Genomic DNA, 72,089 nt, shown 5'->3' on the forward strand with positions numbered 1-72,089 from the left:
TCATGTCTTTAGGCCCTTAGTGGTCACCTAATCATAACCAAATATGAAATCCCGTCAATAAAATGAGTAATAAAAGGTTCATGGACTAAAACCCAGCTTTTGGGACCTTGAATCATTCTAAAAAGGTTAGTAGATTCGATCCCGACCCTTGAGATGAAAAACCCGCGCTCAAAACTGACTAAAACCCAACCTGGCACAAAGAGGACAGGCGGGCCGCGACTTGCCCCCAAGGGCCACGACGTGTGGTGTGCTGCCCCTTTGGCACACCCACATGGGGCCATTTTGTAAGTGAGCATGCCTTGGTGCTTGATCATTAGTCAAGTCTTGCACCAAGCAACCTTATGAGATAGGGTAGTGGCAGTTTTGTAATTATACATATGTCTCCCAGAAAAAAATCATATACGTTACTGGGAAGACCTTGTATCCCTAGAAGGCTCCTTAGGGGGAGGTGACCTGGTGACTTAGGGAAGCACCATGGCCATCAGCAGATAAGGGCCAAAGCTGTGTACTCCCTTGCCCTATCAAGGCTATATATTAATAAAATGATGTTTATCCATACTTGCCCTTGTATGCTCCCTTGTTGCCTATGTGTTACTTGTTTGTAATCTTCGTTAGGCCATTGCATGCCACTTGCCTTGTTGTGTGCTTTGTGTTGTGTGGACGTTCCAAGGAATGACATGCCTTGTGCTTGATCATACTTCGTTATTGCTTATAACATGTCCGAGATGCGTATGTGGCTAACCACTGAGTTTGTTTGCTTGCAGGTGTGTGTTGTAGGCTGACTTGCTTGCTTGAAGAGTCTGCAAGTGCCGCACATTCCGTCTACTTGGGGTACCCAAATAGCCGGCCCGTGACAGTTGGTATCAAAGCCAGGTTAGAGAGAGCTTGGCAAAACACACTAATGGTGAGCAACACTCAGAGGATCGAAGCACTTGAGAAGCATGTGGGGGAATTAGATGGCCTGGACGAAAGGATCAGGGATCTTTCCTCTGCAAGTCATAACTCTGGATCGTCAGATGCAAGCAATCGCATAGCTGCGCTAGAGAAGGAAAATGATGTTCTCCTATCCAGAATAATCGCGTTGGAGCAAAGAAACACTCCAACAAGTACTTCTGTTTCCCCTCGGTGGGAAGAGCGCATTGCGGCAGTGGATCGCATGCTGAAGGAACAACAAGTGTCCATAAATGGCACTACGGAAGACTGCAGGGAGGCAGTTGGCGTGCTCAGAGAAGAAATGGCTGAGCTAACTGCCAAGGTGAACCTAACCATGCGAGCGGTTGGGAATGCCCTTGCAACAGGGCCGATAGGTATGGAAAATGGTCGAGTTAAAGTGCTCGAGCCGAGGCCCTATAATAGGGCTAGAGATGCAAAGGACTTGGAAAATTTCCTCTTCGACATGGAACACTATTTTAGAGCCGTGCGGGCTGATTCGGAAGAAGGAAAGGTCGCCATGCCTACCATGTACTTGTCTAGGGATGCCAAGGTGTGGTGGAGGACCAAGTATGATGACATAGAGAATGGTAAGTGCACCATCACATCTTGGGTAGACCTGAAGATAGAACTAAAGACGCAATTTCTGCCAGAAAATGTCGCTTAGATGGCTCGACGCCAATTGAGAGAGCTTAAACAAGTCGGGATAGTCCGAGAATATGTGAAGAAGTTTTCGGGACTAATGCTCGATATAAAGGACATGTCCAAAGTAGACAGGCTCTTCTGCTTCCTTGAGGGATTGAAACCGTGGGCCAAGCAAGAACTTCAAAGACAGCGTGTGTCTGACCTAGCCACCGCTCAAGCTGCTGCTGAATGCTTAACAGACTACACTCTGGAGAGCAGCCTGCCAAAAAGGGCTACCCCTCCAACCAGCTCAATTAGCGCTGGGAGAAAGAATTCTAGGAAGTCATGGCATGGCAAGAGTGGGGGAGAGAAAAGAATAGCAGAGAGTCCAGTTCTTCTAGCGGTACAGATGCTGCTGCAGGGAGGAAGCCGCTAGCTTGTTGGCTCGGCAAAGGCCCACATAAGTCAGCAGTTTTCCCTTATAGGGGCAAGTTGAATGCCCTCATTAGCCAAGAAGAACAGGGTAAAGGAGAAGAGGAGGATGAAGAGTACGCGCACATGGGCGCTATCTGCCTGTTGAATGCTCTCAAGAAACATGGAGAAAAAGGGAAGAAGGCCCTGGGGAAGGGGCTAATGTTCATGGATGCCACCATCAACGACAAGCTCGCCAAAAGTGTGATGATCGACACTGGCACCACCCATAACTTCATCTCAGAACTCGAAGTAAAGGGACTGGGACTAAAGCTGGAGAAAGATGCAGGTCGTATGAAAGCGGTCAACTCCAAGGCCTTGGCCACAACTGGCGCGGCTAAAGGCGTAAAAGTTAAAATCGACACGTGGGAGGGACAGACTGACTTAGTGGTGGTCCATATGGATGACTTCAATGTGGTTTTGGGGATGGACTTCCTAACCGAGAAAGGTGCCATCCCTATTCCTGCCACTAGGAGTTTGCTCATAATGGGAGAGACTCCTTCAATGGTGCCTGCAAAGGTGAAACCACCCCCTGGTGTGAAGCTTCTATCAGCGTTACAGTTCAAGAAGGGTGTGAAGAAGCAGGAGCCCACTTATGAAGCAGTACCCACCGTGTTCAAAGAATCAGTGGAAGAGATTGTTCCCCTAGAAACTACAAGGGTATCGAAGATGTATGGGGATTTCATGCCAGATAAACTCCCCAAAGCCTTGCCACCAAAGAGGGGGATTGATCACCAGATAGAGGTGGTGCCGGGGGCGAAACCTCCAACAAAAGCTCCTTACAGAATGGCACCCCCTGAGCTAGAAGAGTTGAGGAAACAACTAAAAGAGTTATTGGAGGCAAGCTTCATCAGACCATCGAAGGCGCCATTTGGTGCACCTGTGTTATTCCAAAAGAAGCACAATGGGAGCTTGAGACTGTGCATTGATTATAGGGCTCTCAACAAGGTGACAGTTCGCAACATATACCCCATCCCTCTGATCGCTGATTTGTTCGACCAGCTAAGTGGAGCCAAATACTTCACAAAGTTTGACTTGAGATCGGGATATTATCAGGTGAGGATCGCAGATGGGGATGAACCAAAGACAACGTGCATTACTCGATATGGTGCATTTGAGTTTCGAGTAATGCCGTTTGGGTTGACAAATGCACCTGCCACTTTCTGCACACTGATGAACCAAGTATTCCACGAGTATCTAGATAAGTTCATGGTGGTGTACTTGGATGATATCGTGGTTTATAACACCATGATTGAAAAGCATCTAGAAAACTTGGCTCAAGTGTTTCAGAAGTTGAGAGAGAACCAATTATATGTGAAGCGCGAGAAATGCTCATTTGCACAGGAGAGCATCAAGTTCCTAGGCCACGTTGTGGAACGTGGCCGAATTCGTATGGATCTGGAGAAGGTGAGGGCAATCCAAGAATGGAAAGCCCCCAAAAACGTGAAAGAAATCCGCTCTTTCTTGGGCCTAGCCAACTACTATAGAAGATTTGTGGACGGCTACTCAAGAAGAGCGACACCCTTGACCGAGATACTGAAAAAGGGTGTGACTTGGGCATGGACTAACAAGTGTGCTGAAGCATTCAGGAGTTTGAAGGAAGCCATGATGAAGGATCCTGTTCTTGCCTTGCCAGATGTTAGCAAGCCCTTCAAAGTACAGACAGATGCCTCAGATTATGCTTTGGGAGGGGTACTAGTACAAGAAGACCACCCGGTAGCATATGAGAGTCGCAAGCCGTCTAAAGCTGAGAGGCGGTATACTGCACAGGAGAAGGAACTCGTCGCAGTTATCCATTACTTACGAGTGTGGAGACATTACTTGCTGGGGTCGAATTTTGTGGTGAAGACGGATAATGCAGCGGTTAGTCATTTCCTTACTCAGCCGAAACTGACCCCTAAGCAGGCTCGATGGCAGGAGTTCATTGCGGAATTTGACTTCTGTTTTGAGCACAGGGCAGGACGCTTGAACCAGGCAGCTGACGCCTTGAGTCGCAAATCAGAATTGGCAACTCTAAAGAACTTGGCTAGTTTGTAGGCTAGCATGGTGAACACTCCACTCAAGGAGCGCATAAAAGATAACCTGGAGAAAGTCCCGGTTGTCAGAACCATCCTGAAGCTCATAAAAGAAGGCAGGACTCGTCAGTTATGGGTGGAGAATGATCTTCTTTGGGCCAAAGGGGGTTGCTTGTATGTTCCGAAAGCTAGAGATTTGCAAAATACATACTAAGCGAGTGTCATGACACCTTGTGGGCAGGTCATCCAGGGTGGCAGAGAATGCACGCCCTTTTGAAGCAGGGATACTATTGGCCACAAATGTCAGATGAAGTAGTGGAGTACACCAAGACTTGTCTCGTCTGTCAGTAAGACAAGGTCGATAGGAACAAGACACCTGGTTGTTGTTGGAGCCGTTACGAGTCCCAAGCTGACCATAGGAGAGTGTGTCATTTGATTTTATTACTAGTCTACCAAAGACAGGGGATTTAAGTGCGATCTTGGTGGTTGTGGATAGATTCTTGAAGTATGCAACATTCATCCCAGTGTCGAAGTACTGTTCGGCAGAGGAGACAGCCTAAAAATTCTTCAAGCATATTGTCAAATATTGGGGAGTGCCCCAGAACATTGTTAGTCACCGAGATGAAGATTCACTGGGACCTTTTGGTCTGAACTATTCAGTCTCTTAGGGTCACAACTGAACATATCCTCGAGCTACCATCCACAGACAGATGGACAGACAGAAAGTTTCAACGGGATGTTGGAGGAGTACTTGCGCCACTTTGTCAATGCCAATCAGAAGAATTGGCCGCAACTACTCAATGTAGCTCGATTTTGCTTCAACTCTCAAAAGAGTTCTTCATCGAATAAGAGCCATTTTGAAGTTGTTAATGGACAGCAGCCACTGTTGCCCCACACAGTGGATGAATACCGCGGTCGGAACCTGCGAGCCTTTCACTTCACAAAAGACTGGAAGAAAACGACAGAGATTGCCCGAGCTTATTTAGAAAAAGCTATGGGTGTCCATAAAACCGCCTACACCGCACAAACCGCCCACACCGCATCGCAATTTGCGGTTTAGAACCCTTCGCGGTGCGGTTGCGGTTTGTATTTTTGCCAAACCGCGCGGTGCGATGCGGTTTGCGATTTTAAATTTTATAAATGCGGTTCAAACCACACCGCACCGCATCATTATATATATTAACTTTTTATATTTTGTTTTCCAATTTTACTACATTTAAACTTAATGCATAAATATTTATATAGTATAATATAATATACACAATATCTAGAAAAAAATATAATGTTTCATAGGATGCTAACGCATATTCTACTCCAATCTAAAGATATTCCTCCTTAATTAAAATAATATTTACTTTTATATTACATTTTTTATTTGTTATTAGTTTGTTATATTTTTATTGTTTTGCTTAAAGTTAATTAGCTTGTTGTACATTTAATTATTTTGTTAAACACTCTATGGTTATGAGATTTATTATTGTTGACCGCGTTTTTGGCCAATGACGTGAGAACGTAAAAAATGATAAAACCTTCAAGAGAATTTAAACGACACAGACGGTTTTGAACAGAAAGTAAATAACACAGCAATTTTTATAGTGGTTCAGCCCCAATATGTTGGTAATAGCCTAATCCACTTAGAGTTGTGATTATAGATCTGTACTCAAGATCAGATGAACTGAGCCAACTGAGTTTCTTCAGTACATATTACAAAAATACAAGAATTTTTCTAGATACAAGCACTTTCTCTCTCTAGAAAACTCAGACCCAAAATTTCCCAAAAGTTTCCCAAAAAAAGAAGAAGCCGAAAACTCACTTCTGATCTCATAAGCCATGTATTTATAGGCTTAGGATCATACATCTGATATCCCCTAGAATCGGGATATTTTATTATTCTTATTATATTTAAATTACAAAAATATTCAAAATTTAACAGAACACCCAATTTGTGGGGAAAAATGAGATATTCCCACGTGTGCCAAGACCGGTTCTTGTTGAAGCCGTTTCTGGGAATCTTGACTTAGTCCTCCTCTATCTGGTCGACCCATATCTCTTACTGACCATTCATGCAAGTGCTGATCGGACACATGCATGCTGGACATATGCAAGTGCTGGCAGGACATGCACTTGCTGGTAGGACATGCACTTGCTGGTAGGACATGCATTTGCTGGTAGGACATGCGCATGGTGGTAGGACATGCACTCCTCTCCTCTAACATGGCACGTTCTCTGGCATGCCATGTTTCTCGTCTAACATGGCAATCTCCTCTAGCATGCCATGTCTCTCATCTAACATGGCACTCTCCTCTAGCATGCCATGTCTCTCGTCTAACATGGCACTCTCCTCTAGCATGCCAGTGCTGGTAGGACATGTGCATGCTGGTAGGACAATGTCACTCCTGGGCAGCAATGTCACTCCTGGGCAGACAAACACGTGACTGGTCGGACAAGGTCATGCCTGGTCACTTTATCACAACTCTAAGGAATCAATGTATTTATTGACAATTTAATGTGTCTTTTACGGAGCACTGCCACTTGTCACCTCTATTGCCACGTCATCGATCTCCATTTTTTGGGGATAACAATTATGAATCTTTCTTAATTATATATTTAATTGTTAAATTATTTGGCGATAGGTATAAACCACCAAAATCGCACTGCACCACACCGCATTTTTGCGGTGCGGGTTGCGGTTTGAAAAATTGTTCAAACCGCATATGCGGTGTAGTCCAAAAAATTAGAGAAAAACTGCACCACGAACACCCCTAGAAAAAGCATCAAGAAGAATGAAGAAGTGGGCAGATCAAAAGTGCAGACCACTAGAGTTCAAAGCAGGTGACTTAGTGTTAATCAAGTTGAGGCCCAAACAGTTGAGATTCTGAGGAGACAAAGACATCAGACTCGTTCGCAAGTACGAGGGTCCGGTCTCAATCACCTCAAAAATTGGCCTAACTTCCTACAAAGTCGACCTACCAACATGGATGAAGATACACCCGGTCCTTCACGTCAGCAACTTGAAGCCGTATCATGAAGATCCAGCAAATCCAGAGCGCAACCAGTCAACCAGAGGAGGAGTCATCATTCAGCCAAGGAGCAAGCGTCAACCTGAAGAAATCATCGCGGAAAGGACAGTCACCACTGACTGTAAAAAGTATAAGGAGTATCTGGTAAAATGGAAGTGGCTCGCAGATGATGAGATCAGCTGGGAGAGGGCGAAAGACTTGAAGAAGCTCACACAGAAGATTGAAGATCTACAAGCTACTTCATCGAGGACGCTGAAGAATTGAGTGGGGGAGAGTGTGGCGTGTTGCCCCTTTGGCACACCCACATGGGGCCATTTTGTAAGTGAGCATGCCTTGGTGCTTGATCATTAGTCAAGTCTTGGACCAAACAACCTCATGGGATAGGGCAGTGGCAGTTTTGTAATTATGCATATGTCTCCCAGAAAAAAAATCATATATGTTACTAGGAAGACCTTGTATCCCTAGAAGGCTCCTTAAGGGGAGGTGACCTGGTGACTTAGGGAAACAACATGGCCATCAGTAGATAGGGGCTAAAGCTGTGTACTCACTTGCCCTATCAAGGCTATATATTAATAAAATGATGTTTATCCATACTTGCCCTTGTATGCTCCCTTGTTAGCTATGTGTTACTTGTTTGTTATCTTTGTTGGGCCATTGCGTGTCACTTGCCTTGTTGTGTGCTTTGTGTTGTGTGGATGTTCCAAGGAATGACTTGCTTTGTGTTTGCTCATACTTCGTTATTGCCTGTTGCATGTCCGAGATGCATATGTGGCTAACCACTGAGTTTGTTTGCCTGCAGGTGTGTGTTGTAGGCTGACTTGCTAGCCTGAAGTGTCTGCAAGTGCCGCACGTTTCGTCTACTTGGGGTACCCAAATAGCCGGCCCGTGACACAGCGCGCCCCCAAGACAGAGAGCACCCTGTCTTGATGCCAGGGGCGGGCCGCGACTTACCCCTGAGGGTCATGGCGCGCCTGCCAAACAGAGCCCAGGGGAGACTCTGGGGTTCATGCAAGTTGCGACTTGCATGAACTCGGTCATGACTTGACCCCATGAACCCAGCTCCCCTGCATTTTCTTCAATTTTAACTTAGCCAAATCTTCAACCAAACAATCCCAATATTAAAACCAAACATCCAAATCACAATATTACCAATCAAGCTATGAAACCTAAGCCTCTCAATACCTGAAACACCATCAAATACCCAATTACACAATCAAACTCTCAACTTACAAACCACCTTAAAAACATAGTAAAAATGTAATGCCCCGAAATCCCTAATGCAGTTTAATGGCTGGATTAGTAGGCCGGGAGGGCCATAATTGTTTAATTATGCCATTAAATGATTATATGCATGTTTATGAGAATTATATTATAATATGATGTTAAATGCATGCATGTGGGTCCACATTTAATTACAGGGATGTTTTGGTGATTTGGCCCGTTGAGAGCATAATTGTATATTTGTATGCATTTCGATGATATATTGTTGAGACCATATTATAATGTGGATTGGTTCGAGCTATTCGGCATGAGACGATCTTGGAATATTAATTAGCAGTCTAGTCATAACAGGTTTAAGTTCGGGGCTCGAGGTGAGTCTTGGGGTGATTTTAATGATTAGAACGTTGCCAGAAATTAAAGGGCAACCAGATATGAATTATTGATGTTTGAGATTATCGTGAATAGCGGGAATTGGAGAGCGTTAATTATGATTAACGAGATAAGTGGGAAATACCAATTTTTCCCTTGGGAGCCTTTAGAAACCCTTAATTGGCCTAGGGGTATTTTGGTATGTTCACCCCCTAGGATAGATATAAGCCATTGAAGGCTGTAGAAAGGTAGTGAAATCAGAGTATAGACTGAAGCTTCTCCCGTACCTTTTCTCCTTCTGTTTTCTTTGTGATTTTTGAGCCATTCTTGAGGATTCAAGCTTGAGAAGTAAGCCTTGAGAGTTTGGGAGTGTGTTCCTCCCTTGAAGAGCATCGTAATCTAAGCTTGAGGTAAGTTTCTAGCTATTAAATTCCCTGGTTTGCTCTGTTTTAGTTCTGGTTTTCAGTTGGGATTCCTAGGTTGGATGCTTGGTTTTGTTGGGAGTTTTGGCTAGGGTTCTTGTGGTTGTGATGCTTAGGATGTGTGGGGATGGATTTTAGGTTCATTTGGCATCAAAAATGGGATTTGGAAGCATTGGAATCGAGTTAGAATTGAAGGAGTCTAAGAAGGAGGTTTCAGGGGAGATCTGTTCTGGGGGTAGCGTTACAGGGCCCATCAGAGGGCGCTATAGTGCTACACAGGATTGCTAATGGGCGATTTGGGGTTCTGAGTACAGCACTGGGGCGCTATTGAGTAGCGCTGCTCTGTTTCTCCATAATCCTGTTTTGAGTGTTTTTAAGGGTTTTTGGCTCGGGGTTTCAATCCTTAAGGCCCGGGATCGAATCTACTCACCGTGTGGGCATGTTTCGAGGTCCCGAGAGTGGGTTTAGGTTAAGACTCTTTCATTGTGGATTTTCAACAATGGAGGTTATAATTGGTTGTGATTAGGTAACCGCTAAGGAATCAAAAAGGTTGATCGTTCTCAAGAGTTGTTCTTATTATATTTCACGCTCGAACCAGAGGTAAGAAAACTGCACCCTGTGTATATGACATGCATGATTATTGTTGAGGCATGTTGGTTGATAAATGTGGACATTGATTTCATATTAAATGCTAGCGGATGTTGTTTACTTGTGTATGGCACTGATTAGTCAAGGACGACATTGGTCGCGGATCACTGACCTAAGAGTCAGAAACGGCATAAGCGTCCTGAACGCAGGGCCGAATAAAGATTAGATCTAATCGATATCAGTGTTGAATGACTCTAAAGCATTAATGCTGGACCGACCCTAAGGTCGATGAAACTTATAAGTGCTTGGCTAGTCTAAGACTAGTTACTCAGAGCCAGGGCCTAAGGCCTAGGTGACTGCTTGTCACATGGCTAGGGAACGGTGTTCCATGGTTATGACTCTATGGTCATGAGGTAGGTTATGTTGATGACTAGTCATCATGCACCTAACGTGTTTTAGCTAGTGAAAGGATCACTTATCTTTAAAGCCCCGGTGACCCTATCATCACATGGCTATTGGGAACTGAACCCACCTTAGTGACTTTTCCAATTGTCACTCCTCTGTCGTGGACCGAAAGTCCTGAATGCTTATTATGATCATTGTTGATATTATATTCATGCTATATTGTGTTTTCTTGCTGGGCTTTGGCTCATGGGTGCTATGTGGTGCAGGTAAAGGGAAAGAAAAGCTCACCCAGCCTTGAGTGGAGAGCTTAGGTGGTGCTGTGTACATATGCGGCCGCTTGACCACCACGACCAAGGAGTTCTCAGAGGAACTAGGGGGTTTTACCCTATTTTTTCCTCTTAAGTCGGCGGGTTTGTAAATTTGAAACAGTAATGACCATTTTGAATTGTAAATAACTTGTAAATGTTTTGATGGGCCCATGAACAGTTTTATGTATTAAATAAAATATATCATTTCCTTTTTATTGGTTTTCCACCTTAGCATGTTAATAACACTTAGAAGCACGTTTTTAACCAAAGGACTCGGGTAGCGAGTCAAATTTTTGGTTCACCGTAACTGTTCTGGGGTAACCAGGGTATTACAAAAAACCTTGAGATTCAAGCTGAAAACCTTACCTCAATTATGAATTAAATCCCTTTTAGTTGCTGTAACACAACCCTAAACTCCAAGCCTTAATACTCAGCTTGAATTCCCTAGCTTAGCGTCAAAAATTCCAACTCAAGAGAGGGAGAGAGGGCACAACTCTTTTTGCCTTAGTTAATTCTACAACCTTCCTTGGCTGAACATATCCAATGGTCAAAATGACCAAATTGCCTCTAGGGCCATCTAATCTCTCAAAGCCACCCAAGGGTAAAATTGTCATTTCCTACCTATCTCATTAATCATAATTAATGTCATCCAATTCTCGTTATTCTCGATATTCTCAAATAATTAATAAATCATATCCCATTACCCGCTCATTCTCGGTAATGTACTAAACATCAGTTTACCTCTAGGCTCACCCCGAGCTCGGTAATTAATTCCGTTATGACCAAACCGCTAACTTGCATCCTAGGATCGTCTTATGCTGAATAGCTCAACCATATCCACATAATAATGTGGTCTCACCCATATATCACATACATGCACATAAATATACAATTATGCCATCAACATGCCAAAATTACGAAAATGTCCTTCTAATAAGAAATGGGCCCACATGCATGCAATTATCATCATATAATAATATAATTCTCATAATCACATATTAAATCAATTATGACCCTCCTGTCCCCCTAATCCATGCACTACACCACATTAGGGAATTTGGGACATTACAATAATGTGCCTTCTTGGTTACAATTATTACTGTTAAGCATGTTGTTATATTCTCGTGACTATGTGAATCTGTTTACATAAGTTTTCTTGTTGAGCCTTGGCTCGTGGGTGCTATGTGGTGCAGGGAAGGGTAAGGAGAAGCTTGGCCAGCCATGAGTTGGAGAGCATTAGGGGTGGTGTGCACATATGCAATCTGCTCGACCGCCACAGCTGAGATATCACAGAGGAACTAGGGTTGGACTCTGTTTTGCTGCTTAGGTCGGCTTATTTTGTAATCCTTGAGTTGTAAACGACTTTTATACTTGTATTTTGGGATCCCATGTAAAGACTAAAGTTTTTAATGGAATTGTTCATTCATTTGACCAAAATTTTTAATACTTGAGTTATTAGTTATTTAATCACATGTTTTAGTCAAAATATGACGTTTTCTTATTTTTGGACAAAAATATCTTTGCCATTCAAATCATCATCTCTCTCTAACATCTTGTTGCGAGATTTATAGCTATGCAAGTGCACACAGTCGCAAACTCGTAATAAAGTGGTAAAACCAAGTATCGTCCTCAAGGACTGATTTACCAATTACCAGTCAATTAATATCTTGTTCTATTTGATGAATTGGAATTTTTTATTTTTATAAATACAGCAAAAGAAACTACAAATTGCAGAAATAATAATTGAAAATTAAATAAAATAACAACTAATGGGAAAACTCTTAATTTAATCACTGAGAAACAATTAGGATATTCAATCTCATCAACTATCCTCCCTATTATTCCCTAATGCAAAGTGTGAATTCTTCTTCTTTTGACCTAATTCAATTAACAAGTTCATAAAGCAGCCTATAATCATACTATGAATTATAAACTCAACCTAGATGACAATTTTCCTATATTTCTATGGTAAATTGAACCATGCAGGTAGCATTAATCTCAATCAACTAAATAACAGTTACACAATTAATTCAGATACTTTCGTTCAAAATTAGAATTATGTCCAATATAACCACAGCATAATTAAATCTCACTTCTCAGATTTTGACTTAAAATCATATGTAAATGACTAAAGATGGCCAATCAATAATCAATTTAAAAGAACAGATTATATGGAATTGAAGAAGATTGAAGAAGAAAGAAATTAAAATTGCATTAGGTCATAACAGAGATTCAAGTGATTCAATTGAACATCCTAAACAGAAAATTAGTTCATAGTCATAATACTAATCAAAACAAAAACTAAAGATAACATCAGGAAGAGAAACATGTAAAAATACTCTAAGCTTCAGCCTCCAAAACCATAACTTCTCCCTCTTCCGTACATCCCTTTTCTTCTCCTTTTTCGTCATTTAAAACATAGGATTTCAGATTTTAAAGAGGCGGGCCACGGCTCTACATACACTATGCCGCGGCCCGTATCACAATTTCTGGGCAGAAGATCCTCTCAATGCCGCGGCTCTCTGAAGCCATGCCGCGGCCCGCATCAACGAATTCTGGGCAAAGTGCCCATCTATGCCGCGGCTCTCTCTAGCCATGCCGCGGCCCGAGGACTTCCTAAAAAACAATGCTTATGTTTCCCACCTAGCCGCGGCTCCACTTTGCTCATGCCGTGGCTCTTAAGGGAATTCTCAATTCTTCAAGTTTTTATCCCAAAATTTCACCAACACTTCCAAATTGTGTTGAGAACCATTCTTGATCAAAATATGATGGAAAACTCAGTTATTTCTTCCCTTTCTTTGGCATTTTCTTCCACATGCTCAATTCTTCCTGACATTCACAAAGACAAACAAACAAAGCGTAAACCCGCGCTAAATGAAGGAAAAACAAAATAAAAGACTACTAAAAACATCACCAAAACATGCTAAAAACTAGACTCAACACATCTCTCACTTTCTCTCTCTCGCACCTCTCTCGCAGCTGCAACACCACCACCTCCCCCATGGCAGCAAGCTCTATTTCCTTCTCACAATTCGTCCCTTTCTCTATTTTCTTCTATGCTCTACTCACGACCATATGAAAACAAAGAGAAAAAGAAACCCACAACCCTTGAAGCATTCATTGAACAACCCATGATTTTTTTTGTGTTCTACATCAAAATTGTAAGACTTTAAACATTATAAACGTGTAGATCTCGAAAACATACAAATATTAAAAAAATCAACTAAAACTAACATTTAAGTGAAAAATTATTTCTCACTAAACTTTTCGTCAGATTTCAGAGCAGAGAATCACTATTGCATCGAAAATGTATGATTTTGGGCCATAAAAATTAAGTTTTCATGAATGCATCGCTACAACATTGTAGAAGAAGCATCATCGGAGCATCACTACGGCATCGCTAGAGCATCGTTATAGAATCGTCGGAGCATCCCTAAAGCATCATTTTTACCTTCATATAAAAATTGGAGCATCACTATCACATCACACTAGCATCGTTGGAGCATCGCAACAACATCGTTGGAGCATTATTTTTTCCTTAGAAATCATAGAAAAATTGGAGCATCGCTATAGCATCATTGGAGCATCGCAACAGCATCGTTGGAGCATCATTTTTTCCTTAGAAATCATAGAAATATTGGAGCATCGCTACAGAAGCATCGTTGGAACATCGCTAGAGCATCGACAGAGCATTGCAACATCACTAGAGCATCATTTTTTCCATAGAAATCATGAAAAAATTGGAGCAATGCTATGACATCGCTAGAGAAGTATTGCTAGAGCATCGCTGAAGCATCGTTTGGTTCAAAATTTTGGAGATTTTTACAATTTTAGATCTGGAAAAAAAATATGTTCTAACCCAATAATTCATGCATAGCTGTCTTAAAAACCTTAAAGTATAGTGTATTAAGTGAATCTTCTTGGGAGTTTAAGTTGATGTTTTAAACATGAATCATTAAACATAAAAAAATAGATTAGTTCTTGGTGGGGTGCTTCAATGGTGATGGGACACTAAAAGAAAAAGAGTCTAGAGCGACGAATTTTGTTGTCACTCTAGATCAAGAAATCATCGCTGAAGGTATACAACGACGACATGTCGTCGCCAAAACGGCATCGTTGTAGGTTCGTATGTGTAGCAATCTACAACGATGACAAAATGCAGTCGTCGCAATAGGGAATCCTTTTTTTCAGTTGGACTGGGATATTGCGATGACATGTTGTCTCTGTAGGTGGTTGCAAAATGTGAATTTCAAAAACTTCTACAACGACAACATGTGGTCACTGTAGGTCTGTCGACCGCTCCATCTACAGTGACGCCATGTCATCGCTAAAGAGTGTGTGGGTTTATAGCCTATAACGACGACATGGCGTCGTTGTAGTGTCACGAAAACTCAGTTTTTCGTGTTTAGCGTGCACCCTACGGCGAGGACATATCGTCATTGTAGGTATACAATTTTTTTTAAAAGTATTTAATTAATTATGTTGATTAAAATTTATTTAATAAAATATTAAATATTAAATAAATAAATAAATAAAACCAACTTATTTAATTAAATAATAAAACCAATTTAACAATATCCATAGTCTCCAAAATGTAAGATAACAAAACATAAGTAGTATTGTCTCAAAAATAAAAAATAAAAAGCACAAAACATTAATAATTTAAAAATAGTAATATAATAAAACCAAATGTCATCAAAATCAATTCCAAAATCATTATCGTCGCGCTGTTGTGGTGGTGGCTGTGGTGGTTGTTGTTGTGGTGGCTGTGGCTGCTGTGGTTGTTGTGGTTGAAAGCTTGCCATCATGGGCTGTATCATATTCATGTCTAAGTTGACAGGCTAAAATTGTGGAGTTTGGATGTTCTGATTTGTTGCTTGCAAAAATTATTGCATTTGTTGGAAGTTGTTGTTCTGGGTCATAAAGGCTTGACTGAAGTGTTGAATCATGGACTGGAAAGCCTCATGTGGTATCATTGGAGGGCCAACTGTGGTGGACTGAAACGGTGATGTCTTTGATTGTGAAGAGGATCCGGTGGCGCTTGAGGCAAAGGTACTAGTGCCCTTCAACTTGCATCCAATACCTCGGTTGTGGCCACGATGTTGACCAAGTACCTTTGAGACGACTTGTGTCTCATTGACAATGGCACTTCCTACTTCAGATTGAGATTGAGATTGAGATTGTTTCTGGACTTCTTGCTGCAAGGCATCCTGCAGTTTAGATTACCAAAACAAGGCAGAAAAGGCAGGAAATAGGCTCGGATCGTCAGTGGGGTTCATATGGCTCTGGTTTTCCAAAAAAAAAATTGTAGAAAATGAATAAGAAGGCTCAGGTTGGGGAGTTATATCGACAGACTCTATAGTAGAGTCTATGAATGTCGTCTCTCATATCAAACGTACCGTTTCACTAAAATGGTGAGGCCCTACAACGACGACAGAATAAAAGATATAAATAACTAAATTCAATAAAAAAAAATAATCAAATCGCACCATCTCGATAATAGGCGAATGCCTCTTTCTCACTCGAAGTTTTTAGAATTATTCGTAATAAGGTATTGGCTACAATTGAAAAGGCCTTATCAATAAAATTTCGATTTATTCGAGATCTAGACATAGGCAAAAATTCATTCTATACTTTCTTTTAATTACCTTTTGTGAAAAAATAAAATATCCCACTAGCAAAGGCATTTTACAATACGAAATATAGTGAATAGTACATGAATGCACTCGTGTGTTACGCGTCTACTCTACAGCGACGACATGTCGTCGCTATAGGAAGTGAAATTTGACTTAAATTTTTTGGCGGTTCACTTACCCACATTTTATATTTGGGTCCTACTGCAATGACATATCGTCGCAGTAGAGTACAAAATAACTGACCAGTGGATTATATTGGACTCTACAACGACGACATAGGGGGTGCAAATAGGCAACCAACTCTTGACGATTGAGTTTCCTAAGCATCCTACAGCAACAACAGGTCGTCGCTATAGATAAACATATTTCCCCTTTTTTTTTGACGAAGACCCTACAACGACGATATGTCATCGTCATAGAGTCACTTCCCGCCTCGTGTTCCCTCCAAAATCCTGGTACACTGTAGCGATGACGTGTTGTCGCTGTAGGGTATCAGGATTTTGGAGGGGATGGTCGTGTGTTGTTGATGACCTTACATCGACAATATGTCGTTGCTGTAACTTGATTTTTTAATAAATTAAGAAAAAATAATTTTTCGTAGATTTTGCCTACATACAGCGACGACTTCGTCGCAATAGATGTTGTCGCTATAAAGTCTTTTTCTTGTAGTGGGAGGTGACGACGAAAATGGCGAGGACAATGTTAAGAATGGTGGCAACGTTGAAGTGGAGCTCTGCCGCTGTAGGGAGGTGGTGGTGGTGGTGGTGGATCCATCATAATAGAGAAACAGAGAAGGGTTGAGACTTGAGAGATAGTTTGACAGAGATAGAGAGAAGGTTGGTAATGAGAGTGATAATTGTGTCCAAATTTACAAAATGGCATATTTTTGGGATGTTGAATTATGCTAGCCTATATAATAAATATGTTATACTATCATGCATAATACATGAATTTTTCCTTAAAATAAGCTAGCTAGCTCGTGATGTAGCTCATCCTTGAGACGACGATCATTGCTTTTTTTAATATATTGATCACTCATTATTTATGCCACTCTTCTTTCTTTATAGTTTGGCTACAACATCCTTCCTCAACAATTAATACTACAATTATGTTTGGTAGAGAGAAAAGAAATTAAGAAAGAAAGAAAATGTTTAAGATAGAAAAAAATATATATACTCTAATTGTTTGGTATAGATGAACGAAACAACATTAAATTATTTTATACCCCTAAAAGTGTTAATATAAGATTCATAAATAAGAGTACATTTGTAATTTAACATTGTCTTCTATCATGTGCATTATATTTGCACCACAAAAATATATATAGGCACCCTATTAATTAAAAAAAATTAATTTTTAAAATCATTTTTAACACTTTTTCTCAATATTTTTGTTAACATTCGTTAATTTCCTTTTTTTTATTTTGTTAATTTCAATAACTTTATTTTATCTTGTTTTCATATTTTTTTTAAAAGATAATGTATAATTTTTTTTAGAAAAAAACTCTTACTTTAACAAGTTTTTATATTTCTTTGTGTTTTAAAGTTTTTATTTAAATATTTAAATTTTATTTAATTTACATGTATTTTTTAGAATATGACAAAGAAAAAAAAAAGAGAAATGTGAGCATAAGTTGGAAAGAATATATATTATATATTAATTTTTAATAAAAATGGTGTATCTTAATCAAACTTTGGGTTGCAAATATAATGCTCAAAAAAAATTTCCACTCACTTCTCTTCTGATTTTGGAGAGGAAAAAATAGTGGGACCAACTTCATTTTTTTCTCCCTTCCTATTTTCCCCCATACTAAACATACAATTTTTTTTCTCTCTCCAAAATTTTCTTTCCTCCCTCTTTTCCCCTCTACCAAACATAATATAAGAGTATTGCTAGATAAACACTTAAATATTACACACATTTTTTTAGACGTTATGATGTGTATTTAATTTTAGGGTAAATATGAAAATTTCTCCCTAAATTATGACATCTATAGGGTTTTGCCCCTTGAACATTTTTTCGTGACGAAAATCCCACCTAAATTATAACAATTATTGTAAATGTGACCCTTATATTGTATTTCGTTCATTTTTTAAAAAAATTTGCTCATGCAGCACTGAATTTGCACTAATATGGCAGGATTTGACAGTTCAAATAGACAAATACATACATATATATAGTGATATAATGATAAATTTTGAAAATATGTATGTGCATGTTTAGAATTAATTTTTATATATTTAACATCATTAAACTTAATTTTCATTAATTTTAATTAGCTAAATAGACTCTCGTATTGTAATTATGCATGTAATGTGATTACATAACAAACTGTTTAAAAAAAATGAACAGAATGTAACAAAATAGGCGTATTTGCAGTGATTTCTATAGTTTATAAGATATTATTGCTACAAAAAATAGTTCATAGAACAAAATTCGACTAAACCTATAATTGAGGGGGAAAATTGCTATTTCTCCATAGTTTTAACTATGAATAATTTTAAGTGGGAACCAAGGTGTGGTACTAACCTACCAGAGTCTCGTGCAACTTAAATTAGAGCATTGAATATTTGATATTATGATGACCCGCATTAAATGGGTTGGTAGACATGAAAGAAATGGAACCCTGCATTTTACAATTTTGCCTTTACTTTTTAATGTAATAAAAACTGAAAAAGTAATTATGCTACAGTAAATATATATTTTCGAAAATATATATTAAGCGAATCCCAACATACTTGAAAAAAAATAGCATATAATAAAATGGAGAACGACAATGAACGACCATTGATTATCTCTTCCAGAACAGTACAAGATGAATCTCAAAACACCTTCAACAAAGCCGGCGACGCTCTTCCGATCGACGGCGCCGGCGAATTCTTCAAACAATTTTGCTTTGAATCAAAGAAGCTCTGGTACTTAGCAGGCCCCGCCGTATTCACTTCCATATGCCGTTACTCCCTCGGCGCCGTCACCCAACTCTTTGCCGGCCACGTCAGCACCCTCGCCCTCGCCGCTGTCTCCGTTGAGAACTCCGTCATAGCCGGTTTTTCCTTCGGCGTCATGGTAAAAAAAAAAAAAAAACTTCATCACTTTCACTTTTTTGGGTTTAGTTCACATAAGTTCATTTCATTGATTGTTTAATGGATCTCAGCTTGGCATGGGAAGCGCCCTGGAAACCCTATGCGGGCAAGCTTACGGGGCGGGTCAGGTTGATATGTTGGGCGTGTATCTACAAAGGTCTTGGGTTATTCTCTTAACCACGGGAGCTTTCTTAAGCTCTATATACGTATTTGCTGGGAAACTTTTGAGACTGATTGGCCAGACGGAGGAGATTTCAGAGGCGGCCGGGAGGTTCGCCGTTTGGATGATACCTCAGCTATTCGCTTACGCTATGAACTTTCCCATAGCGAAGTTCTTACAGGCGCAGAGCAAGATCATGGTCATGGCGGCCATAGCTGCAGCTGCTCTGGTTCTTCACACGTTTTTTAGTTGGCTTCTCATGCTGAAGCTTGGCTGGGGACTAGTTGGCGCCGCCGTGGTGTTGAACTTGTCGTGGTGGTTCATAGTGGTGGTTCAGATGGTTTATGTGTTTAGTGGGAGTTGTGGTCGAGCTTGGTCCGGGTTTTCATGGCTGGCTTTTCAGAATATATGGGGCTTTGTAAGGTTGTCCCTCGCATCGGCGGTCATGCTCTGGTGAGACAAGATTATTAGTCTTTTTAAAAAGAAATTAGTTGATAAATATAGTTTGGGGAAGGTAAAAAGTTTTTGAATTTTTTTTTATTGTAAAAAATAAAAATATGTTTGGTAGCTATATTTATTTTTTGTTTTTAAAAATAAAAAATAATAAATGTATATGATAATTTTTATTTTTACTTTTTGTTTAATAATATGAGGTACTAATTTAAATAAAAAAAATTAATAATGGATTAAAAAATTTTGAAAGTGAAAAAATTATATTTTCAAATTTTTTTAAATTTTAATTAAAATTTAAAAAAATAATAAATAAAAATAAAGTTACTAAATATATTTTATGTTTAATTATCAAATTTTTAATTAATTAAATAAAAAATTATTTTTTTCAAGTGTTACCAAACAACAGGCCTTAATTTATTTTACTTAGGCCTTAATTTATTTTACCAAACAACAGGCCTTAATTTATTTTACTTAGGCTTTAATTTATTTTACTTAAAACCAAGTTTTTTGAAAGAAAGAAAATTGAAAGTAGTATCGCTTTTTTCATGTCCCACGCTAATAATAGTCAAATATCATCTCATTCAAAAATAATGAATTATTTATCTCAAAAGCAGTCAATTATTCTATATTTTTATTTTTAAAATAAAATATTCATAAAATTTTCTTTAAGATGTTTAATGTAATAAATTAATTAGTAATACTACATAATATTTTTTGTGCAATATTAATATTTTATTGCACCAATTTCACTACTAACACCTCTAATTAATACTCAAATAGATAATATACAATTTTTTTGCGTTATTTTATATTTATTATTTGATTGTAACCCTTTGCATTATTTTATTGTTTGTTGATCTAGATCTAACTTAGTAGCTTATTTTACTAAATAAAATTTTAATACATAATATATAATACAATTTTACATATACACTTAATTTGGTAATATTTTTAGATAAAAAAATTTATAAATTTATTTTATTAAAATTTGTAGAAAAGTATAATTTCGAGAAATTTATAATGTATAGTATAAAAACAATATTAATTAAATACTAAATTGCTTGTTCGCATAATATATATATTAAATTTGTCTGTAGAATTCGACGTGCAAATAATATATTTTATAATACAAATTATAATTTATTATTTTTCATCTGCTTTCTCTCTTATAAACAATAATTTATGTAAAGCTTTATTTGAAAATGTATAAAACAAAGCAAAAATCAATTTTTCTTCTCATATTCATTGTATACATAAGAAAAACATAAAACCATGATAACAATGAATGTAGACCCCTTGCATAAATATGAAAGAACAAAATTTTGACAAAGTATTGTTGTGATACTGAACATAATATTAACTAATTACAAAAAAAAAAGTAAATATAATATTATTTATTTAGATTTTATGTTTTGATAAATTATTTTTAAAATTTTTTATTTTGATCAATTATTTTTTCGATCTTGAATTTTGTAAAATATTTTAAATAGACTCTTAAATTTAATTTTGATAAATAAAAAATTGAATATAATAACACAATTATTAAGCAAAATAATTCTATTTTTATTCTGAATTATTATTTTGATAAATTATTTATAAGTTTAATTTATTAAATGTCGATCAAATTCACATTTAAAATCTATTTTAAATTATTTTATAAAATAACAAATAATTCGTAAAAATATATTATTTAAATAAGTAATAAGTAATATGATAAAATATAAAGGACAAGACACAAAGTATATAAATCCTTATTAGAATGATATAAAAACAAAATGTCATGCGATTAAACTCTATCTTTTCTCGTCAATATCATTATGTTCGGTTTGGGGAACCGGGTTTGAGTGGTTTATTTATGACTTTTCTTGTCTTTGCATTTGCATTTGGGATAAGGAATGATTCCAATCCATCCAATTTAACATGTCAACTTGGAATTTTGGAATAGAATAATCGGCAAGGTCATTGTTTTTTTTTTGTTCTGATTGATGTTGACATTAATGAGTAAATAAGAAGGAATTTTTCGTTTTTATTTAAAAAAAAAAACAAATGGTCACAATTTCATTTTCTTTATTTTAAAAATATCTTTCTCAAAACACATATGATGACAGCTTTTTTTTTCAAATAATAATTATCATATTTTATCAAATCTTTATGTGGTGCCTCTAAAATAGGTTTTTTATTATTATTATTTTAAATTCAAAGCATATATATAATTTCTATTTTCTTTTTTAATACTGCTAGTTAATTTCAAATCATAGTAAAATAAAGTATTTATTATGAAAATAGTATGTACAAATTAATTAACTTTATATTATACAATATGTTTTTTTTACCCACATTGCCACCCTACTTACATATATTCCTTTTTACGGACATAAATAATACCTTGTAAAAAATTATTTTATATATATTTTGTAAAAAGAATGGCATCATAAAGTAAGGAACTATAAAAGTTTTAGCTTCACTAAGTCTCGCCACATTTGACATAATTTAACAATTTAATTTATGATTTGCTTATTTTTATTAAAAAAAATAATTTGATGATATTTGTGAAATCTCTTTTCTTTATTACAATAATCATTATAGGCTAATTTATAGTATATATTAGTTTTATATCACATTTTTACATTATTGTTTCCGCAGCTTGGAAGTGTGGTACTTTATGGCACTCATTCTATTTGCCGGATATCTAAAGAATGCAAAAGTTTCAGTCGATGCCCTATCAATATGGTAAGCAACTAATATTTACATGATATATTATGTTATTGTTCAAATTTAAAAAATATGCAATATATTTTCGGTTAATGCCAAAATATAGAATTTGTTTTTTTTTTAAAATAACTCCAAACTAAGTTTATAAATACTATATTAGTTAGATTAAAATAATCGCAGCTAATAAGATCTTACTTATGTTTAGTGTGTAGGTATATATATATATACAACGGCAAATAAATATTTTAGTTTATAAAATCATAAATTATATAAAATGTGTCTAAATTTTTTTTAATGAGAATACATTAATAAAATTATAAAAAGTAAAATACAAAAAATTATATGAGATAAGAGAAGAATACTAAAATCTCCATAAATGGGAAATTTACAATTATAAACATAAATTCTAAAGTATTTATAAAACTACCTTCAACCAATATATATTTACATAAATATCGGTGCCACATCAGCATAATATATTGGATTTTGAAAAAAAATTGGGAAATTCAGCTTCCCAAAATTTTTTATTTTTTCTGAGTTGTAAAAAGTTATTTTTTAGTTGCTTACAATACCGATAAGATATTAATTTGTCACTTTTTTTTTATCAAAAACTTTATTTTTAGATCATATTGTTTCAGTTGCTTTTGATTACCTTCCAAACTTATTCGTAGACATCTTAATATACTATTTAGTTATTTTTATATTATATTATGATATCTTACTATTTAAAATACATTTTGGTAACTTTTAAACTTATTAAAGAAACTAAGTTGTCGTATAATATAATGAAATGAGTTGTCATATAATGTTGTTGCCTAATTTATATATATATATATATAAGTTTAATACTAATAGTTTGTTTATTTGTTGCAGCATGAATATACTAGGATGGACCATTATGGTAGCATTTGGCTTTAACGCAGCAATAAGGTCAGTCTGATATTATGTTAAAGGACAATAAGAAAACTGAGTCATACACTTCTGTTGCCAATTCAACTAATATAAAAGAAAATTAATTTAGATTTGTAATTAAGAGTGTAATAATGTTAGATTAATAGAAGATTGATTAAATTAAGTACATATGTTTGCAGTGTGAGAGTGTCAAATGAGCTAGGAGCTGCTCATCCAAGAAGAGCAAAAATGTCGATGGTTGTGGCAGTAGTAACTTCGTTTATGTTTGGATTGGTGCTATCGCTAATTTTGATACTCACACGTAATCAATATCCTTCTCTATTTTCAACCGATACTGACGTTAAAGCTCTTGTGAAGCAACTCACTCCCGTGTTAGCAACTTGCATTGTCATTAACGACGTTCAACCTGTTTTATCTGGTAATAACAAATAAATTCAACTTAAATTGACTCTTCTAATATGAATTACAAACTAAGATATCATATATGATCATCACTACTCAATTTAACTATCCCAAAACCCTATCCTAGTCATATAGTTGCCTTTATTTGCTCTTATAATTCCCTCTGATTTTCTCATTGTGTGGGAATTGGGAAATTCAGGAGTTGCAATTGGAGCTGGGTGGCAAGCAGTTGTGGCATATGTGAACGTTGCTAGTTACTATATTTTTGGAATCCCATTGGGCCTCTTATTGGGCTACAAGCTCGACATGGGTGTGAGGGTAAGCAATTTCTTAAAGAATTTTAACACTTTTTTTTCTTCGCAAAAATACAATATTATATTTTAAAATTACATTTTTTAACTTTTTTATTATAATATTAGAGTCTCTAAATCAAATTCTAAATAAATCCCCTATATATTAAAACTTTATTCCAAGTTGTCAGAGTCTCAATCTCATGTTCTTGCAAGCTAAAAGCCTATTTCATAAGGTAAAATCAAAATCAGTTCAAGATGTCTTTATTTTTGCATTTGTAAAGTGGTGGTCTCTATTTATTTACTACCCGAAACTTCTTCAATGGTTGAGATAAGAAAAAGAGAATGAATTTCTTCGGATCAGAAGAGGTCAAAAGCAAAAAAGGCTAGTTTGATAGGAACAACTCTTGCAGCAATCTGTTGTTTAAAACTTTGCTGTTGTCTTATGTATATTTCAGGGAATTTGGTATGGGATGCTGTCTGGGACAGTGCTCCAAACTTGTATTCTCTTTTGGATGGTTTACAAAACCAATTGGAACACAGAGGTAATATTTATATTATTTTATTTTTAATTTTAATTTTATGGAACCAATGTTTTATATTTATTTAATTTCAAATCAAAATCACCTATTAGTAAATATTTCAACATATATTTGAGAAATTAATTGAACAAAAAAATGGTAAATTATTTAGCTCAAATGTGGGATGAATGAAATGCAGGCTTCTAAAGCTGAAAACAGGATAAAGAGATGGGGAGGAGGCCATTCTGAATCAGATGATGTTGAAAAATAAAAGTCAACACACCAGTGGTTTAACCTCAATGCAAATTTTGATTTTTTTTTAGGTATTAAAATTAAATGATTTAATTGATTAGTACCATGTTTTATGTTAGTGAGACATCGGTTTCGTTGATTAAAAAAACCATTGTCAAAGTCTAATGTTTGGTGGCAGTGGGCGAGAGCATTATGTGACTTATTTTTATAGGGATTTGGTGTGACTTGTTTTATAGGGTTTTGATGCAAAATGATTCTTAATAGTGTGTGAAAGTAAGTAAATATTTATTTTTTTTAATTTTGTAGTAAAATAGCATAATCATATTTTTAATATTATATATTACCAAATATATCATTTAGCAAATTACTATTTTATTCTAAATATTTTAATATTATAGTATATGTATGTTTGTTTTGTTTAATTAGTTTTTATTTTAAAGTTATTTTATTTATTTTTTCGTTTTTTATAGGTTATTGAATAATATATCATACCATAAAATACATATACTGAGTTGAAAAATAATATACCAACAAAACTTACAAAATTATTACTCAAAAAATGTATATACTATATTACCATTAAAATGTATATACCATTAGGGCCGGCCCTGAAAAAAAATGGGCCTAAGATGGTTTTAATAAATTTGAAAAAAATAGGCAATTTTGTATATGTAATTTTTTTATGTAATTTTAAATAAAATTAAACTAATATTTAGTAATATAAATACATTCCAAACCAATAATTCATTACATAAACTTATAAATTTCAATCTATTACTTAAATATTATACGTCTTGCATTTTTAGATGCAAAAGTATTAATTAAATTTGCATAATCAAGTTTTGCAACTATATCCTTTTCAATGGATAACATAGCTAAATCACTTAATCTTTATTGAGACATGGTTGAACGGATATAAGATTTGATCAAGGTCAATTTGGAAAAACTCCTTTCTGCATGGGCAACAGTGACCGGAATAGTTAGAAAAATCCTATAAGCAATCGAAGCATTTGGATAACTGCCATCCACTTCTTTTATATAGCTCAACACATCGATAGCTCTTTTGGTTTCGTTTGGTAAACTTTGACGCAACATATATAACTCTTGGTATAGGTCATCATTGTCAGGATCTGAAATCTCACCATGCTTCATTAAGTTTGTAAGATTGATACAAAAATTCTTCAAAGAGTCATCATCTGCAGACTTTAATTTCTCTGAATTGCCTCATTAAGTTTGTAAGATTGATACAAAAAAAAAAATTTCTTTGAATTGCCTCACACGTTTTGGTCCAGTTGGACCACTACATTTATATTTATTTAAACTAATTGGGCCGGCTGGGAAGGAAAGGCTGCTGGGCCTTATTTAAATTTTTTTTTCTTGAACACCAGTTGGGAAGGGGAAAGACTGTTGGGTGGGCCTTATTTAATTTTTTTTTTCTTTGAACACACTTAAGAGTTTACATGATATTTTTGGGCCCTGGGTAGGGGTGGGCCCTAGGCACGGGCCTAGCCCGCCTATGGCCAGGGCCGGCCCTGTATACCATGATACAAAATAATATACTATCATTATGTATAATAAGATAAAAACTAAATATCATTAAAAAATGATATATCATACCACAAAAAATATACACTAGTTGGAAAATAATATACCAAGTTTGGTATACTTTATTATAACTCATTAGTTCCTAAAACAAGTTTGAAGATAACGTAAAAATATCTTAAATAATAAGTGTAACGCACTGGTTAGCCAAGATCGTTACACTATGTATTTTAAATAGTACTTAACTTGCTAAACGAGTCATTGAGCCATAAACGTGCATCTAAATGTGATTAACGATCCTGGGTAAAAAAATTCGGTCAAAAGGAATGGATATTCCATTAATACATTAAGTTGTATATGGGATCCCATAATAAATGCTTAGAAAGTTATTTACAGTTCCAAAAAAAGTCATTACAACTCAAAAGTTATAACCCGCCGACCTAAGCAGCAAAAATAGGGTTTAACCCTAATTCCTCTGAGAAACCTTAGTCGTCGTGGTCAAGCGGCCACATATGTACACATCGTCACCTAAGCTCTCCAACCTATGGCTGGTCCAGCTTTCCTTTCTCCTTACCTCACCACATAGCACCCGTGAGCCGTGGCCTAGCAAGAAAACTTAAATATGCTCATAAGCAGTTAATAATACATTACTAAATCATAATAAACATGTCCAGCAGTAATAACTCTACTCATGCATGCATATCATTCATATAAGTGACTATAATGTCATATGGGACCAGATGCCCAAATTAAATTATTAACTTAATCATATCGAGCCTGTTGCCCAAGTTATATGATTAATAAACTACACTGGGGCCCAGTTCTAAGATATGAGACTAATAAGTCTTCCTGGGGCCCATTGCCCTATCTTCTGAATAACCAGCCTTGGAGCTGGCCCAGCATACCTAGCGCTTAAATTTTCCACGACCATTGGGTCGAACAAGCGTATGATGCGCTCTTGATTAGATCTAACCATATCGAACAGCGCTTAGAGCGCTATTGCCACCCTTGACTCATAAGTCAGTGCTTTTCAACTAGTGTTCAGTGCTATTGCCGTCCTTGACTAATAAATCAATGTTTTTTTAACAACGTTCAGTGCTACTGCCGTCCTTGACTAATAAATCAATGCTTTTCGACTAGCACTATTGTCGTCCTAAACTGATAAGTCAATGCCTTTCTCAATTATATAATGCTAACAAGCATTCATCATATAGAAAATATCCATATACAGAGCACTCAACATTTAATCAATATTCACAGGCATAATCATAATCATGCGCATTTATAGGGTCCAACGCCCTAATCAAGACTGTATTCAACATTCGAGCCAAGCCATAATCATGTACGTCACATAATGGGTGTAGTTTTCTTACCTCAGGTCCAAGTGTAATGTAAAATAAGAACGACCATCGAGCACGATCTTGATCCCGAGCCCCTAGCGATAACCTAGTCACAACTAAGTATAGATTCTCGTCAATAACGAGCAAACACAGGCTTCTGGACTAAGTCCTAGCCTCCGAGACATCGAATTCTATTGAACCGAGTAGTAGGATTGATCCCGAGCCCTAAGGTTTGAGTTCCCGCACTCAAAACCTCCATTGACCAAAAACTGTCATTTGCGCCGCGACGCACCCTATTAGGATTGCGACTCTCACAACCAGAGAGCCCAGTCCCAAAACACTCAGGACCAGGGCTGCGACGCTACCCAGCTTCAGTAAACCGTCAGACGTCTGAGTTCATGAGGGTCGCAGCGCGACCCCGCGAACTCAGTTTTTTCAGCCCAAAATCCTCTAAAAAAATCACCCCAAATTCATACCAAACTCACCATTCAATCACACAACACCCTTAGAACCTCTCAAGCATCAAAACACACGGTTCCGATAGATCAAAAACTCACCAAACCGTGAAATCCAAATCAAAACTCAAGAAACATAAGAAAACGGAAACTTAGAAATTCAAAGCTTAAATTACCTCTGATTATGTCGTTTTTCAACTAAATCATTCGACTATCAAGCTTCTAATCTTTCCTAAAATCGTTATGACTCTAACCTTGCTTGAATCTTAGCCCTAAAACTTGAGTTTCCTTCGAAAATGTTAACGGCATAAAATGAGAGAACGGGAGTGGGAGAACAAGAGTGTTGAACGTACAACTGTTTATGACAGGTTACTTAGGGCTTAAGTAACCTTAAACAAACCCCAAGGCTCGAGGTCCCAAAAACGCCCCCGAGGGTAAAATAGTTAAAATCCCCAGAATTTTCTTCTAATCTCACTAACTCTCAATGTATCATCAAATAATCATTTCCATTACCCAATATCCCAGTAATGTACTAAATACCCAAAATACCCCTTGACTCACTCTGAGTTAAGTATTGGTCTCGTTAACTTGCTCCCTGTATCGCCTCATGCCAAGTAACTCGAATATATCCACATAATAATGTGGTCTCACACATATATTGCATATATGCCAAATATACCCGTAACGGGCCAAATTACAAAAATTTCCATTATGATAAGAAACGGACCCACATGTATATTTAATACACCTAAACATGCATATTATGTCATATCATAGTATAACTTACATAACAAATATATCACATAAGCACATAATTTTCATAATTTGTCATCCTAGCCCCATAATCAAGGCTCTAAGCCTTATTAGGTAATTTGGAACGTTACAATAAGACGTTTTAATATAACCTAAAAAAAACTAATCATTATTGTAAGATAAAAAAGTTTCATCAAATAAATTTTGGAGGTAATTAAAATGAATATGAAATAATATGCTCTAATTTTTTTTTTTTTTTGTGCTTATCACCATCATAATTAACAAAAATATTACTTTTAAAAACTCAGAAAAATGGAAAATTCGGGATTTCTGAAATATTTTCAATTTATGTATATTATTTTTGAAATCCAGTACTTTTTGATGATATGCCAATGCATTTTTGTAAATAAAATTTTGTAAGTGATTTTTATAATTATTTTATGTTATATGTACATAATTATAAAGCTCCCACTATATTTCTCCTATAAATGATTATTTTCTTTGTTTTGGCTACAATTTTAGGGAAGGAAAAAAAATGGAAGATTTTATTATCTTATTTTAGAATATTCAATTAAAAAAAAAGAGATGGATTTATTTTAACAACGTGAAGATTCTATGTAATGTAATTTCTTAGAATTTATAGATTTTATAATTATATTATGGAAAAAAGTAAAGAAAAATTATAGTATTTTTTCTTACAAAATAGTTCCAAAGCAAAGCATTTAAATTTTCAGTAAAACCATGACAACCAAAAATAAGGAATTGTGACTTGTTTTCCTCTACTGAATTAATGATGTTAAGGAAGATAAACTGTAATATTGTGAAAAATTGAACATAAGGTTTGCAAGTATATGGGCCTGTTTGGGACCGATTTAAAAAAAAGTTAAAGTTATCTTTTGAAAAAATTGTGTAATAATAGTGTTGGGTAAATAATAAGAAAATAACTTAATGAAAAATTTATGCAGAAGTTATTATTATAAACCAAACCCTTATAATTATAAACCAAACCCGACCTGGTATTTAGCTTTTTTTGAAAATAACATTTTGAAATTTTTTTGTAATAAATTTATTTATTATATATTACTCAAGATAAAAATATTTAAAATAAATTAATATTATAATAAAATAAATAATATTTAATTCTTAAATATTTTTTTGTTTAAAAAATATTTTTATAATATATATTTAATAGATATTATTTTATTTTAGTAAATTTAAACCAATAAATTTAATATAGAGTTTATTATATACTATAAATTATTTTTATATATCATAGCATTTTTAAATTATAATTTATAAAAAACATATCAAATTCATGTTTTTGGAAAAAAAAAATTAAAGACATAAAAAATGAGAATTTTGAGATAGCTTAAGTTTTACATATTTGTGATTATATCATGAACAAGATTATAGTACAATTATAATATATATACACAATAATATATATTATATAATATAATATTTTTTTTGTTTATGATCACTTTATTAGTCTTTTATCAAAAACATACTTAATTTAAACATGTGAATTTGTTTTAATAAAATAAAACAAATATAACATACCGATGTGATTTTTTCAACTTACAATACTTTAAAATATGTAATTTACCAAATACTTAGTAAATTTTCTCCACAACACAACTACAGCTGTTTTTTCTCACGATACAACTGCAGTTAATTTTCGCAACAACAGAGCTACATCTGTACCAAACTCGCTCATATAATTAAGAGATTTTTCAAGATTTTTGAAGAAATTTCTATTTTGGCAAAGCTCTTACAAGGGAAAAGGAATGGCCGTCCTTAATACATAGCAACACTTTGTTGGATCTTTGGCCTATTCTAACTGGTCAAATGGATGGTGTCTCATTCATTTTTAACTGGCCCTCCTAAAATTAGTAAGATCTTCATTATTGTTGACCGAACATCTAATCATGTTCATATCAAATATCGCTCTTGTCCGAGTTATTAGACACGAGCTTGGTAGTCATTCTACCCTATCCTGCTTGGAGCAGAGTACCAAGGAGTCGCACTATGTTTAAATATATTTATTTTGGTGGTAGACCATGCCCAACAACAACTTTTAGCCTTTCAAACATTTATTCTCAACATATTTAAGATCATATATGCCCATCTAATAATTCATATTTTAAAAAAACTAAGAGGCTACTTTGAATGGCCTTGTTTCAAAATAATTAATCCATAGAGGTTGTTTCTGCCACTTGCGACTAGCTTAAATAGTTGGATGTGTGAGTGTGTAAGGGAACGTTGAATTCAATTTCCGACAAAAAATAGAGATTGATTCTAATAACGAATCTCTCTTTAATTTAATTTCTCGTTCATACCTATTTTAAGCCAAAATTATTATGTGAAATATTTTATCGTTTCCAATCATGAACCATTCGTATAAACTTATTTAAAATCTAAAGGGAAATTTGCGGCATAAATATCCATTTTGTTCATTTTGTTGCTGATAAGTTCCTAATTTTTAAAAATTGCGGCATAAATACTTATTCTGTTCATTTTGTTGCTAATAAGTACCCAATTTTTAAAAATTGCTGCATTAATACTCAAAATTCCATTTTTTAGACTCTGCCGTTGGTACCCACTTAACAGAGTTACTATTAAGGACACGTGTACTGTCCTGATAATTCTTTTTTTTTTTCACCTAATTAATTAAGAAAATACAATAAGTATCATCAATAATGTGTCTAGCTTTATTTTTAGCCCGATAAAAAGTCCAAGAGGAAACTTTAGAGTACTTACTATCAGATGTCATCTGTATGTAAGACTTTAGAGTACTAATTTTTATTTTAATTAGTTTTATGTATTTTCTTAATTAATTAGGTGAAAGAAAAGAAGAATTATCAGGACAGTACACGTGTCCTTAATAGTAACTCTGTTAAGTGGGTACCAACGGCAGAGTCTAAAAAGTAGAATTTTGAGTATTAATGCAGCAATTTTTAAAAATTGGGTACTTATTAGCAACAAAATGAACAAAATGAGTATTTATGCCGCAATTTTTAAAAATTGGGTACTTATTAGCAACAAAATGAACAAAATGAGTATTTATGCCACAATTTTCCCAAATCTAAATATATATAGATTAACACTTTTTTTCCTAATTAATTAATTTCACACCATCAATTATTATTTATAATTTAAAAACGTATAATTTAATCCTCCTCACAACTCACGTTCTCCTGCTGAATGAATAAATTAATGACTCAGTCTAGTATAGCTTTCTTTTCTTTTTTAGTTCATTTGAATTTTGATCAAAGGCGTAAGGTAAGAGTCATGTGCACTCTCTCATCTATATATAATGACAATAGTTAGTGTTAAAACCTTAAGTAAACCCATAAATTAATTAATATATGATATGATTAGGTATGACTAACCAAGAGAAGAAGAGCAGCTATAGATTTACTTCTTAAAAACAGTAAATAGAAACAATAGAACAAAAAGATAAAAACAATTAACCCTAACTAACACACAATATATAAATACAGTATAATATTCTTTTTAAATAATATAGTGTCATTAATTAATTATACTCTACACCAACTCCCCGGCCAGGGCCCCAACCTCATTATTCATGACCACAAATATCTATCAGATCAGACCTTAGTAATATCTCTGTGACATCTCTGTCAAAATCAACATAACCATATCATTTCATATAATTTATTTGTAAAATGAAAAGAAAAAAGAAAAAAAAACCTTTTACATGTGAATGTAGATAGATAGTGACCTTTAAAATAATTGGTTTTGCGTTCTCACTAATTTTCATAATTTTTTTTACAAAATAACATCTGCTTAAAAAATCTACAAATGGCCTAAATGTTTTGATTGATTGTCTAAAATTTTCTCCTAGCAGGCTAAATTCTTTTATCAATTAACAATTATATAAAAATTTTGACAAAAATTGCGTTTCTTATAGAAACCATTTTCAAAAGAATTATAAAAAAATAATGTAGATTATAAAATAACTTTAAAAAATAGTTGAATTTTACAACTACCATCATTTATTTATATTGGTATATTTCATACCAACTCGATCAGTAAATTTAATTTAAATAGAAATATAATAAATTTGGTAGCCATATATAAATATTGATATAAGTATGGACTATTATTGTTTTCTTCACGACTCTCTATACTAATTTAATTGTTCATTCAAAATCAGTAATGGAGGAGGATAACAGGCATCCACTTCTCTCCAGAAGAGAAGAGGAAGATCACCACCAAAGCTTAGGCGGTGGCTATGGTGGTAAACCAAGATCTACTTCGTTCACTTCCTCATTCACCGCCGACGCCGACGACATCGAGCCGATTAACGATGCCCGTAGTTTCTTCAAAGAATTTTCTATCGAAACAAAGAAGCTATGGTACATCGCCGGTCCCGCCATTTTCACTTCTGTTTGTCAATACTCCCTTGGCGCCATCACTCAAGTGTTCTCCGGCCATATCGGCACTCTTGAACTCGCCGCCGTTTCTATCCAGAACTTCGTCATCTCTGGGTTCACCTTCGGCGTGTTGGTACGCGAATATTTAAATGAATTTATATAAAATTGATTTTGAATTTGAGTTTGAGTTTGGGTTTTGATTGAATTGAAGCTCGGAATGGGGAGCGCATTGGAAACGCTATGCGGGCAAGCATTTGGGGCCGGTCAGCTGAATATGATGGGGATCTATATGCAGAGATCATGGATCGTCCTAATCGTAACAGGCTTAATACTGAGCTTGTTCTACATATTCGCGGAGCCGATTTTGCTACTGATAGGGCAGACGCCGGAGATTTCGAAGGCGACTGGTGTTTTCTGTCTGTATATGGTTCCGGAGATCTTCGCCTACGCGATGAACTTTCCGATTGCCAAGTTCTTACAAGCGCAGAGCAAGATCATGGTTATGGCGGCAATTGCGGCGATTGCTCTGGTTCTCCACACGTTTTTCAGCTGGCTATTTGTGCTGAAGCTGGGGTGGGGTTTGGTCGGAGCCGCCGTGGTGATGAACACGTCGTGGTGGTTTATAGTGGTGGCTCAGCTCCTTTACATCTTCAGTGGGACTTGTGGTGAGGCTTGGTCTGGCTTTTCGTGGAAGGCCTTTCACAATCTTTGGGGTTTTGTTAAACTATCGCTCGCTTCCGCCATAATGCTTTGGTTAGTAATTGAAAAGTAGTTAATTCATATATAGACAAAATATGATTTAAAACTTTATCCTCAAAAAAACACACTTTATTAAACTTTTTTTTTGGCAATATGATATAAAAATATAGCCCATGATTGTATGTGTTACGGTGTATATGAAATATGATGTGTATACATATATAATTATTTGTAAAAAGAGGACCGCCATTTGTGAATACTTTGCATGGGAACTTTATCAAGTGTAATTTTGCATACTTGTGCAGTTTGGAGCTATGGTACTTTATGGCACTTATTATCTTTGCTGGATATCTCAAGAATGCACAAGTCTCTGTGGATGCTATGTCGATATGGTATGTCTTTTTTTTTCCTTCTTTCTTTTCCAATTAATATATATTAATTCGATTATCCCATTTGTCTATTTAGTGTGGTATTTACGAAAATTACGCCCACATCCCCGCTTTATAAAAATATATTAAACTTATCACACCTTTTGACTGGATTTTATGTAGAGTAGCATTCTGGATTTTATAAGGTAAAATGTATGGACCTAAAATGATGCAACTTTTTGTCAATGCTTTTGTCGGAGATGTTTCAATTAGTTTATAGGAGTCATATAAAGTTTCAAACCTTCAATCTTTCACTGCATTTCACAAAAATGCAGGGTTTCTTTTGGGAAATTAAAATTTTTATTCTTCATGAGGTCGCTTATAACAAAAAAAAATGAATTCTTATTTGCATACCACATTTTCATGCGACTATTTTACTTGTTTTAAAAAATGTACCTCTTATTATTTCTTTCATCTCTCTTTCTAGTTCACTCTTCTCCTCCCACTGCCACCATCGCTAAGGCCAAAGATGCCCCTCCATCACCACTCACCCACTTCTATTTTTTTCTTAGTTTTCTCTTCTCTCTTTCCCCCTCCATTTCTCATCTCTCATAAGTAATCTATGGCGATAAAAAAAAAATACCCACGATAGATTTTAATGATTTAAAACTAAAACCCACTAAAATTTCACTTAAGACACTAGTTTATACATTTTGAACAGATCTTGTCATGATTTTTTTACTTTTTTTTTCTTCAATTTTTTTAGATTTGAAACGTAAAAATTTATAGAAAACTCGATACACCTCGATGCTCTGCTCGATGGGCCCTTAAATCATGATTTTCATGAAAAAAATGATCTACCTTGATGAAATTCGACACACCTCAATGTAATTCATAAAAATGCATAACTTTTCAATTGAGTGTCCGCTTGAGGTGATTTTTTTTTTAAAATACCCCAAATTTTTTGAATTTGGGTATGTTTTTAAGCTTTTAACATCTCAAATATGTATATAAATATCTCAAACATGTAGATCTCAAAAAAAATACTCAAATTAAAAAAAAATCACCTCAAACGGACACTTGAGTGAAAAATTATGCATGTTCAATGAATTGCACTAAGGTGCATCGAGGTCTATGGAGGTGGCATCGAATTTCATCGAGACAGATCATTTTTTTCACAAAAATCTTGATTTTTAAGGTCCCATCGAGTTGCATTAAGGCAAATCCTTTTTTCACAAAAATCTTGATTTTTAAGGTTCCATCGAGTTGGGTATCGAATTTCTGCAAATTTCAGATCTGAACAAAAAAAAAATCCAAAAAATCATGCTCAGATTTGTTCGAAATGTATATATTAGTGTTTTAACTTAAAGTTTTATTAATTTAAGCTTTGAATCATCAAGAAAAATTAATGGTATTAATGTGCTTCAAGGTGAGAGGAGATGGTGTTAATAGAGGTCTACCTTCCACAGTAATGGCATAGCTCCTCCTCGTGGTGAAGGATGATTCTGAACATTTTTTCACAATAATGAGTTGTGAGGGCAGTGTTGTGGCTTTTGTAGGTAGAAGTAGTGATGCTCACAGGTAGGGGTGGCAATTCGTGTTATCGTGTCGACACGATTATGACACGACACGATTAGAGTAAACCCGTACACGACACGATTATTATTTGTGTCAGAAATCCAAACCCGTACACGACACGATTATCTTAGCGGGTCACACGTGTCGACACGATAACACGTTTAATAAATTTGTCATTTGACACAAATCTAAAACTGACACGATTAATACACAATTAAACGTGTAATGACACGACACGAAATTGACACGATTAACATAATATAAATAAATTAAAATGTTTATATAATCTTAAACGTGTCTTAAGCGTGTCATTTTCGGGTTAAGCGGGTTGACCCGAAAATGACAAGTTTAATAAACGTGTTAAACGTGTCGACACGATTATGACACGAAAATTAAATGTGTCACCCAAACCCATTTATTTCGTGTCATTTTCGAGTCGTGTCATCGTGTCGTATCGAAAATTGCCAGCCCTACTCACAGGGCGGGGAATTGGCAGGGAGTGCTCCCCCCGTCCCAGTCCTCATTTTATAATTTTAATCTCTGTCTCCTTCCTGTGCTCGCCCCATCCCCACTTATTTCCCATCAGGGACGAGGTGGGGAGTCCTCTATTGGGGTGGGAAATCCTAACAAGAACTCATTTATTTAAAAAAATTAATTTTATAATAAAATAGTAAATATTATGTAAATTAAAACATTGTACGGTATTTATGATTTAAAATACTAAACATTATGCCAAATAAAATTTTAAATTTTAAAAAACTAGTAATATACTACAATAATATATAAAGACAAATATTAAATACATATAAATATTACAAAAGTATATAATAATTTAAACGAGCCTTGTTGGAACGGTGAGTGTCATCTCTATTTCTACTCCATTTAATATTCAGTGATTAAAAATTATCATTTTACCTAACTCGTTTCCTATTTAGATAAGGATTCCTCGCCCCTATTAAGAGTGTGGTCCCCATGAGAGCTCATTCCTATGATGAAAATGTGGATACCTAAATAAAAAGATACGAGAAAAATGAAAGAGAGAGAGAAAAGAGAAATATAAGAAGGGTATTTTGGGAAAAATCACAAACAATATTTTTTTTATTTAGTATGTAATGTGTAATTATTTTTTTGATTTAGCCCCACATATAATGCCTAAAATCTATCAGTCATCGAAACCTGGCGAGATCGGGATGTGTGACAGACTCACGTGGGCAAAAGCAATTAGCTAAAATACAAGATAAAGCAATCTAAGCGAATAAGCTGTAGCTCATTAGAAGTTATCGTCCATATAAATATATGGCCAATTCTACATTAATATTTAGAAAAGACACGGCTACAGATAGTGTAACGTGGGTGGTAGGGGCTGTAGAGCGGTGTGAGCGAACGAGTACCACGAGGTTTTTATATTGGTAGCAAAGAAAGGTTATATGGAGTACCAACTACCACGTGAGTATTCTCACAACTTCCACGTGTTTTATTTTAGGGGCTATTTAGAATTTTTGTCCCCCTAAATTATAATTTATGCTTTATTTTTTTTAATGTTAAAAATTTTCTCAAACTTTTCACTATATTGTAAAATGAGATTTTTATCCAATTTTATCTAATTTAACTAACGGCATATTAATGTATTTCTTTGTTTGTTGATGTGTTTTGGTCACATCAATACCACATATGTAATTTAAAAAATTAAAAAACTCTTTTTTTATTAAAAATTAATAGATTTTAAATAAATCATTACACTACAAATAATTTAAATTAAATAAAAACTTACAAAATTAATTTTTTTATAAACTATGATTTATTTTGAATTTATTAATTTTAATAAAAAAAAATTTAATACTGGCATGGTCAAGACACATCAACAAAATAAAGAGTCAAGTAAGCATGATGTTAGTCACATTAGACAAAATTAGACGGAAGGTCCACTTTAAAGAATTTTAACAGTCCAAAAAATCAGGGACATGATAATGTATATGTCATATTTTGGAGTCAAAAATCCTAAATAACCTATTTTATTTTTTTGTGGGAAGTAATTCGGCTGGTTGTAGGGTTAGGGATATCCCAAGAATAAAGACAATAGGACAGCTATTTATATTACATTTTTTTTCTTTTTAAGGTGTAATTTTTTTTAATTACGCAATTAAATTGGCCAGTAACAGAGCATGTTTGTGTCACCATGGAGGTGATATATTATTTGCTTTAGACAAGTTTATCACCATCTTGTAATTTGTGTCTACATATAAATTATTTAGTGTCCTTTTTCTCAATGTTCACGCATTATTCTTGTTATGTTCTTCAAACTAATTTATGTCTAATTTGCAGCATGAACATATTAGACTGGACAATCATGGTATCCGTAGGCATGAATGCAGCTATTAGGTAAGTTCATACAGAACTAGAATGATTAGTGACTTGGATTTCATTCGTAAAAATAAAATTTACATATGTTGATAACTTTAGTGTGAATGCACAAAATGAATTGATGATATTGGTTTGTACTGTAGTGTGAGAATATCAAACGAGTTAGGGGCAGCTCACCCAAGAACAGCAAAATTCTCAGTGGTGGTGGCTGTAGTAACTTCGTTTATATGTGGTCTTCTCCTAGCGCTTCTCCTCATTGTCTCCAGGAATCAATATCCCGCCATATTTTCCATTGACACTCAAGTTCAGAATGTAGTCAAGGATCTCACACCAGTGCTTGCTGTCTCTATTCTTATCAACAACATTCAACCCACACTCTCAGGTAAGTGCCTTTAACTGTTTCCCTAGTTAGCATCATATATTTCACTTCGCCATTGTTCATAACGATGAGAACTGTATCAACATGTACCCCTTTCATGTTTTTTCACTTTGATGCCAACTCAGGGGTTGCCATTGGAGCTGGATGGCAAGCTGCAGTGGCTTACGTGAACATTGCTTGCTATTATGTGTTTGGAATCCCTTTGGGCCTAGTTTTGGGTTACAAACTCAACATGGGTATCACAGTAAGTAACATTTCTCTCATGTTGCTTGAAACTTGAAAATCATACCTTATTAGCCTTATCTTTTGTCCAGTAGAAGAACTGAAACGCTCATTTTTCTTGATCTTGCAACTGCCAGGGAATTTGGTATGGAATGCTGGCGGGAACTGTGCTGCAGACTGGTGTTATATTCTGGATAGTGTATAGAACCAATTGGAACAAAGAGGTTAGTTATTTTCATTGTTCTCGTCTAGGCCTATGCTGTCTAAAAATACTAATTATGAAACTGAAAGATGCTCCATTTTTCACAATGAATTGATGATTAGATATTTCAATTATAAACGAAAGCCACTAAGTGCAAAACATGCAGTTATAACTTGAGAGTGATGAAATGCAGGCATCTTTAGCTGGAGACAGAATAAAGGAGTGGGGAGGCTAGTTACTAGAGAGCTATGCAGACAAGAGTGAAAAGCTATGTCAAAGAACGAGGATGCGAAATTAATGTAGGAAGCAGCAGTTTCATTAATTTGTTTGATAAATTACATTGGCAGTCTGGCCATGTTGAGCCAATTTTCTGCAACAATTAGAAATGAATAAACAATCTGCTCTTTAACCTCTCCAAGAAAAAGAAAAATAATAAAATTGTTTCTCAATAAAGGAACTAAAGAAACAAGAACTATTTAGAGAAAATTTGAATAAAATTCCTCAGAAGGTTACAACTAAACAACTAATATAACAACTTTAACAAAAAAGAAAGCTAAAGAGAACAATTTGTGTTATGGTTATCATCCCCCCTCAAGCGAAAGGGTGTTTGAACCACTTTCAGCTTGGATTTTGAGGTACTGAAAGCGATCAATAGGCAGTGGTTTAGTCAATACATCTGCAATTTGGTCCACAGATGGTACATAACGAACAACAAGAGATTTCTCCACAATTTGGTCTCTAACAAAGTGAAGATCTATCTTGATGTGCTTAGAGCATGCATGAAACATTGGGTTAGCAGCTAAGGCAGTTGCACTTTGATTGTCTACCCATATGATAGGTGGCTCAGCTAAAGAAACATGTAATTTAGATAACAAAGACACTAACCACTTTACCTCTGCACAAGCATTTGCTAAGGCGCGGAACTCAATCTCTATGCTAGATCGTGCTACAACTTATTGCTTTTTGGCAGACCAACACACCAAGTTTCCTCCTAAGAAGATGGCGTAACCACCAACAGATCGTCAATCATCAAGGCAGCTTGCCCAATCTACATCAGAGTAGCCATGAAGAGACATAGAAGCAGCTGGTCGTAGAAGCAGGCCATCAGTAATGGTACCCTTCAAATATCGCAGCAGTTGTTTGCATGCTTCCCAATGCACATCAATTGGAGCATGAATGAATTGACTAAGCTTCTTAATGATAAAGGCAACAGTTGTTATTGTGAGAGTGAGGTATTGTAGAGCCCCCATCGTATTTCTATAGAGAGAAGCATCGACAAATGGTACACCTTGAGTCAGAGAAAGTTTATGAGCCGAACTAATCGGACCAGGGGCAGACTTAACTCCTTCCATGTTGAGTTTGACCAAAAGGTCAGTGACATATTTAGTCTAGGATAGATACAACCCAGCAGAGGTTTTACAAATTTCACACCTAAGAAATAGTGAACCGAGCCCACGTCTTTTAGTGAAAAAGACTTGTTTAAATCTGTAATAACAGAGGCAATAAGAGATTTGTTGGGTCCTGTGATTAGTATATCATCAACATATACTAATAAAATGACAAGTTGTTGTCCCAAGCCATATACAACATATACTAATTTAGAGGCTTTGAAACCCCACTGAAACAACACTTGCTTGAGTTTATCATTCCAAGCTCTATGAGCTTGTTTCAATCCATAAAGTGCTTTATTCAACTTACACACATGGGTTGGTTTTTTTGGATCCACAAATCCTTGTGGTTGCTGCATAAACACTGTCTCACTTAGATGGCCATTGAGAAAAGCATTTGAGACATCAAGCTACCTTACATCCCAATTAGTGGTAATAACAAGTGTAAGAACAACCCTCACTGTGGCAGGTTTGACAACCGGACTGAAGGTGTCTTCATAATCAATATCGGGTGTTTGGAGATAACCTTTTGCAACCAATCGTGACTTGTATCGATCAAGTGTACCATCAGGATTCAATTTGACACAGAATACCCATTTGTTGCCAACAAGATTCATCTCCGAGTGATATGGAACAAGAGTCCATGTATATGTTTGCATTAGGGCCTTATATTCTTGTTGCATTGACTTGTACCACTCGGGATGTGCCAAAGCCTGCTTGGTGGGTGTGGGTTCTCGAGGCAACAAAGATTCAAGCAAACGGTGCTTTGTTACCGAGTAGGCTTTGGGTTTCTGAATGCCATGTTAAGAACATGTGGCCATAGTATGTGTTCAGGCTGGTACTGTTGAAAGTGGTGGGACTAAAGCTGCAGTTGTCGAGGCAGTAGGGACTGCAATAGGTGCTGGTATTTCAGAAGAAAGAGATGGCTCAACCGTAGGTGTTGTGGCAGGAATGACTACAGCGAGTGGTGTAGAAGTTTGCTCAGGAGTAGGGACAAATGAGTTAACATTAGTAGCAAAACATGGGGTTAAGTACTAAATGTTGCAAATGGAAACAATGTAGGTTAAGAGTCTTGTACCTGAGAGGAGTAGCTCTGTTTGAATGCAGGAAATGATGTCTCATCAAAGACTACATTTCGAGCTATATAAATTCGGCCAGCTGGACTTTGGCAGAGATAGTGTAACGCCCTGGTTACCCCAGAACAGTTACCCTAGTGAACGGTGGACCGGAAATTTGACTCGCTACCCGAGTCCTTTGGTCAAAAACGTGCTCTAAGTGTAGTTAACAGGTTAAGGTATAAAACCAATAAAAAGGGAAATGGATATTTTCATTACAAACTGCTCTGCAAAGCTAATCAAAACATTTACAAGTTGCTTTCAGTACAAAATGGTCATTACTGTTTTAAATTTACAATCCCGCCGACCTAAGCGGCAAAAATAGAGTAAACCCTCTAGTTCCTCTGAGAACTCCTTGGCCGTGGTGGTCAAGCGGCCGCATATGTACACATCACCACCTAAGCTCTCCACTCAAGGCTAGGTGAGCTTTTCTTTTCCTTTACCTGCACCACATAGCACCCATGAGCCAAAGCCCAGCAAGAAAACATAACACTATACATAAGCATTATCAAATGATTATCATTATAATCACACTGAGCATAAAGCTTTCAAACAAATTAGTGAACATCACATGAGGTCCTGATAAACCATACTGAGTGACTGACAAGCAAGTCACTAATTCAAATGGAAGAGTGGCTGCTAGGTAAGCCACTAGCCTTCAACAGGTTCTGGTAAACCATACTGAGTGACTGGCGAGCATGTAACTGTCTCAAATGGGAGAGTGGCTGCTAGGTAAGCCACTAGCCTCCAAGCGCTTATTTCATTCATCGACCCTCGGAGTCGGTCTGGCATTAATGCTCCTTGAGTCATTCAATGCTGATAGTCGATTAGATCTAATCTTTATTGGCTTGCGTTAACACGCTAAGGCCGTCCTGACTAATGAGTCAGCTCAATGTGACCAGTGCCCAGTACCACTGCCGAACCTGACTAATAAATCACAGCTTCACAGTTGATACTAGCACCTTTGCCAAATCTGACTAATGAGTCAGTACCATGCACAAGTGAACAACATATGCTTAACATTCTATATTCAATCCAAGTCCATATTTACACAACCAGCATGCCTCATGAATATCCATGCATGTCACACTTGGGGTGCAGTTTTCTTGCATCTGGTTCGAGCAAGAATGAATAAAAGAACGACCCTTGAGAACGATCAACCTTTTGGTCTTTTAGCGGTTACCTGATCATAACCAATTATGGTATTCCATCAATAAAATGAATAATAAAAGGTTCCCAAACCAAAACTTAACCTCCGGGACCTCAAACACTACTCAACCGGGTAGTAGGTTCAACCCCGAGGCCTTAGACTTGAATCCCAAGCTAAAAACACTAATCTGACCAATATTGCCCTGTTGGGTCGCGGCCCTCCCCAACTGCACCGCGGCGCGCCCCCAAACAGAGGCGGCCACATCCTGACAGGCGCCATGGGCTGCGACTCACCTATGCCAGGCCGCGGCTCAATATGCAAAATAGCCCAGAATTCAGCACACACCAACAAACCTCCTCCTGCGTTTTCCCTTGGAACCAGCCCTTCAAACCAACTCAAAACACCAACCTAACACCCAATTTAACCTCTAAACATCACCCATAACTCTCCCTCATCAAAACCCAAGCTAAACTTCAACCTAACTCCCTTTAATTCCAACTATCCACCAAATGATCACAAGCTGAAAACTCAAAACTAAAACAGAGATAAACCAGAAAGTTATGGCTGAAACTCACCTCAAATTCGAAATCAAACCCTCTTCAATGGCTGAACCAAGTCTACAACCTTAGCCCCTTGATTTCCTAGCTTGATCCCACACTTTGAGCTCAAAAACTCCAAAGAAGAAAAGAGAGAAATGGATGTACGGGAAAGGAAGTTCTTGCTCTGTTTTTGTTCTGTTTCTACAACCATCTAAAACTTCACATATATCCAAACCAAATGACCTAAATAACCCTAGGTCATTTAAGGCTTCTAAAATCATTTCAAGGGTAAAATTGGTACTTTCTACTTATCTCGTTAATCATAATTAACGCTTCCCAATTCCTGCTAATCTCAATATTCTCAAACACCAATAATTCACATCCCGTTACCCTTTAACGCCCGGTAACATTCTAATCATTAGAACACCCCGAGACTCACCCTGAGCCCCGAGCTTAAGCCTGTTATGACCAAACCAATAATTAACATACCATGATCGTCTCATGCCGAATAGCTCGAACAAACCAACATCATAATGTGGTCTTAAAATATATCACCAACATGCATCCAAATAAACAATTTACCCTCAACGGGCCAAATTACCATCACACCCTTGTAATTAAAAATATGGACTCACATGCATGCATTTCACATCATATTATAATATAATCAACATATACATGCATTTTATCAGTTAATAACATAATTAAGCAAGTATGGCCCTCCCGGCCTACTATTCACGCCGTTAAACACATCAGAGAATTCGGGGCATTACAGATAACCTTTGTGTTTCAAAGACTAACCAAGAAATATACATTGTTCTGTTCTAAAATGAAGTTTGTGGCTGTAGAAAGGTCGTAAATGTGGGTAGCAAGCACACCCGAATGTCTTGAGAAAGTGATAGTCCGGCACATTGCAAAATAAGGACTCAAACGGAGAGATGCCATCCAAAACAGAGGTAGGCAGCCTGTTAATAGAATAGACCGCAGCTTGAACGGCATGCCACCATAGGAAAGGTCCAAGCCGAATTGTGCTAGAAGAGTGAGACCTGTTTCGGTAATGTGTCGATGTTTTCTTTTAGCACGTCCATTTTGTTCGTGAATATGCGGACAAGGATGTTGAAACTTAATACCTTGGTCAATCAAGAAACGAGCAAAAGGCCTATATTCACAACCCCAATCTGCTTGAACACATCAAGAGCTTGAGACTTCAGCATCAATGGAAAAATCCAAGTGTAACAGCTGAAATCATCCACAAAGTGAACATAATATTGAAAACCTTCAATTGAAGAGACATGAGCTGATCCCTCTAAATCTGTATGGATCAATTCAAGGGGTTTAGTGGCTCTACTTGTAGACAGGGGAAAGGGAAGTCGATGGCTCTTTCCCTTTTGACAAGCCTCAAAAAAATTTAAGCTTTTAAGGGACCCCGAATGAGGAATTGTTGACAGTATTTTGGTGAGTGTGCGAGGGGCTGGATGCCCATGTTTGGAGTGTCATAAATTGATATCTTGAACGATAGTAGAGACAAAACTTTCATACGAAAAAGAAGTATCTAACTCTTTATTATTACTTTTCAAATCAATACAAGAGTATGAGGTCACTTTATCGACACTAGGACAAGAACCAAAAAAAGAACTATTAATAGTAGTTAGATTGCACTGAAGTGTTGATCCTTTGTCATCAGCAGCATTCCCAAGCAAGTAGAGTCCTCCTTTAGTCTTCCCTTTGAGCAATACAGTCCCCATGTGTTTGTCCTTAACAAAGCAGGAAGTTTTGTGAAACTCCACATAAACATCATTATCCTTGGTGAGTTTTGAAACACTAACCAAATTCTTAGTAATTTCAAGAACCTTTAAAACTGAATTTAACTTTAAAGGACAAATAGAGGAAGAGGGAAGAGTGGCTTTACCAATGTGAGAGATAAGAAGCTTCTTTCCATTGCCAGCTGCAAGAGCTTCAAACCCATTGTATAGAGCTGCGGAATCCAAGTTTTCCATACCAAAAGCAACATGATTTGTAGCTCTGGAATCGACATACCAGTCATTTGGATCGCCAAAATCAGCAACAGATGTTGTAACATGAGCTTGAGGGTCATACTCACAGTCTTTCTCACTGAGATAGGCATGTGGCTGAGAGACACTAGGCTTTGGGGTAACAAAGTTCTTGTCGAACCTATAGTGGCAAACAGTAGCCGAGTGGCCAGCTTTGAGGCATACTTAATAGAAGAGGCGATTGAATGTGGGAGGGTAACCTAGAGGGGGACGACCAAAATTTCTTGGGCCAAAATCTGTATGTGTGTTACGACTATGGACATTGGGAGACCTATAAATGGTGTTGGAGTAGTTTCTTGAAGGAGCAACAGAGAGATTGGCAGACATTTTCAAATTGAGGTCATTGACTGAATGATGCCTCTCTAATCGATTTTCATGAGACATCAATAAGGCTTGGACAGCTTCAAATGAAAGGGAGTCACTCCGGGAGCTGATACCTGAGACAACAGGATCAAACTCAGGGCCAAGACCATCAAGAAGGTGCATTACCATGTCATCATCAGAAATTGGGCAGCCAACTATAGACAAACTATCGCAAAGAAGCTTCACTTTATCACCATATTCAGAAATAGAAAGATGACCTTTCTGAATGTGAGAAAGTTGTCCCTTGATTTGGAGTATTCGAGCTTTGGATTGACTGGCAAATCGTTTTTCTAGGGCTCGCCACATGGAGTAGGAGGTGGTGAATGTGGTAATAGAAGCAAGAAGACCATCTGTCATGGAGGACCAAAGCCAAGAAAGCAAAAGTTGATCCTTTCTTCTCCATAATGTGTATTAAGGGTTAATAGATCCATCAGTGAGTTTCAGAACCGGGGAAGAATCAGTGAGGAGGAGATCTTCAAGGACATGGCCGATGACTGTGGGTATAACCTAGGATTTCCAAGAGAGAAAATTCAATTTGTCGAGTTTGACAATGAGAGAGGAATTGAGAGAATTGGAGAAGGGGTTCCAAGATCCAAAAGTATTGGAAATGGAAGCAATTGTTGGAACAGATGAAGTAGATTGTCGAGAAGCATTGAGCTCAGTAGTGGGAATTTCAGAAGTAGGAGAACCTGTGGGTACGAATGCCATGGATGACCTTAGTCAGTGGCTCTGATACCATAAAAGAACTAAAGAAACAAGAACTATTTAGAGAAAAATTGAGTAAAATTCCTCAGAAGGTTGTTTCATAATCACAACCAGAAAAATGCGGACTGTCTTTATTTATAGATGAGTACTTACAAGGTGTTACAAGAATTGATTAAAAGAAAACAATTTTCTAATCTTCAGCTGTAATAACAGCTTTACAACTAAACAACTAATGTAACAACTTTAACAGAAAAATAAGCTAAAGAGAATAACTTGTGTATCAGTCAATGACAATTTTTCTTCACTACACCACAAATTTATTTGGTGAGTTTCATCACATGAGATCTATCACATAGCTAAATACATCGACTGTGATATAATTCTTTTTGATGGAGGATTTTGGTGCCACAAGAAACCAACAAGTACTAAAAAGATGAGCAAACACTCAAATCATGGTTGTGAATATATGAGCGAAAGTAGTGACTACTTAAATAAAAGAAGTGAGTATTTCAATGATACTAGATTTATAGTGGTTTGGTGAAAATTAGCGAATGTCCACCTTTTAAGAGTTAGCTCTATTCTAGGGACTGTACCAAAGGTTGATAAATAACATTTACTAAGTTGGTTACAAAATGATCCATCATAATGCGGATTCACAACTGCAACTACCAAAGAATATTGGTTATGCAATATTTATGGAGAAAAGTTAAAAATATTATTCAACTTGAAACTTAGAAGAAGGTTTTGGATGATTAAGTTAACTTCAATCCTCATTTCAAATACAGTCAAATTTCTAAACATGCTTTTAGTTCTGTCTGCTGCATAAAGAATGGGAAGAAAAAAAATTAAGCATATTTCTAGCAAATTCTATCAAAGACCCTTTGAAATAGAACTTTGTCAAGTTATATCAAGATATCCAGATATAATGAATGTATTAATACCAAAATTGTAAGCATTTTATACTAATTTCATTTTTAAGTGATGGTTTAGTTAAGCATAACTAATGCAATACACAAATCAATTGCATACAATAGAAGCAATTGAATAATAAGACATTTGCCTATGCTTCAAACAAATGAGATTTTCCAACATGATTAATCTTTTTTTTTTAAATAAATTGAAAATAAAACATCTAGTGGCTAGGGATAGCTAGTTGTCATTTATTATTTTAATGTATTATCATTTTAATGTCGTTTCACAATCTGTTGTCGTTTCTTAGAGCTCACAAGAACAGAGAATCATCCTCGGGGAGCAAACATTTCTTTTATTCCTTATCAGCTTCAAGTTACAAACAAGATCAACCTTTACAGCCTTAAGATAACTCTCTTGCTTTAGCCTCTCTCTTCTGTATCTCTCAAGCTCACTCTGAGTATTATAGAATTTTTACTACTTTAAAAATGAGCAAGTGTACAAGTATATATAGCTTTAGGACAAGTAACTAACATAATTGTCAAGACTTAAGACTAGTTAGTTACAACATGACACATGTCAAAAGTTCTAATCACTTCCACAAATTCTTCACCTGATTATAACTTTGCCTTAAGTTTGCTCCCCCGACCCCGAAAGGGCTTAGCTGCATTTTAGTCCAATAAGATTCAAGCAGTGTTCAAACTTACTGCTTGGTAATGATTTTGTGATCATGTCTATAGGATTATCAAATGTAGATATTTTATCAATCAAAGCAGTCCCTTCTTGAATGATCTCTCTGATAAAATGCAACTTAATATCAATGTGCTTTGTCCTCTCATGATGGACATGATTCTTTGACAACTGAATTGCACTTTGACTATCACAAAATATTGTCATAGCTCTTTGTCAAATCCTTAATTCTTCAATCAGTCCCTTCATCCACAAAGCTTCTTTAACTGCCTCAGTTATAGCAATATATTCTGCCTCAGTTGTAGATAAAGCTACAACTTTCTGCAATGTACCCTTCCAACTCACAGTTGTACCAAATGCAGTAAAGATGTATCTAGTAATCGATTTCTGGTGTCCAAACAACCAGCATAACCTGAATCAACATATCCTTTCACACTGTTCAGGTCATTCTAGATTTGTTTTTCCCCACCAAAAACTAAACCCTTAGTGATGGATCCCTTAATGTATCTCAAAATCCATTTAAGAGCTTGCCAATGTTCATTTCCTGGGTCTGCCATGAATCTACTCACCATGCTAAGTGCATAAGTCGAATCTGGTCTTGTACAGACCATGGCATACATGACTGATCCTACAGCACTAGCATATGGTACAGCCGCCATATAGTTTCTATCAGCATCATCTTGATGCTTCTGAGTCATACTGAGTTTGAAGTGTTGAGCCAAAGGTGTTACCACAGCCTTGGAGTTTGTCATTCCAAATCTGTCTAGTACCTTTTTGAGATACCCTTCTTGATTTAGATACAACATCTTACTCTTTCTATTTCTTTTTATTTCCATCCCCAAAATCTTGCTAGCTGGTCCAAGATCTTTGAATGAGATGGAGAAAATGATAAAGATATTATCGATATTATTTTTACTAATTTGATAATACATAGAAGGTGCATGACAAAATCTATATACTATTATTAAACATAAATATAGATAACAAGATGAAGAAGTAGAGATGAAAGAAAATAAATCACTCAAATATATAAACTTTAAGCACATGGTGAATCAAAAATACCAAACAAAGTCATATTGCATATAGGATCATCCTAACCTTCCTAAGAAGGTTAGGCTATTATACTAGACATTCTCATGAAATTCTAGAGAGAAAATATGAGAAATGAGACTAAAATTTGGTAGAGTTTTGCTACCTAAAAATTACATGGTAAGTGTGAAAGAAGAGTCCTTATTTATAGAGGGAAACAATGACTAAAAAGAAATTAAACAACAATTTGAGGTTTACAAAATAAATCTGAAATATTAATAATAAAATATGATTTTGAAAAATCAAATCTTATTATAAATATCAACCTAGTTATTTTGGTGCATGGTCCTGCGCCCTGAATAGATGACTAATAAGTCTCTCTGGGGACCTGCACCCTAAATAGATGACTAATAAGTCTCTCTGGGGACCTGCGCCCTAAGCCATGTGACGTTCCAGTCACCTGAGACTTTTGGCCATGTCTCTGAGTAACTAGCCTTAGACTAGTCAAGCGCTTTAGTTTTCTTTGACCAATATGTCGGTCAAGCTTTTAATGCTCATGTTGATTAGATCTAATCATTTCAGCCTGCGGTCAGAACGCTAATGTCGTTCTTGACTCATAAGTCAATTCTATATGACCAGCGCTCAGTGTTATTGTCGATCATGACTGATAAGTCAGAACTTCCCGACCAGTACTAAACACCATTGTCGTTTCTGACTAATAAGTGAGTGTCATTCACAAGTAAGCAATTTTGCCAGACATTTACAATGCAACCAATATCCATATATATATAACACTCAACATGCCTCATCAATAATCATGTATGTCACATATTGGGTGCAGTTTTCTTACCTCAGGTTTGAGCGTAAAATAAATAAAGAACAACCCTAGAGAATGACCTTGTCCTTAGGCCCTTAGCGGTCACCTAATCATAACCAAATATGAAATCTCATCAATAAAATGAGTAATAAAAGGTTCATGGACTAAACTCCAACTCGCGGGACCTCGAATCCTATCAAAATAGTTATTAGATTCGATCCCGAGCCTTGAGAATTGAAAACCCGCGCCTAAAAGTCATTAAAACCCAACCTGGCACAAGGAAGACAGGCGGGTCGCGTCCTGCCCCCAAGGGTCGCGGCGTGCCCCCAAGAAAGGAAACCCCCCTGTCTAGGTGCCAGGGGCGGGCTGTGACTTGACCCTGAGGGTTGCGGCGTGCCTACGAGACAGAACCCAGGGGAGGCTTTGGGATCCATTCAAGTCACGACTTAACCCCGCGAACCCAGCTCCCCTGCATTCTCCTCAATTCTAACTCAGCCAAATCTTTATCAAACCAATCCCAATATCACAATTAATCATCACCACAACATTACCACCATTCAAACAATAAAACTCAAGCCTAGAAACACTTAAAACATCAACAAACATCTAAATCACAATCAAGTTCTAAAGCTAAAAGAATACCCTTAAAAACAGAGTAAAACCAGAGATTTCTAGCTGAAAACCTTACCTCAATCCCAGAATTGAACCCTTCAATTGCTCAATACAATCCTAAGTCTCAAGCCTCAAGAACTTCAAGCTCCAATTCTCCTATTTTGCCTCAAGAGTTAACCGAGAGAAAGAAAATCGAGAGAGAGAGAGTGAGCTACTCTGTTTCTTGCCTTAGTTAATTCCACTGCCTTCTAGAGCCATCTTACTTAAGCCTATCTAATATCCAAAATGACATAAATGCCCCTAAGCCATATTAATCCTTCAAAGCCATCACAAGGGCATAGCTATCATTTCCACATACCCCGTTAATCATAATTAACGTCCTCTAATTCTCGTTACTCCCAATATCCTCAATTAATTAATAAATCATATCCCATTACCCGCTCATTCCTGGAAATGTACTAAGCATCAAATTACCCCTAGGCTTACCCCGAGCCCGGTAATTAACCCTATTATGACCAAATCGCTAACTTGCATCCTAGGATCATCTCATGCCGAATAGCTCAAACATATCCACATAATAATGTGGTCTCACCCATATATTGTTAGGAAAATATTGTTTTGCCTCAATGGAAATGATTATAATATTACAACTCTATGCAATAATATTACAAGTAAATATAGATTGATTAAATAAGGTTACAACTCTATAACTGAAAATACAAATAAACCAAAGAAAGGGAGAAGATGATGATGAATAAGAGAATGGTGGAAATACAACTCAAAGCAAAATGTTACAAGTAAACTAAAATGTTTGAAATAAAGAAAAGAAGATTACAACCTTTGAACAAGAAATACAAGTAATAGGAACAAGAGAATAAGTAGAAAACAATGCAATAGAAAGAAGAACAGAAACAAAAGCAAACTCTCACTTACACAACCTAAGTGAAGAGGATTGGGGATCACCAACTTGAACAAGGTATAAAACCTTTGTCCAAAAGCTTATTTCCCCCTAACTCAAGCACTAAGGGATCTCTGTTAGATATTGGAAAAGATTTCTGGAATTATCAAGCCTCAAGGTGTTTCTAGCCAAGTGCTCTAGTGGATAGAAAAGTCGTGTCTTACAAGTGAGCTATAGGCTCCTATTTATAGAGTTTAGAGACACCCTTTGAATTTCAAATTCCACCAACCCCCATGGCTGTTACCAATGTTTAATTGGATTAATATGGAATTAAAAAGGAGATTTGGGAGTTATTTGGGTTTTTTGTGCCGTTCAACAAATATTGAAAAAACTGAAAATTTGGTCAGTTTTTGGCCTGTGGCCGCAGCCAGAGACATTAGTGGCCGCGGCCCCTGGTCTCTGACCCACAGGCCGCGGCCACTGACCAAATTCAACACAAAAATTGTGCTGTTTTTCCAAACGGTTCCAAACCCTCCCAAATGATTTTGTAACTCCCAAAACACATTATTGGGGTTAAAATCATATCTCTAACAGCCATATCATATATGGCTTTTATGAAATTCATCTCAATATTGTGTAACAACAATTTACACAATAAAGGGTAATATTTGGAGGTTACAAATTTGTAACACCAAATATGTTACATTATTTGGATATATCTCATATATCTAAATATTGTAACTCTCTATTATATGTTACAATATGTGATACATTTTGTCACATTTATTTAATCTAAAACATTATATTATAATATAATATAATTTTACATTATATTATAAAATAAAATAACATATATCACATACATACACATAAATATATAATTATACTCTTAACGGGTCAAAATTACGAAAATGTCCTTCTAATAAGAAGTGGACCCACGTGCATGCAATTATCATCATATAATAATATAATTCACATAATCATGCATATAATTACATAATCGTATATTAAATCAATTATGGCCCTCTTGACCCCCTAATCATGGCATTAAGCCACATTAGGGAACTTGGGACATTACACACACCTTGTTCTTTTTCCCTCTTTCTTCAAATCCTTCTGGTTGCCTCATCAGAATACCTTCTTCTAGATTTCCATACAAAAAAGCAGTTTTTACATCCAATTGCTCTAGTTCTAAGTCATGATAAGCAACTAGAGCTAACACAATTCGAATGGATATGTGCTTAACTACAGGTGAGAAAATCTTAGTAGAATCTACACCTTCCTTTTGTGATAAACATTTTGCAACTAGCCTAGCTTTGAATCTAGGCTTCTCAACCCTAGGTATACCCTCCTTTTTTTTTAACACCCATTTACATGCTATAGTTCTGGCCTTTGCAGTGTTATCAATCAGCTCCCAAGTTTCATTTCTATGTAAAGACCTAATTTCCTCTCTCATTACTTCGATCCACTAATGGCTATCGTTGCTATTCACAACTTCCTTATAACTCAGTGGTTCTTGCTCAATTTCCTCTTCAGCAACATTAAGAGCATATGCAATATGGTCTGCATATCCAAATCTTTTCGGTGGCTTGATTTCCCTTCTAACTCTGTCCCTGGATAACATGTAGTCATCAAGATCTTGAACCTCTTGATCTCTACTTGTACCTTCAATAGCATCACTTCTCAATTCAGTTATCTCCATTTGTTCTTTGTCATTAGTATCAGATCTGAGAGTATCCACCTCAACTTGAGATCTTTGTCTCTCAATATTGTTCTTTTCTGAGCTGCTCTGTACACTCTCTTGCTTATATCTCATTTCAGTCTCATTAAAAGTTACACCTCTACTCGTAATGCATTTTCTAAAACTAGATTCCATGCACCAAAGTCTGTAACCTTTTACACCTTCCAGATAGCCAAGAAAAATGCATTTCACAGCCCTTGATTCCAGCTTGTCTTGTCTTATATGAGCATAACAGACACAGCCAAACACTCTCAAATTCTCATAGTTTGCAGGATGTCCAGACCAAGCTTCTTTAGGAGTCTTGAATCCCAATGCTGTAGATGGGCATCTATTGATCAAATACACAGTTGTATTAACAACTTCTGCCCAAAACACTTTTGGTAAGCCTGCACTTAACATCATGCACCTCACCCTTTCCAATATTGTTATATTGAACCTTTCAGCTAGGCCATTCTGTTGTGGGGTTCTAGCAATAGTTTTTTGCCTAGCTATTCCCTCATTTCTGCAAAATTCAATAAACACATCTGCACAATACTCTAGGCCATTGTCAGTTCTTAGCCTTTTTATTTTTCTACCAGTTTGGTTTTCAATGAGCATTTTCCATTGTTTGAATGTCTCAAATACACCATTCTTATTCTTTAGAATATAAACCCAAAGCTTTCTAGAAAAATCATCAACAAAGATTAAGAAATACCTAGCTCCTCAGTGTGATGGTACTCTTGCTGGTCCCCAAAGATCCAAGTGGATATAATCAAGTGTACCCTTTGTTCTTTGCTGTCCTACACTGAACTTAACTCTGCAAGCCTTCCCGTAAATACAATTCTCGCAGAATTCTAAGTCTTCAAGCTTGTCCTTTCTCAATAGACCTTGCTTGTGTAGCTCAGCCAATTCCCTCTCACTCACATGCCCGAGCCTCATATGCCATAGAGCAGTTTTGTTTACTTCCTGTTCTAAAATATTCACACCAGAATTTTCAACAGTCTTGCCTTCTAGTGAATAAATTCCATTCTTTCTGGTCCCCTTTCATAGCAATCATAGATCCTTTCAAAACCTTCATTATGTCATTTTCAACTTTAATCTGAAAACCCTGATCACCAAGCATTCCTACTGATATCATATTTCTCTTCAATTCAAGTACCAGCCTAACATCTTTCAGCATTCTTTCAATGCCATCATGAAATTTAATTTTCACATTATCTCTCCCTGTCATTTTACATGATTTATTGTCACCAAGCAGTACCTTTCCACCATCTTCCTGTCTAAAAGACCCAAACCAAGATCGATTTGGAGTCATATGGAATGAACATCCTGAATCCAGGATCCATTCATCATCCGAGGCACAAGATAATACCAGTAATGCATCTGAGGACTCATATGCATCACTAGCTACAGCAGCATCCGCAACCTGTTTATGCCTATCTAGACAAAGCCTTCGAATATGACCTTCCTTGTGATAGTGATAGCACTTAATAGTATTCAAATTTGATTTTCTTGATGCAGACTTGGATCTTGATTTGCCAGACTTCTCATTCTTGTGATGCTCATTCTTTTCAGATCTCCCTCTAACAGTGAGACCTTCGCCATTACTCTAAATATTTGCATCATTCCTTTGATTCAACTCTCTTGAATTCAATGCATATTGGAACTCATTAAGAGTCAAAGTGTCTCTTCCATACAACAAGGTTTCTTTGAAATTCTCATAAGACTTCGAAAGTGAACTCAATAGTAACAAGGCTTGATCTTCATCCTCAATTGTTACTCTAATGTTTTCAAGATCAAGAATCAACTTGCTAAGCTCATCAAGTTGTTCATCAGCTGATATCTCATCATTCATCTTTAATGAATATAGAGCCCACTTCAAATATAGCCAATTAACCAAGGATTTCTTCATGTATAACCCTTCAAGTTTCTCCCAAACACCTGCAGCAGTAGTCTCCTTTGAGATTTTCCTCAAAACTTTATCTCCAAGATTCAAGATTATGGCACTGTGAGCTTTGTTCAACGTGTCCCTCTTCTCCTTTTTAGTCAAACTTTCTGCCAAATCCTCCCAACAATGCCTCTGACATGCCTTAATGAACAAGCAATGCCTTCATCTTGATCCTCCATAGCTCAAAATCATTCTATAACGCCCTGCTAATTAGGGTCTATCACTAAGTGTATTTAAAACTAGTGTTGGACTTGCTAAACAAGTTATTTGGACTAAATGTGTGATTAAGCCACTAAAGGTTTAGGTATTAAAAACTTTTGGTCAATTCATAAGCATTTTCATTAAATTAAAAGCATGTTCTTTACACGGGATCCCAAAAACATCAGTTTAAAAGCTGGTTACAACATTCAAGTTACATAATAAGCTGACCTAGGCAGCAAAAGTTGGGTTTAACCCTAGTTTCCATGATCATCTCGGCCGTGGTGTTCGAGCAGACTGCATATGTATGTGTCACTGCTACCGCCCTCCGACTCATGGTTGGTTGAGCTTCTCTTTACCTTTACCTGCACCACAAAGCACCTATGAGCCAAAAGACTCAGCAAGAAAACATATTAAACAATTCACAGAGTAATATATCCATCAAACAGTAATAAATGAATCTGGTGTACTCATTATACAAATCAGCAAACATAGGATCACTCGAGTACGTGTTGCACTTCCTTTCAATTTGTTGGCATCCGAGCCAGTCAAGTGTGTGTTGCACTCCCAGGGTGGCCTAGCCATGGTGGCCTGCACTATACGTGCACAATGCCAACCTCGGCTTATAAACTGAGTCCTTCAAGTCCTTGAATTATAAGTCAAGCCTCACATGCGCCCGACCTGTAAGTCAAAGCTTTACAACCCTCAACTTATAAGACGAGTCTCTCAAAGTCCAATATGCCCTCGACTAATAAGGCGATCCTCAATTAACATTCTAACAATCCTCTGGTTTATAAACCGAGCTTTCTAGTCACACCAGACAATCACATATTTCATTTAACATATGAATCTACAGTCATAATGCATTTTAATACACTCAAACAACAATCATAGGCATAACCATAATTATGCGCATTCCAATGTACTTAACCCGATATCCACAAACATAATTATAATCATGCTCATTAACAGGGTCAAAGCCTTAATCATGTTTATATTTGACCATCGAACTAAGCCCTAATCACACATTCACATACTGGGTGTAGTTTTCTTACCTTCGATCCAAGAAAAAGTTACTAGCGACGCCCCTTGAGTACGATCCCTGATCCGAACCCTTAGTGTTGACCTAGTCACAACCATAATAAGGAATTCCATCAACAACGAATGATTAAAGACTTCCAAACTGAGTACTAGCCTGCGGGACATCTAATTCCACCCAACACGGAAGTAGAATTGATCCTGGAGCCCAAAACATTCCTAGGGCCAAAAATCCCCTTAAGGGTCGTAACCCTAAGGACCCATGGCGCAGGCCGCCTCTAAATCAGAGGCTCGGCCTCCCTACAAAACCAAACACACATCGCAGCGCCTCAGGCCCGCCTCTGCCTCCGAGCCCACCTGGCTCCTTCTTGCTCCATAGGGTCGCAGCACACCAAGAACAGGGCCGCGACCCAGCCCTTCAAACCCAGAATTTTTGGGTTTTTCCTTAGCTGAACCCAACTAAAGACAACCTAATTACTCCCCAAATATTTCAACTCCATATGATTAACGTAACCCTTTCCAGCAACAAAGCCTAGCAATTACTAACTCAAAACTCATCAATACATCCAAAATTTACTCACCCAACTCACATACATGCAAAACACCATAGCTCTAAGTAATTCAACTGAACTAACATGAGGAATTCAAATTAAAAACCCCTTACCTCTCCTGTATGATTCAAGCTTTAACCCTCTCCAAACCAATCTCTAATTTCAGGCCTCACTTCCAAGCTAACTTCCTTCCAATTGACTCAAGCCACCCAAAGCTCCAGAAGTTAAAGAGAAAACGAGGGAGAGAGAATAAGAGCAGCTGAGAATTCCCTTTTTGATTTCCCAAACCTTCTGATAAGTTCCCAGCCCCCAAGTCCTATATTGGATAGAAATGACCAAATTGTCCCTTGCCATTAGCCTATTCATCATGTGCTCTCAAGGGCAATTTTGTCCTTTGTCTCATACCCCGCTATTCACAATTTACGTCCTATAATTCTTCTTACTTCCAACATTCTCACAAGATCACTAGATTATTTCCCATTACCCGTTAAATCCTAGTAATGTACTAAATTACTAAAAATACCCCCCTAAGCTCGCTCCGAGCCTAATATTAAACCCCGTTGTGACTTTTCCACTAACTTGCTTATCAGGATCGCCTAGCGTCAAATAACCCAAATATATTCACATAATAATGTGGCCTCAATCACACAGTCTCGAATTAACAATTATACCCCTAGCGGGTCAAATTACTATAATACCCTTCTTATAAGAAATGGGCCCACACACACATATTTAATATTTCTAACATGCAACCATAATTATATTATAATATAATTCACATAATAACACAATTATTGCCTCCCAACCCCCTAATCTAGGCACTAAGCCACATTAGAAAATTTGGGATGTTACACATTCTGCCCAGTGAACTTCTCAATATCGTGTTAGGAACGAGTTTCCTAATACGCACGGAATGGTGGTGGGTTGGCCCAGTGTACAACAAAAATTTTGTAACATATTTAAACTACCTTTAAATATGCAGATCCATTAATATACATACATTAATCATAAGCAAGAAAAGAATAGAAAACATACCTCTTGATGTCTATCAAGTGTCATTGCTATCTTTTCGTAATTTGAACAAACTTCTTATCCAAGCTGCTCCCAGGTACTCACACCAAGATCTTCCACAACATTCTCTACACCTCAAGAAGTGTGTGGGCACTTAGAGAATAAAAGATGGTTGATTTATGATTCTACTTGATGTACTCAACACATGAGATCAAGAGAATATGCTTGAGATTGGTTCTATATCTTTTTCAAGGAGAGATCGAAAAGTATCGTTCTTTTCTTAAATAAAATTGAAAAATCTATCCCTGAAAATTATGTTGTACACGCCACACACAGTCCATGGACTATGTGTAGTCATGTACCACCCTATATTTTAGGGATATTTGATTTTTCTATTTTTATTTAATTAATTATTCAAACTACTTTGTCAGATAAAAATCTAATAACCTAATAACTAATTCAAATTTGAATTAAATATATTTTTAACTAATTATCAAATATAATTAATTATTTGAATAAATATCAATCTTTTAAATTCAAATCTAATTTAAACTTATAAGATTATTATCTCCCACTCAAATAAAGATATTTAATTAATTGTTACCAATTAATTAAAACCAATATAAAATTCAAAATTAAATATTTAATTTATTATGATTTCAAAAATAATAATTAATTAATAATTTAATATAATTTCAAAATTTAATTTAATTATTTAATATAATTTCAAAAATTACAAAATAATTAAATATTAATTAATTTTGTTGATTACAATTAATTTGTAACTAATTGATTAATCACTATTATCACATAATTGCATATTTGGCCCAAAGAACAAATTTCTTCTTAAATATGTCTTTCAACCATTTTTCCCTTTATATCAACTCTTGCCTTGAATAGTGTTGATAGAGCCGCTGTGGGGACCTATGGACCTATAATTCCAAGCTCCAATAAATTTGAGATTATTAATTAAGCTCTTTAATTAAATAATCTTAATTTATTAATCTCATGATTACTCCACTATAAATATGAGGTTGTACTCTTGTAATTATAGACATTTAGTACTTTATAAAATAAAGTGTCCATTGATATAATCATTACATACAAATTAACAGTAACGCCCTGGTTACCCCAGAACAGTTACGGTGAACCGGAAATTTAACTCGCTACCCGAGTCATTTGGTTAAAAACGTGCTTCTAAGTGTTATTAATAGGTTAAGGTGGAAAAACCAATTAAAAGGAAATGATATATTTTATTTAGAACATAAAACTGTTCATGGGCCCATAAAAACATTTACAACTCAAAATGGTCATTACTGTTTCAAATTTACAAACCCGCCGACCAAAGCGGCAAAAACAGGGTAAACTCCCTAGTTCCTTTGAGAACTCCTTGGTCGTGGTGTTCAAGCGGCCGCATATGTACACATCACCACCTAAGCTCTCCACTCAAGGCTGGGTGAGCTTTTCTTTCCCTTTACATGCACCACATAGCACCCATGAGCCAAAGCCCAACAAGAAAATACAATATAGGATGAATATAATATCAACAATGATCATAATCATCATTCAGGACTTTTAGTCCAAAACAGATGAGTGACAATTGCAAAAGTCACTAAGGTGGGTTCTGTTCCCTCTAGCCATGTGACGATAGAGTCACTGAGGCTTTACAAATAAGTGAACCTTTCACTAGATTAAACAGGATTGGTGCATGATGACTAGTCACCAACATAACCTATCTCATGACCATAGAGTCATAACCATGGGATTCCGCTCCCTAGCCATGTGACAAGCAGTCACCTAGGCCTTAGGCCCTGGCTTTGAGTAACTAGCCAAGCGCTTATAAGTTCCATCGACCTTGGAGTCAGTCCAACATTAATGCTCCTAGAGTCATTCAACGTTTATATCGATTAGATCTAATCTTTTATCAGCCCTGCGTTCAGGACGCTTATGCCGTTTCTGACTCTCAGGTCAGTAATATGCGACCAGTGTCGTCCCTGACTAATCAGTGCCATACACAAGTAAGCAAGCTCTGCTAAGCATTTAATTTGCAATCAATATCCACATTTATCAACCAACATGCCTCAACAATAATCGTGCATGTCATTTACACAGGGTGCAGTTTTCTTACATCTGGTTCGAGTGAGAATTAATATAAGAACGACCCTTGAGAACGATCTGTCTTTTTGTCCCTCAGCGGTTTCCTGGTCATAACCAATTATGGGATTCCATCAATAAAATGAATAATAAAATATTCTCGGACCAAGACCTAGCCTCCGGGACATCGAATCCCACTAAACCGGGTAGTAGGATCGATCCCGAGGCCTAAGGTTTGAATCCCTAAGTCAAAAACACATTTTTGGCCAAGATGGCCCTCAAGCGCCACGGCCTTTCCCCAAGCGCCACGACCCTTCCCAAAAAATAGAGGCAACACGCCTCAAGCACCTGCCTCAAGCGCCGCGGCCCTTAGGCCTTTTCAACACCACCTTCTTCTTCAACAAGCTTGGGCCGCGGCGCTCTAGAACAGAGCCACGGCCCCACCCAAAATTCATCAAAAAAATCTCTGTTTTTATCCTTTAAACATATTTCAAAACCTTATAAAAACTCTCCCAATATCACTAACCAATGCCACCAATTATTACCACAACTTATCCACCATATAACCATCAAAACCCAAGCTTTACGCCAATCAAAACTTCCTCAAATTCCCCATTCAATTATCAAAACTCCAAACTTTAAAACCAACTCAAAAACAGGGCAAAACACTATAAAATAGAACTAGAACCTTACCTTAAGCTTGAATCTAAGTCCTCTTCAATGGTTGAACTAAGTCTATAACCTCTAAGCTTTGATTCTTCAATTTGGGATAAAAAAACTCCAAGGAAGAACAAGGAAAGATGATGAACGTGAGGGAGGAAGCTTAGCTCTGTTTTGATTCTACTTTCTACAGGTTACCAGGGTCATATATATCCTAGGGGTGAAATGACTATTTTGCCCCTAGGTCATTTAAAGGTTTCTAAAGACTCCCAAGGGTAACACCGCCCTTTCCCACCTATTTCGTTAATCATAAGTAACATCCTCCAATTCCCGCTATTCTCAATATTCTCAAATATCAATTATTCCTATCATGTTACCCTTTAATTCCTGGTAACGCTCTAATCACTGAAATACCCCGAGACTCACCCCGAGCCCCAAGCTTAAACCTGTTATGACCAAACCGATAGTTTATATTCAGAGATTGTCTCATGCTAAATAGATCGAACAAATCCACATTATAATGTGGCCTCAATAATTAATCATAAGCATGCACCAAAATATACAAATATGCCCTCAACGGGCCAAATTACCAAAATACCACTGTAATCAAATGTGGACCCACATGTATGCATTCAACATCATATTATAATATACTTCACATAAACATGCATGTAATCATTTAATGGCGTAATAAAACAATTATGGCCCTCCTAGCCTACTAATCCAGCCATTAAACCACACTAGGGATTTTGGGGCATTACATTAACCCTCTAATAATGGTTCATAATTAATCAGGAATAAAATTACCGTTTTACCATTTTAATTATATATTGTTTCCTTAAGTACCATTGACTTTACCAGTGAAGGTTAATTCATAACTAATAATGGTTCATAATTAATCAGGAATAAAATTACCGTTTTACCATTTTAATTATATATTGTTTCCTTAAGTACCATTGACTTTACCAGTGAAGGTTAATTCATAACTAAATTATGAATTTGAGCTCAATAACCTTTCAGTCCCAAAAGTCAACCCTTAAGAGAACCATTATTCAATCTCTTACGAGAAGGTATAGATTATATATCTGCATACTATGTTCCCAACCATGTACATTAATGAGTTCCCAAAACAAAAGTTTCTTGCCTGATCATTCTGACAAACCCTAACGAGTGAATCAAAGAACTCATATAACAAAAACAGGATTTCATAGTAACTTCAGGATTAAGATCTATTTGTATATGATCATTTGTTGATATATTTAATTAATACTTCGAAACGATATTTAACTAAGTAATAATAAACATATCTGGTCCAGCTCTATATATTCTCTAATATATAAAGTATCTCCACTAAAATGTCCTACTACACTAGTGATCCGAATCTCGATCACATGTATTCATAATACTAGTGGACTGTACTTGAATTAATTAATCTGAAGATTCCATAACTTTATTTTACTGCGAACTATTCAAGTCCATTTATCTCAAGCACAATCCTCCCGTACCAATACGTGTTTGAGATCACATATATGAACTTAGGAATTTTTCTTACATTTACATAATATTATCACAGAATAATATAGTCCATAAAATAAATGCATAACAAATTCAATTTTATATATTTATTTCTTAAAACAATGTCTACTACATATGCTTTCAGGGCACAATTTCCAACATATCGAACTTTGTGGATGCCATTGATGCAGCGATGACCTGGCTCTTGATGCCAATTTGTTGTGCAATAACAGTTCTTAGAGCTCACAAGAACAAAGAATCATCCTCGGGGAGCAAACATTTCTTTTATTCCTTATCAGCTTCAAGTTACAAACAAGATCAACCTTTACAGCCTTAAGATAACTCTCTTGCTTTAGCCTCGCTCTTCTGTTTCTCTCAAGCTCACTCTAAGTATTATAGAATTTTTACTACTTTAAAAATGAGCAAGAGTGCAAGTATATATAGCTTTAGGACAAGTAACTAACATAACTGTCAAGACTTAAGACTAGCTAGTTACAACATGGCACATGGAAAAAGTTCTAATCACTTCCACAATGACATTTACTAAGTTGGTTATAGTAAGGTGCATCATAATGCGGATTCACAACTGCAACTACCAAAGAATATTTGTTATGCAATTTTTTTGGAGAAAAGTTAAAAATATTATTCAACTTGAAATTTAGAAGAAGGTTTTGGATGATTGAGTTAACTTCAATACTCGGTTCATATACAGTCAAATTTCTAAACATGCTTTTAGTCCTGGCTGCTGCATAAAGAATGGGAAGAAAAAAAAATTAAGCGTACCACTAGCAAATTTTATCAAAGACCCTTTGAAATATAAATTTTCCAAGTTATATCAAGATATCCAGATATAATGAATGTATTAATAACAAAATTGTAAGCATTTTATACTAATTTCATTTTTAAGTGATGGTTTAGTTAATCATAACTAATGCAATACACAAATCAATTGCATACAATAGAAGCAATTGAATAATTATACATTTTCCTATGCTTCAAACAAATGACATTTTCCAACATGATTAAACTTTTTATAAAAAAATAAATTGAAAATAAAACGTCTAGTGGCTAGGGATAGCTAGTAGTCGTTTATTATTTTAATGTATTATCATTTTAATGTCGTTTCACAATCTGTTGTCGTTTTTTTCATCCTTTTCTATTTTATATTGCTCTCCTAGTTGTTGTTTATCATTTTTAATGTAGGACAAATAACATTTTTTTATCCCGAACTATGGCTCTTGTAGAGTTTTGCCCTCTAAATTTTTTTGTGTGGCAAAACTTTCCTCTGAACTATAGAAAACATTACAAATGTCTCCCTTCTGTTGCATTTTGATCATTTTTTGAAATGGTTTGCTGATGTAGCACTGATGTCTTGCTAATGTGGCATGATTCGAGAGTCCAGGCAGAAATTACATACATAAATAGTGGTCTAATGATAAATTTTAGGAGTATGTGTATGCATTCTTAGAGTTAATGTTTGTATGTTTAGAATCAATAAAATTAATTTCAGTTAGCTTCAATTAGTTAAATAGGTCATCATACTACAACTATGCATGTGGTTTGTAATCACATCAACAAATCGTTCAAAAAAATTAACAGAATGCAATAGAAAGGGCACATTTTTAATGGTTTCTATAGTTCGAGAGGCATTTTTACCACACAAAAAAGTTCGAGGGAAAAACTCTATAAAGGTCATAATTCGGGGGAAAAAATATTATTTGTCCTTTAATGTACTAGCATTTTTATGTCGTTTCATAATTTTTTGTCCTTTTTGTTGTATTGTCATTTTCATAGTGTTGCCCCAAATTAAAGCTTGTAAAATAAATGATAAGATAAAACAAACAATCTTTTACGTGGTTCGGCCGTTAACGAGGTTAGTCCATGAGTCACTTGTATTAAGGAAAGCTCGTCGGAATCACAAGATTTTTGGGGTTTTACAGCTTAGACAGAGGATTATTGTAATGCCCCAAATTTCCTAATAAGGTTTAGGACTCTGATTAGGAGGTCGGGAGGGCCATAATTGATTTATTATGTGATTAAATGATAATATGCATGTTTAGGTGTATTAGATATGCATGTGAACTCATTTTTGAGTAATTGGGTGATTTTCATATTTTGGCCATATCGGGCATATTTGGCATATATGTGATATGTGTGTGGTGCTTTATTATTATTTGGTTATGCCAGGGTTACCCAGCACGAGACGATCCTAGGAGGTAAGCTAGTGGGAAAGTCACAACGGGATTTATTCTTAACTCGGAGTGAGTCATGGGGTATTTAGAGCATTACCGGGTTATTGGGTAATGGGAATTAATATTTGGTGATAAATTGGGAGTTAGTAAGATCAGGGGGAAATTCTGGAGGTTTTGACTATTTTGTCCCCGAGGGTGTTTTCGGGACCCCGAGCGTTAGGATTTGTTTGAGGCTACTTAAGCTTGAAGTAACCTTTTAAAGAAATAAAAAGAACGTTTTGTACGTTATTTCTCCCTCAAAGTTCCATTTCCGTTCCCCGATTGCATTTTTGAAGGAAACTTGAGTTCTAGGACACGGATTCAAGCGAGGATCGAGGCATAGTGATCCTAGGGAAGATTAGAAGCTTATTAGCCGGAGGATTTAGTTGGGAAACAACTTAATCGAAGGTAATTCAAGATTTAAGTTCTAAGTTTTTAAAGTTTTTAAGCTTGAATTGGACTTTGTATTTTGATGAGTTTTTGTTAGATTTGAAGCTTGGGTTTTATGGGTTTTGGATCATGGGAATGTTTGGGAACTTTGATTTTTGAGTTTGGAGATGTTTGGATATATTTTTGAAAGGTTTTTAGATGAAGAAATGCAGTTTTTTTTGTTGGGTTCGAGGTTGAGCCGCAACTCTGTTCTTGGGAGCTGCGGCTCAAGCTTGAAGAAGCTGGTGGTTTGGGGATGATGGGATATTTGAGCTGCGGGTCTATTGGGTAGAGTTGCGGCTCTAATTGCTGTCAGATAAGAGTTTTTGGGCCTGACTTAAGTGGGGCTGGGCTCGCGGCTCAAAAGAGGAAAAGTGACCAAAGTGGGTTTTTAGTCATGGGAACTCAAACCTTAAGCCTCGGGATCATTCCTAATACCCGGTTTAGTGGGATGTGATGTCTCGGAGGCTAGGTCTTGGTTCCGGGATTGGTTTTAGAACTTGAACTCATTGGATCACCGTTTATGGTTGTGACTAGGTTATCACTAGAGGCTTGGAGTAAGGATTGTGCTTGTGGCTTGTTTATTGGTAACATGTGCTTGGACCAAAGGTAAGAAAACTGCACCCTATATATATATGACATGCATGGTTATTCTTGATGCATGTTGGATGTTTATATATGACATGCATGGTTATTCTTGATGCATGTTGGATGTTTAAATGTGACATGCATGGTTATTGTTGAGGCATGTCAAGTGATTAAATATGATGTATGTGATGAACGAGAAACATGTGAATAGGGCATGCCATGATTATTGAATATGAGATTGTTCAGAGCTTGAGCCTCTATGTTTATGCATGATCCTAATTGTGCTAGTAATTATTGAGTAAGCATACTGAATGCCCTGTATTCAGATATTTGACATATGATATATATTTGGTGGCATTGCTTACTTGTGTATGGCACTGACTAGTCAGGGTTGGCACTGGTCGAGTATCACAGACCTAACAGCCGAGAACAGCATATCGTCATGAACGCAGGGCCGATTAAAAGATTAGATCTAATCGATATCAGCGTTGAATGACTCTAGGGAATTAATGCTGGACCGACCCTAGGTTCGATGAATCTTATAAGCGATTGACTAGTCTAAGCTAGTTACTCAGAGCCAGGGCCTAAGGCCTAGGTGACTGCTTGTCACATGGCTAGGGAACAAAGTTCCATGGTTATGAGTCTATGGTCATGAGGAAGGTTGTGTTGGTGACTAGTCATCATGCACCTATCTTGTTTAAGCTGGTGAAAGGTTCACTTATCTATAAAGCCTCGGTGACCCTATCGTCACATGGCTATTAGGAATAAACCCACCTTAGTGACTATTACAACTGTCACTCTTCTATTTAGGGCTAAAAGCCCTGGATGATTATTATGATCATTGGTTGATGTGTTATACTCAACAATACGTGAATCCATTTGCCTGCTTGACTAGGGCTATATCTGCTAGGCATGTGCCTTATGATTTGATGACATGTTATTACTGTCCATGAGCATATTGAGTTTTCTTGCTAGGCTTCGGCTCACGGGTGCTACGTGGTGCAGGTAAAGGCAAAAGAAAGCTGGACCATCCTTGAGTTGGAGAGCTTAGGTGACGATGTGTACATATGCAGCTGCTTGACCGCCATGGCCGAGTGTTTGAAGAGGAACTAGGGTTAAACCCTATTTTGCCGCTTAGGTCGACCTGTTGTAAATATTTTCTTGTAATAGACCTTTAAATTATATTTTTGGGATCCCAATGTATACAGTAAACGTTCTAGTGAAACGTTACATCTAACCCAAAAAATATTAATCCCTAAACCGCTAATCATACTTAGATACACGATTTTGGCCAAATGACTCGATTAGCGAGTTTAGCACTGTTTACAAGGCACACCGTAACGGTCCCTGGAGTTTGGGGCGTTACAACTGTCCTTCTCCAAGGTAAATGTGAGTCCAAATGTAGGGTTTTGGATCCTCACAAATGACCCATTCATGGCCTATTTATAGGTAGATTGAGGAGAATTAGGTCATGAGTAATTAAGATAAAAACGTCTATATTGATTTCCTCATATAGTGGGAATTATTGGTTACATAATAGACACCCAACACATGTCGTTGGGCGATAAGGTTGATTGGGTGGCCTTCTAACCTGGAGAAATAGGTGGTCCCCAAAATCCTAACGAGACGGTACCAGGGACCACTCCCAAAATGAAGTCTTCACGAGGCATGTCCTTTATGGTCCCCAAGTCTCCAGGGATCTCGCTAGAACGTTAGTGAAATTCCTCGGGCATTTTGAGAAGTTGATGTGAAGGCTTCTTTCCCGAGCTTGGCATCGGGGACTTGCTGATGAGTTATACCACGAAGACTCACGGAAGGCTCCGAGCTCCTTCTTTGGGTAATTAGTTGCTCGGAATAAGATGACTCCCTGGCTTTGTAATACCATTCTGAGGACTCCTCAAAGATACACCACGTATGTGGCCATGCGTTGGGAATTCTTGACGTGGAAGCCAGGTCAAAAAAGGCCTAGAACATTTGCCCCCCAAGTCTCTGGCGTATTTCATGCGGTAGAGACTTCTAGCTAACAGACACATGGAGATAAGTTACTCGAGCTCCCGATCGGCAAACTTGTGTTTGGAGGGACACATGTCAGCCATTAAGGTCGTTTTGGGGCCCATGTTGGGGCCTGAGGCAGAACGTGTATCAAATTCCAAATGGTCAAGCCTCTTCGATTACACTAAATGATGAGACACGAGTCGCAATTCGAATGGTCGGACTTCTGCGAACATATTACATGTAGGGACAAGTGTCGTATGCTGAGTGGTTGGGACTCATTTGTTTTATGACCGATGTCAGTATGATACTTACATAATTTGGAGGGCTCTCTCTTCCCTCAATCCCTCTTGATTGGCTAGGGCTTCCGATATGAAATTTTCTTCTCAGTTTCCACAAATATGTTCTCATGGGTTTCCACCAGATCCGTGTATTCGACATACTGAGGGGTGTACCGGTCCTCCTGATTTTTCTTCCCCCTTTTGTTCCATCTTCAGAACTGGTTGCTATTTCCTCTTTTTTTGCCTCCCCTGGTTATTGTTTTGTATTGTTGGCTGGGCTTAGGCCATTAGGATAGCGTTGAAGCTGGCCTGAGGTGTGGAGTAACTGTACTGGGAGTTGCTGACCTGACCGAGGTTAGCTTTCGACACCTGACTGTATTGGGGGCCTGGAGAAGTAACCCAAATTGGCTACCGAGGGCCCTAGCGTGATGCTCGGTTCTCCAGATAGTCTCAATAAGGAATCTTCCCAGTTAATGAATTCTTGGGCTCGCTTGGAGAAATAGTCCAATATGTGACAATTTCTTCTTTGCAAATCATCTCATAGAGGGGTCATATGAAGGATTCCCACTTGTAAGGCCATCAGTTGTTGGTCTTCATCTACCTATTTTGTATGAACGACTTCTTGGTTGAAGCGGTTAATATATTTCTTCAAGGTTTCACCGGGCCTTTGCTTTATATTGGCCAACACGTTAACTTCAACACTGACCTTTCTCGCGACCACGAGTTGCCTTCTGAACTCCGAAGACAGTTGTGACCAATAGTGTATGGTTCCTGGCTTATACTTTTGGAACCATTCACTTGTTGTTCCAGTGAAGATCAAAGGGAAACATGTACAACATGCATCCTTAGACACCTTATGTAATGTCATTTGTCTATTGAATCTGGCCAAATGGTCGGTGTGATTCGCAGTCCCATCATAGGATTCCATTGCAGGCATCCTAAAACCAAAATGCATGAGCGCCTTGACTAGATGGCGAGCACAGGGCTCTCCTCCTTCCTCGTCAGAGTCCGAGTCACATCCTTGGCATTTCGAGAGCCAGTCCATTTGTTGTCGCATTCTCATAAGCTCATTGAAAACTGGATGGTTTGCCAAGTTCTCGAGCCACCCGGGCTGATGAGCCTGCCTTCGAGCCCTTCTTCGCTGAGCATTCGAACCATATCGGAGGTCTAGGTCATCGGGTGTGTACTACTAATCTTCATCAAAGTTTTTTTCATGCGTGTAATCATTGTTGATGGAAATACTGATGTTTGGATAATGCATGGGAGCCCGACCATTCCTGCGAGGCCCTAGTCCTTAGTTTTCTTGAGGTAACTAAGGGCGCGTGTGGGAGGCATCCGAGCTCCTGTTCACATACTGATCGACCTTTGGGCTCTCCGTGGAGGCCTTGGTGGCGGTATGGGATTTCTGGGCTCCTGGGTAGGCTGTCGGAGACCCTCTTGGGCCCTTTGAGGTCCACTCCCTCTTACGCTAGAGACTGGAGGGAGGGACCACTGGGGGTACTTGTTGGTCAAAAGGGCTTCGGGAGCTAGTGGATCTACAGAAATCCCCTAGGTAGCGAGTGTGGCTCGTATGATGTTCATGTTTTCCATCAGAGTAGCCATGTTGGTCTGTTGGACTTCCAACTCAGCTTGCTGCGCAGCTACTTGGTTTCAGAGGTCGATTACTTCCGTGTTTTCAGAATGTTGAGGAAGTGTAAAACTAGAGATGTCGTCATCTGGGAGATAATCTTCACCGGGAATGAAGTCATCTTATAGCTCATAACCGTCATATTCTTCCTCGGGATAATACTCCTCGTCCTGGGGCAGTTCATTCTCCTCCTCCGTTGGGGGATCCACGACGGGGGGAAGCTCATTGTGCCTCTTGTCACGCAGAGGCAGATCGGGATTCACTCGAGACAAGTTTCGTGTGTCCACCATGATTGAGGTTTCTCTAGTTTCCACAGCTCTCAATAAAAGTACCAAAATGTTGACCAAATTTCTGTCAACTATGAAAAACAGAAGAAAGCTTGCAGAAAAAAAGATAAGAAAAAACAAACAGTCTTTTACGTGGTTCGACCGTCAATGAGGTCTAGTCCACGAGTCACTTGTATTAGGGAAAGCTCACCGGAATCACAAGCTTTTTGGGGTTTTACAGCTTGGACAGAGGATTATCTTACTCCAAGGTAAACGGGAGTCCAAAATGTAAGGTTTGGGATCCTCACAAATGACCCCTTCATGCCTTATTTATAGGCAGCATGAGGGGAATTAGGTCATGAGTGATTAAGATAAAAACGTTTATATTGGTTTCCTCATTTAGTAGGAATTATCTGTTACATAATAAACACCCAACACATGTTGTTGGGCAATAGGGTTGATTCAGAAGCCTTCTAATCTGGAAAAAGATGCGGTCCCCGAAATCATAACAGAACGGTACCAGGGACCACTCCCAAAATGAAGTTCGTGCGGGGCATGTCATTTGTAGTCTCCGGAAATCTCGCTAGACCGTTAGCGAGGTTCCTCGGGCTTTCCGAGAAGTTGGTGTGAAGGCTTCTTTCCCGAGCTTGGCCTCAAGGACTTCCCAAGGAGTTATACCACGGAGACTCATGGAGGGCTCTTAGCTCCTTCTTCGGGCAATTAGTTGCTCAGAATAAGATGACTCCTATGAGTGGTAATACCTTTCCGAGGACTCTTCGGAAGATACGTCACGTATGTTGCCACGTGTTGGGAATTACTGACATGGAATCCAAGTCAAAAAAGTCCTAGAACACATAGTAATCGTCGTTTTTTATATACTTTATTTTTATGTCATTCTTGTCATTTATTGTTGTTTTTCCAAGTAATCGTCGTTTTTAACATACAATCATTTTTATGTCGTTCATGCAACTTAGTGCCGTTTGTCAGCTTACATGTCAGTTTATTGTCGTTTTCCAAAGAAATTGTCGTTAAGTAAATTTCTTGTCGTTTATTGTCTAATGCAATTTGTTGTCGTTTTTAGGCTTTATTATCGTTTTTAAAACGCTGTCGGCTAACTATTGTGATTGTGGTTTATAACAGTGGTCGTGTGCTAATAAATTATTGTCGTTTGATAAGGAATTCCACTTTACCGAATCATCCTGTTACATGGTTCCTCTACATAAAATTAGATTATTTTATAAATGCATGGTCGAAGTTTTGATATCTCGTTCAGTGTTTATTTATAAGTATATAATCTTTGCAGTTTAAGGTTGGTATGGTTGTAATATCTATAAAACTCCATTTGTGATCAGCATCAATCAAGATCAAGGTCAAGGAAGAACGTGAACTTTGATCAACTTCACACATGGATTCCCAGACACAGAACACGTCGTTGCAGAGACTTCAAAATGTAGAGAAGGTAATAAAAAATTCAATGATCCTTTGGATCAAAATCAAGCTTAAATTGTTTTTAGGGCACAATTTTTTAACAACTGATTTATTAACTGACTATTGCACAGAGAATCGTTAGGGTTTTGGAGCTTGCTGGCGGTGTCATGGACGAGCTCTCCAACCCCACCGGTCCCAGGAAGGAGTTCGTCAACAACCATTGCCGCGAGTTCATGCAAATGATCAAGGTCTCTCCCTATTTCATCTTTTTTTTTTTCTGAAATTGTAATAGCTGTGAGACTTTTCTGAAAATGGGGTTGGGGATTGGGATTTGAGGGGGGAAAAGGGTTGCAATATAATTTCAAAATAAAACTATATTGAGATTTTGCAGAACGGGTGGATGCTTTCATGGAATGTTTGATGAGTCCGCAAACTGTTTGACTTTATGCCTCATAATTCGTATCATTCTTTTGAGGAGTATTGGTTGAAGTCCTAAACAAGGTTTCTTAAGAGTAGGAATCAAAATGTAAAGGAAACAAAGTAGGAATACGAAAATGAACTTGTTAAATGCGTAAGTAGACACATGAATTGGGGAGACACTTTTCTTATTTTTATTCAGTTTATGTCTCATTATAGATCAGTTGTGTTATACCCCAGAATTCTGAATTCCCCATTGTTAGCTACTTTGTCAGATAACACGACCTATGTTTTGTGCTAATGGCTGTTATAAGAAATACTATTTCGATCATTTGGTCTCTTTGATTTGGTTTCTTACTTAGAAAAAGAAAGTGAATATTAACCAGTTGATTTTAAAGTATATGTTTAGAGCTCTGGTCTTGGCCGATTGCTTTAAAAATTGAGAATGAAAATTATGTGACATGAGGCTGCTTTTTGAATCAGGATATCCAAGTGGCATTGAGAGAAGAAATCAAGAGTGCTTGTGATTATCGTCCATTTGAGAAGTGTGATTACAGTTCGAGAATAGCCAATGAGATCTGTTGCAAGAAGCTGGATTATGTGGTGTTGCAGTTGGATCAAATGAAACAAACCATTGATGATTATCGTAGTAGTACTCTTTGAATATTCATGGAGGAAAACAAGAAAGTTCTTTTCTATAGAGTAGGTATGTATTGTAGATTGCTCTTGGGGGTCA

General features: G+C 36.7%; 3 protein-coding genes across 3 annotated transcripts in view; all 3 read left to right on the forward strand.

The window, feature by feature from the left end:
* Positions 1-18,733: 18,733 nt before the first annotated feature.
* LOC133822169 (protein DETOXIFICATION 29-like) lies at positions 18,734-25,092 on the forward strand. The gene is made up of 8 exons (XM_062254413.1): positions 18,734-19,075; positions 19,164-19,705; positions 22,349-22,435; positions 23,291-23,347; positions 23,509-23,747; positions 23,931-24,049; positions 24,480-24,566; positions 24,742-25,092. Exons 1-8 carry the CDS (start codon positions 18,773-18,775, stop codon positions 24,811-24,813), a joined length of 1,506 nt encoding a protein of 501 aa, XP_062110397.1. The 5' UTR covers positions 18,734-18,772; the 3' UTR covers positions 24,814-25,092.
* A 7,914-nt stretch (positions 25,093-33,006) lies between these two features.
* On the forward strand, positions 33,007-39,502 carry LOC133822170 (protein DETOXIFICATION 30-like). The gene is made up of 8 exons (XM_062254414.1): positions 33,007-33,417; positions 33,496-34,037; positions 34,289-34,375; positions 38,252-38,308; positions 38,434-38,672; positions 38,795-38,913; positions 39,029-39,115; positions 39,287-39,502. The coding sequence occupies exons 1-8, from the start codon at positions 33,067-33,069 to the stop codon at positions 39,326-39,328; spliced, it is 1,524 nt and encodes a 507-aa protein (XP_062110398.1). The 5' UTR covers positions 33,007-33,066; the 3' UTR covers positions 39,329-39,502.
* Positions 39,503-70,677: 31,175 nt separating this feature from the next.
* The window catches only part of LOC133822171 (mediator of RNA polymerase II transcription subunit 11-like), a 1,528-nt gene continuing 116 nt past the window's right edge, over positions 70,678-72,089 (forward strand). The window contains exons 1-3 of the mRNA XM_062254415.1: positions 70,678-70,967; positions 71,068-71,184; positions 71,837-72,089. The exon at positions 71,837-72,089 is cut by the window's right edge and continues 116 nt beyond it. Of these exons, the coding sequence (XP_062110399.1) occupies positions 70,914-70,967; positions 71,068-71,184; positions 71,837-72,016 (351 nt within the window). The 5' untranslated portion in view covers positions 70,678-70,913 and the 3' untranslated portion in view covers positions 72,017-72,089. The remainder of the gene's footprint in view (positions 70,968-71,067; positions 71,185-71,836) is intronic.

Source organism: Humulus lupulus, chromosome 3 (assembly GCF_963169125.1).
Source record: "Humulus lupulus chromosome 3, drHumLupu1.1, whole genome shotgun sequence".
In the NCBI taxonomy this organism is placed as follows: domain Eukaryota; kingdom Viridiplantae; phylum Streptophyta; class Magnoliopsida; order Rosales; family Cannabaceae; genus Humulus; species Humulus lupulus.

Coding starts and splice junctions, on each gene's coding strand:
- LOC133822170 (XM_062254414.1), top strand. CDS start 33,067: ATGGAGGAGGATAACAGGCATCCACTTCTCTCCAGAAGAGAAGAGGAA. Junction 34,038..34,288: donor GCTTCCGCCATAATGCTTTG/GTTAGTAATTGA, acceptor ATACTTGTGCAG/TTTGGAGCTATGGTACTTTA. Junction 38,673..38,794: donor CATTCAACCCACACTCTCAG/GTAAGTGCCTTT, acceptor ATGCCAACTCAG/GGGTTGCCATTGGAGCTGGA.
- LOC133822169 (XM_062254413.1), top strand. CDS start 18,773: ATGGAGAACGACAATGAACGACCATTGATTATCTCTTCCAGAACAGTA. Junction 23,748..23,930: donor CGTTCAACCTGTTTTATCTG/GTAATAACAAAT, acceptor TGGGAAATTCAG/GAGTTGCAATTGGAGCTGGG. Junction 24,050..24,479: donor AGCTCGACATGGGTGTGAGG/GTAAGCAATTTC, acceptor TGTATATTTCAG/GGAATTTGGTATGGGATGCT.